The 70163-nt window shown below is 39.9% G+C and overlaps 8 protein-coding genes across 11 annotated transcripts in view; 4 read left to right on the top strand and 4 right to left on the bottom strand.

Moving 5' to 3' along the window:
- The window catches only part of anapc16 (anaphase promoting complex subunit 16), a 2458-nt gene extending 539 nt beyond the window's left edge, over positions 1–1919 (top strand). Inside the window, exons 2-4 of the mRNA XM_034212209.1 lie at positions 1–92; positions 1138–1212; positions 1309–1919. The exon at positions 1–92 is cut by the window's left edge and continues 63 nt beyond it. Coding sequence (XP_034068100.1) covers positions 1–92; positions 1138–1212; positions 1309–1418 — 277 coding nt within the window. The 3' untranslated portion in view covers positions 1419–1919. The remainder of the gene's footprint in view (positions 93–1137; positions 1213–1308) is intronic.
- A 1487-nt stretch (positions 1920–3406) lies between these two features.
- ddit4 (DNA-damage-inducible transcript 4) lies at positions 3407–5196 on the top strand. Its single transcript, XM_034214026.1, has 3 exons — positions 3407–3541; positions 3779–3999; positions 4109–5196. Exons 2-3 carry the CDS (start codon positions 3816–3818, stop codon positions 4606–4608), a joined length of 684 nt encoding a protein of 227 aa, XP_034069917.1. The 5' UTR covers positions 3407–3541; positions 3779–3815; the 3' UTR covers positions 4609–5196.
- Positions 5197–6411: 1215 nt separating this feature from the next.
- dnajb12b (DnaJ heat shock protein family (Hsp40) member B12b) lies at positions 6412–12599 on the bottom strand. Of its 2 annotated transcripts, none has more exons than XM_034214187.1 (9): positions 12400–12599; positions 10629–10797; positions 9128–9273; positions 8775–8948; positions 8599–8669; positions 8321–8430; positions 7680–7852; positions 7418–7559; positions 6412–7308 (listed from the first exon to the last, which is right to left on the bottom strand). In XM_034214187.1, the coding sequence occupies exons 1-8, from the start codon at positions 12530–12532 to the stop codon at positions 7438–7440; spliced, it is 1098 nt and encodes a 365-aa protein (XP_034070078.1). In that variant the 5' UTR covers positions 12533–12599; the 3' UTR covers positions 6412–7308; positions 7418–7437. The 2 variants fall into 2 exon arrangements, with proteins under 2 accessions (XP_034070078.1, XP_034070068.1); XM_034214177.1 differs by having other exon boundaries at positions 6412–7342.
- Positions 12600–13930: 1331 nt separating this feature from the next.
- scd (stearoyl-CoA desaturase (delta-9-desaturase)) lies at positions 13931–17928 on the top strand. The gene is made up of 6 exons (XM_034212216.1): positions 13931–14107; positions 14364–14624; positions 15973–16103; positions 16241–16446; positions 16853–17085; positions 17498–17928. Exons 2-6 carry the CDS (start codon positions 14387–14389, stop codon positions 17695–17697), a joined length of 1008 nt encoding a protein of 335 aa, XP_034068107.1. The 5' UTR covers positions 13931–14107; positions 14364–14386; the 3' UTR covers positions 17698–17928.
- Positions 17929–24970: 7042 nt separating this feature from the next.
- On the bottom strand, positions 24971–37020 carry sec31b (SEC31 homolog B, COPII coat complex component). Its single transcript, XM_034212229.1, is given in 26 exon segments — positions 24971–26271; positions 27203–27274; positions 27402–27521; positions 27609–27734; positions 28478–28536; positions 29466–29504; positions 29589–29987; positions 30945–31134; positions 31229–31381; positions 31492–31665; positions 32159–32304; positions 32488–32614; positions 32696–32874; positions 32969–33074; positions 33176–33268; positions 33652–33726; positions 33821–33997; positions 33999–34052; positions 34146–34298; positions 34627–34788; positions 34879–34978; positions 35060–35202; positions 35588–35728; positions 35956–36051; positions 36167–36362; positions 36818–37020. Coding segments are annotated over 26 exon segments (3663 nt in total). The 3' UTR covers positions 24971–26091.
- Positions 37021–38126: 1106 nt separating this feature from the next.
- On the bottom strand, positions 38127–41029 carry ndufb8 (NADH:ubiquinone oxidoreductase subunit B8). The gene is made up of 5 exons (XM_034212242.1): positions 40906–41029; positions 40543–40669; positions 40260–40359; positions 39310–39465; positions 38127–38284 (listed from the first exon to the last, which is right to left on the bottom strand). Exons 1-5 carry the CDS (start codon positions 40994–40996, stop codon positions 38192–38194), a joined length of 567 nt encoding a protein of 188 aa, XP_034068133.1. The 5' UTR covers positions 40997–41029; the 3' UTR covers positions 38127–38191.
- Positions 41030–41447: 418 nt separating this feature from the next.
- Positions 41448–42642, bottom strand: gpx9 (glutathione peroxidase 9). The gene is made up of 5 exons (XM_034214412.1): positions 42511–42642; positions 42303–42396; positions 41841–41971; positions 41613–41743; positions 41448–41505 (listed from the first exon to the last, which is right to left on the bottom strand). The coding sequence occupies exons 1-5, from the start codon at positions 42640–42642 to the stop codon at positions 41448–41450; spliced, it is 546 nt and encodes a 181-aa protein (XP_034070303.1).
- Positions 42643–43636: 994 nt separating this feature from the next.
- On the top strand, positions 43637–47868 carry fbxl15 (F-box and leucine-rich repeat protein 15). Of its 3 annotated transcripts, none has more exons than XM_034214274.1 (5): positions 43637–43791; positions 44128–44290; positions 44808–45310; positions 45414–45620; positions 45766–47868. In XM_034214274.1, the coding sequence occupies exons 1-4, from the start codon at positions 43766–43768 to the stop codon at positions 45601–45603; spliced, it is 882 nt and encodes a 293-aa protein (XP_034070165.1). In that variant the 5' UTR covers positions 43637–43765; the 3' UTR covers positions 45604–45620; positions 45766–47868. The 3 variants fall into 3 exon arrangements, with proteins under 3 accessions (XP_034070165.1, XP_034070173.1, XP_034070156.1); XM_034214282.1 differs by having other exon boundaries at positions 44131–44290; XM_034214265.1 differs by lacking the exon at positions 43637–43791 and having other exon boundaries at positions 44081–44290.
- The last annotated feature ends 22295 nt before the right edge of the window (positions 47869–70163 follow it).

Genomic DNA, 70163 nt, shown 5'->3' on the forward strand with positions numbered 1-70163 from the left:
GGTGACCGGCTCTGGGTTCAGTGCTTCAGAGCTCATCCCTCCAAGGAAAGTCCTGTACACATATCCTAAAGGTGCAGGGGAAATGATGGAAGGTGAGATAAATGCTGTGTATGTAATGTATTATATGTAATGTCTTGTCTTTTATCTGAACCCTGAGTCTGTAATTTTGATTGATTGAAATCCCACTGTTAAATGCATCTGTCTTTACCTATCTCTCCTTTTCCAACAAGGCAGGGAATATAGGGGTCATACAATGAGATATAGTTAACATATGAGGCTGCATTGATGAACCTGGGCCAAATATGTTAGGGCGTGTTGTGTCAAAAACAACTAGGATTTGAGTCTTGTGCAATTTGTACTATCAGTTCTCAGCATCTGTTAACGGAATGATATACATACGTGCCAAAGTATTTTCTCAGGACAATGCCAGATTCCAAGAAGCCTCTTTTATCCAGCTGTAACAACACAAGTATAATAAATGCAGCTCTTAACTTCAACAACTAAAACTAAAAAGCTGAACCAATACCAAATTTGATAACTTTGTTAAGACATGTAGCATACAGAATTGTTTTTATTCTAGCCCTTGAGGCAGATGGAAAAGTCAAAATAACCTGCAATGTTTTGTAATGTTGGCTTGTATTTATCTTTTAGAAAGAAACAGTTTGTTTTTCATCAATGCATTAGCCTCATGTAAAACATATGAATTAATATTATTAATAATAATGCATTATCAATGTAGGGCTTTAGTATAGTCATAGCACACATCATGTGTCATCTTTTTTTGACTGAATTCCCATAAAGTACTGTGAAATATTAATTGTCAAAGTGAGGTATTGGTAACGTTTTTATCATTAGCCTCATTGCCAATGCCACTGACATGGGATTTGTGTATTGGATTGTATCGTAAAAGGCCGCCTGGCTCCTCACTTCGCTGCCTCTATAGCTCGAAATACAATAATACCAATGGTTTGATTTGCCAAATTGCTCCAGCTTTTCCTCTTTGTTCATTTAAAACCTCTGAATGCTGATAATTCACAATATTTAACCTGAACTTCTCACATCAGTGAACTATCAGCTGAGCTTCAATTCTGTCTTCACAAGCATAAAACTTCTTTATTTTGTTGTGTTCCCTTTTAGATGGCACTGACAGATTTTTATGCGAGTCTGTATTCAGCTACCAAGTCGCCTCCACACTTAAACAGGTCAAACGTGGTAAGTCAGTAACTGTGTTTATAAAAAATGTGTTCATTTGTCTTGATCCATTAACAAATTGGTACACTAAAAAGTAACAATTATGTGTTCTTCCAGATCAACAAATGTCTCGACTGGAGAAACTTGCGAGCTTGGTGGAGGAGCTGGAAGCAGATGAGTGGCGGTACAAACCAATTGAACAGCTATTGGGATTCACGTCGTCTTAAATAAAGAGACCCAGATGCCTTGATTAATAAATTAGCCAAATAAAAAGAGATGGTTTATTTCAGTTCATAAATTATATTCATTCTTAATGATTTATTTCATATTATAACTGTGGAATATTATCTGGAGATACTGAATGTGAGTTTTATTATTTAACTTTACCTATTGTATGAGTGTTTTTTTGTTTTTTTAACAACCTGTTATATTTGACCCATACTATAAGAAACCACTGTTATTATAAAATCCCCTTTTATTACTGACAAACCAAACAAAAAAACGTTTTTTAGGCTAATAAAGTTGTTTTGTCAATCCAATTTGCTTTCTGCATCGGTGTTACAAGAGTTATTATTGTTCCCTTGAAGTGAGGCATTTTGTTTTCCACATGGCTGCACTGTAGCTCATAAATCTAAAACCTGCTGCCTGCCTTCTCCTCGTCGCTGCTCGCTTCAACAACACTTGGAGCAAAAACAAAGAGGGCTTGTAAATAAAGTCATACTTGGATATTCTTTGTCTTGTGTTTTTTTTGTATAGTTTGTTCCTAACCCACTTTGCTGATTTAATTCCTGGTGAGTAGAAACTAAATCGTTGTGCTTTTGTATGTTCAAAATGTACAGCTTTATTTGTTGAACCAAAGTTGGAAACCAACTGATTTTGTCTTTTGTCAGTTTTTGCTCCAATGAGAGCAAAGAAAGGGTGGTGTTTTCCTCAGTGAATGGATGTTCTCTAACAATTAAGGGGTGGGGACGCACATAATGTACTGTTCTTGCCGCTAAGGCCGGCCCTGAACATTAAGACACACCCATATCTGCAGCTTCCTTCCAAGAGTTCAACTATTTTGTACATAACACTTTCTAGGAAGTTACTTTACAAGTTGTTTGCTCAAACTATTTCCTGACTTTACATGAGCATCTGAAGACTTCAACTTCAGTCTGAAATCTTTGTGTATGTAAAAGGAACAAACATTTCTTTATACTGATGAAACTTCTCGATGACTCTTAATTCATCACTTCCCCCTCAGAACATTCTGTACCTTCACGTGTTTACGTCTTTAAGTTCCTCCCAGACTTTACACAGTCCGCCCCACTCTTCGGTAACAGAACAGAAACTGGCTTCTTTCCAAACAATTTAAATCTTTAAGCAAACATTGAGTGTGTCATGTACAGTGCGGCCCTGGCAGACAGGAACAACAGCAGCAGTTTCTGCTTTGAACCCCTACAAGTTTTCTCTGAATTAACTTGAGTTTCAACCTTTATATATACAGTCTATGGTTTCAACCTAATGCCCTAATTTACTCATCTCTAAAATGTCAGTCCCATGCATTGTTTTTGTAAGCCATAAACCTCTTTGATAACATCAGAACACATGTTGTGACATAGAGGAATAATGAAATAGCACTGACTGAGTAAGCTATTCTTATGCTGCATCCCTATTACTCGCATTGCATGTTTTCATTGTTGTTTTATATGAGGCCAAATGAAAGAAGATGCACATCTTTGCATATAAAATTCATTTATCAGCATATTATCATCAGCTCCTAGTGTTGTATTTTGCAGCTGAATGTGTGTTGTTTGCACCTCTCAGTGGTAGATACAAAATTCTGATGTAATGCTTTAGCAAAAACAGGTGACGTAATGTTCACTGCAACACTCAACCAGATCAGCCTGCATGGATTTTATTCAATGCTATCAATACATGCACTGGATGTGTTTCATTTGTATATGCTTATAAAGGATATTGAATAAATAAAAATATTATATTATCCTTGCAAGCCCAGACATGTCCCTGTATATTTCCACAACACTGGGGTCTGCTATTCATCACCCTAGCCCCCCTTCTCCACCTCTTGTTTTTCTTTCTTCTCTGCTGGCATGTTACCAGGCAAGATACAGATCCGAAGCCGTGCCTCTCTTTTTGATTGGCTGGCTGGATGTAAATAGGCGTGGCCTAGCAGCCTGTATATAACCATTGTTGCGAGGATAAACCGCAGAGCTCGGCAGCTGGTCTTTGAATGAGGAGGTGTAGGGCATAGAAGCTACCAGATGGTTGTTTTTGCAGACAATAAGCCTTCAAATACCTTCCTAAAACATCGACAACGGACTTCAACCGCACCGTTGTTAAGTAACCTGTAAGTACTATGTCACCGTTGATTATTTTGTCAGCTTGGTTTCAAATCTAAACAGTTTAACAGTTGCTAGCTACCGTTAACAAAGGTCTGTCATTCTGTAAACTTGTCATTCAACCTTAACAATCACTGAAAACGCATGTTACTTGTGGGTTAAATTATCCTTTATTTAACTTTTGAGTTGTGTATTTTGTCTCAAGTTTGAGTGCTTATCTGTTGTCTTTGTCTCCTCACTAACAGCTGACCACAGAAGCAGCTGATACTGAATTCTGCAAAGATGCCTGCTCTCTCTTCACCCACTGATATCGGCAGCTCACCCCCGTCCCCAGTGGACAGCAGTCCTAGGAGGCTGTCCTGGGGCAAACTTGTGCAAAGATTGGCTGATTTCAGCACATCTGCCAACAACAGCAGTATTGAGTCTGGGTCCAACAATGGCAGCAGGAGTGATCTCTCAGAATCAGGTAAACAACAGCTGCAATTATTTCTTACAGTCATTCAAATTATCTCTATTCCCATTTTTTTTTTGTGTGTCATGTTCCCAATTCTTACCCCATTGTTGTTTGCCAACAGGGTCAGATGTATGCGGTGACCGGTCTCCTTGCAATGAAGACCTGTTTTATGATCCAATGGAGGAGACCATTCTGAAAGAAGTAGTGGAACTTATTGCAGGAAGCCTGAAAGAAGCCAAAGACTCTGACTGTGCCTTGAGGTGCTCCAAACTGCTGATCCCTGAGAAACTTCTGGAACACATCGGACAAGAGCTCCTTCACCTGGCAGCTAGTGAGCCCTGCGGCTTAAGAGGGGCTCTCATCGACCTTTGTGTGGAGCAAGAGGCCGTGTGTGAGAGTATGGCTCAGTTATCTGTGGACCCTTACCTTGTCCCCACCTTTCAGCTGACTCTGGTGTTGAGGCTTGAGTCAGGTGGGCTGTGGCCTAAGATCCAAGGACTTTTTAGCACAAAGTCTCCTTCCACTCCAGTAGTGAGACGAGCTATTAAACTTAGCACTGGTTTCCGGGTGATCAAGAAGAAACTTTATTGTTCTGAAGAGCTGCTCATTGAGGAATGTTAAGAAATATAAGGGACTGTCGATGTTTTATTATTTTAAAAACGCCCAGTTAAGCTTACAGAAGGGCCTTATTATTATAACTCCATGTTTATGATGCCTTCAGAAGGATGGACATTGACCAGATGTAGCCTATTGTTCTACTGTAAGGAAGTTTATGGTACCTGAAGCAGATTTTGCTTTTTAAACTACGATGTTTAACCATCGTATGTGGTTAAGAAAGTCATTTTGCGAGTATTAAAGTGCGTACCTCAGTTTCTATTGAAACGTACAATGGCAGCTAGCTATGATTAAAGTCATTGAAGACCATTGTGTTTTTTTCTTTTTATACATGCTAATTAATTGTAATGTACACCAAGTGATGAATTGTACACCAGGCAAATCATTAGGAACCCTAGTGACTGCTTGAATTCCAGAGTAAAGGCTTACCAGCACTTCATTGTGCAGTTTCTCTGCAATCTCAAATGTAACTTGATCTTGTATTTGTGTGGACCTGTCCTGCTTTCAACTTTATTTATTTGACATTCAAATACTCATAACATTGCACTGTTTTTGTACTTTCACGACTGCAAATAAATTATTTTTTTTAACAATTCTCTTTTCCTGTCTTTATGAAACTTATCAAAGCCTCCATTACATTTCATATGGCTGACTTTTATCCAAAGCGACTTACAATAAGTGCAAAAACCATATGTTCAAACTCTGAACATTATTATTTGGAAACTGAAAAGTCAATATAATGAATCTACTTAGGAGCAAACCTGCAATTGCCATGTATGTCTACTTTTACAGTGACAACATCAATCTTTGCTACCTGGCTTGTGCAAAAAGAGCAATAACAAGTATGAAATCCACTTGATAATATTTGTTCTAAAACAATAGATTGTTTTGCAGAACAGTCCTTTTTTGGCAGGCCTTCAGATAAAAGGATCACACTCTCAAACTTACAATAAGTGCAAAAACCATAGATGTTCAAACTCCGAACAACAAGGAAAGTGCAGATCTATTCACTTCAAGCAAGTCATACAAAGTCCTGGCGAACTAGTTACAAGGCCTAAACTAACAATTTAAAGGGCATCCATTAGCAATTTTAGATCCAGATTCAGGCTTCTATGGAAAATTGGGAGGTTTTATATAATGCAGTATAAATGACTATACCAGAATACTAAGATATCAGTTTAAGCAGGGCCGTCCCTGGCCAACTTGAGGCCCCACACAAAGTTACGCGGGGGGGGCAAGAGTGAAAAGGTGCATAAGCGCATAGGTGTGCCGCATTTGCGGCTCAGTTGAGGCTCCCTCCGCGAGGTGAGGCCCAAGGCCCACGCAGTCTGTGCGATCTACCTGTAGAGAGGGACGGCCCTGAGTTTAAGTGAGGGATAATGGTGTATGTTTCTTGATAAAGTTACATTTCTGGCAAGCCAAAAATAAAAAGCAGAGGGGCAACATCTACCAATAACAGCTGAGTACATATGCTCTGCGGTGATAGAATTTGACTCTGTATTTCCTGCGTTTCTCTCGTCTCCCCAAAATGTGTACGTGCACAGAGCCGTGTTTCCCGTTCCCAGTCCCCTCGATCCTCGAAGTGCATTTAGAGAAATTAGATGTCTTTCAACATGGCGCGCTGAAATCCATTTCCGGGTCACTACCGGAGGACCGAGGATTCGAGGAATATAAATGAGAGAAATGAGAAAGGCCCGTAGTCAGCGGCCCCGCAGAATTTACGAGCTGAATGTGCTGACTGAGCTTTAGTCTTTGTGTTTATTCTGCTCAGAGCGATGCATGACTTCCAACACGTTTTAAGCATTCATATTTATTTTCATCTGGGAGTAAAAACATTGTGGAAAAGTGAGCAAGATTTGCATTATTTTCTTAGTCTAATAAATAATACAAAGCATAAATAGCATAATATAAACAAAAGGTGTGATAAAAATTGCTTTTTCCAACAGTTGATGTTCATCAAGAGACATAATACTTAAAACCTGTCAAAGCCCCACTCTGTGGGTAGGCACATCTCTCATTCCCTTGGCTTTTATTGTGAAGTGCCATTAAGTTGAAGCATAACATTTTACCCATATGAAAGTTAAATAGGCAAAACATAAAAAGGGACATTTCCTTGTTATCTCTCGCACACACACTAACACACACGCACACACATAGACAAAGATGACAAATCTGAGGTGTTAAAGTGTCTGAAAAAGCTTGGACATGAGTGTATATTCATCAGAGGTTTCACATTATTCCTGCATAGTTTCAGAAATTGCATTTTAAGACAAAACAATAAACCCTCCTTCGTCCCTGCTCTGTAAAATAAAAGAGGAAGTGGTGTCTAATAAACTGTTACATAAATAACATCCCTACTGCACGACTATATGTAACCTCACTATGCTCTGGCTTCATACTGCATTCTTGCATAAACAATAAAGTGACCTCTGCTAACTTCATGGCTCATAACGGGGGCTTGGATGCTTCCCAAACCTCATTCTTGTCAGGATGACAAGCTATTTTAAGTTATTTGTTCCATTTCAAAACATTATATTTATAATATCTTTTAGATTCATAGACTACAATCCACACACGGCTTCAAACCAGTTTGTGTGGGGGGATTCGATGCAGATTGGTGCTGGTTTTTGTTGCTTGTCGAGTCATCATCAGTCTCCAGAAAGCCTCTATTTACAGCCAATCAACTTATGTGTTAATTCTGGAAACCTACAGTAGAGACAAGAAGAACAACAACAACTTACTATAATTAAACAAAACATGCAGGCAGTCGTTACAAATTGTGTTAATAAAGGAGAGAACATGTGAAAGGGCTTACTGTTGATGATTATAGCAGCATCAACCATGTAATGAAGCTGTGATCTCTGACAGCTTGGCGCAGCTCGGTGTGCGAGCCCTCTGTGCTTTTTGGTACAGATCGTTGTCTCCAAAATAGCGAGCTCTGTAAAGCATTCCTTCCTCTGCAGGAAACAACAAAAACAATTAATGAGGGGCAATATGTCTTTAATCATTTTCCCAGAACTGATTATGGCAGACACAACCTAAATAAATAAATCATTTGTTTTTATTGGCAAACATACTCTGTTGCTTCTCCTTCCAGCAATTGTTGCGAAGGTTGGAAATAAAATCATCCTCCACCGTCCGCTCTAAGTTCTTCAGATTCAGTCCAGTGATCTCCCTGGAGAAATGCTCCCCCACATAATATGGCACCTTCAGGCTCATCGTCAGCCTCTTCTGTGTGTAGCCTGCAGACCTGCGTGAAGACAGCACAAAGTGTGGAACAGATTAGACGACCGAACTCAGCACGCAAACATGACATGGCATGGTCTGTTGTTGTTAACATGAGTCATGGCTGATAACGGCTCACAGAAGTGCATCTAAAACACAAAGGCAGACAACATGGAGGGAGGCTGGACAAATGGAGCCGGCACACCTTTCAAAAGCAGAAGAAGACTGTGATTATTTGGAAGAATAAGAAACTGAAAAGTCGATATAATGGATCTGCTTAGAAGCAAAACACCAGCAAATGCCATGGATGTATAAGTACTTTTTCAGTGACATCATTCTTTGCTATCTGGCTTGTGCAAAAAGAGCAATAACATATAACAAGTATGAAATCGATGATGAAATTTGTTCTAAATCAATAGATTTTGTGCAGAACATCAGTTTGTTATTTAACATCCTTATTTGGCAGGCCTTCAGATAAAAGGATCACACTCACGGCCTGTAGCTGAGGCTGTAGGGGGGGCTGTTGACCATGATCTGACTGAGGGCGGACACAATAACCAGGATGAGGATGGGCATGACCTGCACGAACAGAGCGAAGCCCCCCTGCAATGAAAACATCTCAGTGTCAAAACCTCACAGATTTTAATATCTCTGAAAGACAGTTGAATATTGGTAAATGCATAAAAGTGAAATTACTAATAACTCAATGTCTTCTCATGCTGTTTAACAATAGCTTTACATTATGAGCTGTGATGATAAACCCGAACTCACCTCGCGCGGTCGCTCTCTTCTATCTCGCCTTTGGTTACGCATCCGCCCATTAGCGTACATGCTAGCACTGCCTAGATTAAAGCAGCACACGTAGCACTTAAAAAACACATCATGACAAGTGTTACAATCAAATATTCTTACAGCTTGGCATAAAAGCAGAAAGCAGTGGCACTAACTTGAGGGGTAACCTCCTCCGAAGAACATGTTGAAGAGGTCTTCAGGGGAAATATCCGCCTCAAAGTTTTCATTCTCTGGGCCGCTGCTTGAAGGATTTGTCTTCTCTTCGCCGCATTGATCGTACTGTAGTCTTTTGCTTGCATTACTCAGAACAGCATACGCATTCCCAATAGCTGTTGGAAATGAAATGAATTAAGACGTTTGTTTGAGCATCACAAAACAGGGTGAAAAGACACATTGTGTATCCATGTTTATAGCGTTTGATTAGGATTTCTGCATGACATGTATTTCATTACATTTTTTCATGTGGAACTATACCTTTTCCGTATGAATGAAAAGTCATGCTTGTCACCTTTAAAAGCCTCCGTAGCACCTGGAGCGTGATTCTTGTCTGGATGGAATTTCAAAGCAAGTTTTCTGTACGATCTTTTGAGTTCATCCTCTGAAGCGTCCGCCTGGACCCCGAGAATTTGATAGAAGTCTTTACATTGTTTTATCCTGTGTAGAGAGCACATGAGTCTCAGTGTAAGGTGCAGCATCAATGCTAACAATATATCAAACATGTCTTAAATAAAGTATTTAAAGGTCCCATGTCATGGCCCTTTCTACTGATCATAATTCCATTGTTGAGGTCTACTAGAATAGATTTACATTGTTCCAAAATCACATTGGTTTCTCACAGCATCTCTGTATAGTATGTGTGTATACTCTGTCCTAAACGGCTTGTTGGAGCTCCTGCCCCCCCCCTCCTCCCTGTGAGCCCAGTGTGCTCTGATTGGTCAGCTCGCCCACTCTGTTCTGATGAGTCCACCACCGTTACAGCGGAACATCAGTGATTATGTTTTACAATGGCGTTAGCATCCAGAAAATGACACCAGCAATGACAAACAGATGAGAATGCTGCGTGGGGTCTGGGTGCCGTGTTGGCGGGACGTTGCGCGGCTCGCTGCTGCGAGGAGCGGACAGTGTGAGCTGGGTTCATTTCCTGGTTGCTGCGTGGGGTCTGCGAGACAGCGAGACAACGTGAAACTCAGCCTGAACTCAGCCTGAGCACACACACACACACACACACACACACACACACACACACACACACACACACACACACTTGTAGCCTGGCTGTGAGTTTGTGTGTGTGCTCAGGTTGAGTTCAGGCTGAGAAATCCACGAAGCTGCGGCTGAGAAAAGATAAGGCTGAGTGAGTGTGTGTGTGAGGAAGTCCGTAGCCGTTACGTCACTTAGCCCCTTACGTCACTACGACCCAGGAAGAAAAAAATGGAAAAATAAAAATCTTCAACGAGGCGTTCTGGGGCAGCTTAGACAGGTCTTTTCTGTGTTAGAGTTGTACTCGCTACAGCAGGGGTGTCAAACTCAAGGCCCGCGGGCCAAATCCGGCCCATGACCTCCTTTGATGTGGCCCACAAGAGCTTGCAAACAATATAGTATAACAATTAGTGTAATTGTTGAATATTTGCTTTAAACTATTTGCCCTAGACTTCTGCTTTCAGACGTAATTATTTATGAAGTTATTACCACAACTGATAATAATCCAATGCAGAGCCAATAATGTAATGTAATACATTATTTAATATATGATATATTTATATATGTAGATTTATATAGTCTTAATGTGACAACCGGCCCTTTGAGTGCAACCATAATTCTGATGTGGCCCACAATGAAATTGAGTTTGACACCGCTGCGCTACAGGGTGCACTTTGAGGGTTTGTGACTTTGCAGACCGTTTACATGCATAAAAAGCTACATGACACACAAGGGGACGGGTAATAACCGGAAAAGCATGACATGGGATCTTTAAATAAATACCAGATGTACATGATTATCCGTCTTACCTCCTCACAGAATCCAACTGGTCTGCTGTGTAGGATTTTTCTGAGGGCTTTGCTTCAGGTCTGGTATCGTCACTGTTTGGTTGCCGCTGTCGAGGACCTGATTGTCCATTAAAGTCTGAGTGACCACCTCTAGGTGTGAAGCCATTCTTTGCTATCATCTCCAGCAGTACTAGAAGGGATTCAAGAACAGGAAATGTTAAAAGATATTCAGACAAGAACTCAACATGGGAGCTGAAAAGGCACAGCTGAAGGCCAACACTTGAAGTCAACATTTTCCAAATAACATACGCTGTAATACAAGGCGTGTTTGTTGGATTGATTTTCAGGTTACTAGAACAGTTTTATATTGCAAGAGCCTTAATACAATATGGTCAGTAGTGGACCCTTTTAGAAACGTACCAATATCTATGTTTTTATTATCTATTGGAGCGACTACTGATTATTTCAATTATCAGTTTATCTGCCTATTACATTCTAAATTCATTTTTTGGTGTATAAAATGTCAGAAAATAATGCAAAAAGTCCATCCTAGTTTATCAAGTTCAAGGTGATGTCTTGTCTTCTTTTGTCAACTCAAACACAAAGATATTCAGTATAAAATGGTATAAAAATGAGAAAAGCATGAATTCTCCATGTTTAAGAAACAAAATCCTGCGACTTTGCATGAAATATTACTTTAACAATTAATGGATTACTAAAATAGATGGCGACTATTTTTCTGTCATTCCACTAATCAGTTTGAATAGTTTAACTCTATTATCCGTTTCAATTTGAGATTTGAAAAGCAATAGGACAACATTCTCATTAAAATTGCAAAGGATTTCAATCATATTTCATGTCATATTCATTAAAAAACTCAAATATTACATTATCTTTGACCAAATGTCTACATATAGAAACAAACATTTATGTGACAGTCATAACCTGAGAATTAACAGTGGTGCAGCATTTAAGGTCCCCAAGAAACGCCTTGGAGCTATTTTATAACATAATTTACATATTGGTGTGACGATTGAATAGGGTATGTTATAGACACAGGAAATATGTCAGACAGTAAAAGAAGAAGAAGAAGAAAGCTCACTAAAAGCTGTCATATAAACTCAGTGGTACACTGTAATATAACTCATAAGCCAAATCTCCCAGACTTATATCCAATTCTCTCATACACCTACATGTATCAAAACATTTTTTAAACACACTGCTTGACCATTTTGATCAGCCGTACATGGGATACACTAAACCTGTACTCTAACCCAAGTTGTTTGCGGGTAATTAACATGTATTAAGGATTTACTGCAATTGTTGTGTGTTTAGTTGAGGGCTGAGTATTTGGCCCAATGCATGTCATGTTCAGGCCTATCACTGTGCTGTTTCATATTAGCTATTTCTTGTATGTGAGTATTATGGTATGTCTTAGTTGCTGGAATGGCTGGGTCTATGGCATAATGTATATGTTAACCATTAACAGTGAGTGATAATATAAAACTGGCTTAAACCAATCCCAGACTTCCTAAGATATCTAATAAAAAGCAACTGAAAACAAATGACACTTAGCATATCTGTTACATGGTGAGCAGGTGTACATAATATTCCATAACATATAATAGCTAGAGTAAGCGTTTGCGACATTATAACAAAGTAAAGCAGCTAGCTCGTTAGCTACCAAAGGCCCAGCTGCAGCAGACCCGGGAAGCAGGTGATGCTGCAGGTGATGATGCTGCGGTCCTCCCCGGCTGAAGCGCCCTTTACATCGGCCATCTTAAAAACTCACCCTTCGCTTTCTCTGTCGGGAAGAGTCTCTGTGCCTTCTCCAGGAACCTCTGCGCCTTCTCCGGCTGCTCGTTGCTTAACGCCGCAGTTGCAATGTCGATGCAGCGCTCCGCTTCGTCCCTGTTTACCTCCATTGCAGCAGCAGCAGCAGCAGCAGCAGCGAGCTAACTGGACCTGAAGTAAATACAGGCGCCTGCTGATGGCGTCATGAGGATGCTGCAAATTGATCATTAAGCTTTTTTAATATATATGTTTTGTATTGATTGAAAATTATACATTAAGGCATATTAACCACAAGAACAATGAAATAACACAGCATAATTACAGGCTTTAACAAATAATAGGCCTATAAAAACAAGAAAACAGTTTGGTAAAATTAGAAAGATTATTTATTCTACCATGCAGATCAGTTACTTTCCTGGCATTACAGTAAAGTGCTACCAAATCACTTAAAAATCAAGTATACACTTCTACTACTACCAAATAACATTCATGAATTTTGTTTATGATTTTTATTTTGTGGAAATATTCAATTAGTCCACTGTTATATATAGCCACCACTGAGTTGTGCCCAACATCACTTCACACATAAATGGTCTCATGCTGGTTACACTTACATACTGCTTATGTAGAAATATGCTTTTGGATGATTTTGGTGAATATTTGTTGTGCAAAAATGTAAAAAAATACACTAACATTAGTGTAGTGCAATAGTTTATGAGTGCTACACAAAATCCCTTGACACATTAATGCCATGGTCTACTGTTGTTACTACACAGACGAGGTAGGAAAATAATCCTTCTGCATATATATTTTTGGATCATATTAAATATTAAACGGTCTATAAAAACACGTCGTTTGTGATTTGAGAATGTTTTTGAAGTTAAATGTCAAACATATTTCTAACTTTATCTTCGTGTGCTGCATGATTTCTCCACTAGATGGAGGCTATCTGATAACTTTGAATTTCTACATTACTGTTTAATGTAGGTCATGATAATAAAAAATCACGGATTTGTCAACCCATTTTGAATATGGATCCACTGCTCCACTGGACCATCTCCTACATTCAAATTCGCTAATCTAAATCTGATATTCCTAAACTTATGTTATTATATTGTTGGCACTCATAGTGAGTTGAGCTACTCTAACGTGTTGTTTTCAACGAATGTTTGGGTGTTTTACTGGCTTTGATATGGATTAACTTGCATGTTTTTACTAGTTTCCATATGTGTTTCATTATGAGATGGAGTTGATGGCGTGCCAGAACAAGCAGCCCGTATTTGCCTGCGTGGGTGGGCGGGGGTCCTCTGCCGATTGGTGTACATAAACTTGTTTTTAACAACTCGTAATTCTGCTCGTATCACACCGGTACCTTGTCCATTTCGTTAATCCACGCGTGAATGGAAATATGTGTGCAGTTAATTCAATACAGGTCTAGACAGTAGCTGCAGCTCTCCATATGAGGTACATCTGGCAAGAGAATGAATAAAAGGTGAACAGCAGATGATCAGTCAGCCAATCAGAATCCGAGTTTGAGGCGGCATCCGAGCGCTGATTGGCCAGTCGCACCTCGAACTCCAGCTCTTATTGATTCGTTTGCTGCGGAGCTAACGTTCACTCTCCCTTTCTGGGTTACTGTAGTTATATCAGCTACATCTCCCAAACACAACCGCAGCCTCTTTTTCTACTCTTCTTCTTCTATTTTGGTGAGTAATTTACCTTCCTTTTATTTGTTCTACAGGTGTAATTGTTGTGTTACGCAACGCAGCAAATGTCGTCTTCCAGTGAAAAGTCAGCAGCTGCAGCAGCATCAACGTTACATGACCATCCTCTTCCTCACCAGCGGCGCCTGCTAGCCTACCGGGGCTAACGAACGACAGATTAAATAACATAATTTGCCGTTGGCTCATCACAAAAACACGGAATTTACGAATTTGTCCCATTTATTTTTGTACCGCTCAGAACAACACCAAAACGCAGACACAATGACGGAGGCGGAGGCGTTGGAGAAGAAACAGCAGCAGCACAAGGCGAGCAACGGAAATGTTCTTCCAGAGGCCCCCAGAGAAGACATGTTTGATCACACATACAAAGAGAAAGAAGGCCCCAAACCTCCCTCGGTCATCGTATGGAAAAATGTCTTTATGATGACTCTGTTGCATATAGGAGCCGTGTACGGCATGTGCCTCGTCCCCTCAGCATCTACTTTGACCTTGCTTTGGTGTGAGTAAAACAATCTACCTGTTACATGATTTCTGCGCAGGCTGAGTGTTGAAAGTGACTTTTTATTTTATTTTCCGGTTAGTAGGGTACATAGTGTACACAGGCCCACAAATGTTATGTCACCGCTAGTGCATGCAATAAGGTGGCTCAGGCTGGATAGATCTGTGCACGCTCCTCCCAGTAGCCTGCATGTAGTGGGATTATAGATCAAGGCATATATCACCAGAGATTTTATGTCACAGCATGTCTTTTTGAAGCTGCAGATTGTAATGCAGGTGCTTGTCAGGAACATAGACCAATTGACAGACAAACTATGACGTTTTCGTTAAGTAAGGGTCGGGAGCATCCTTGAGTTGATTTCTTAAATAATTGTGAGGCATCTAAATCAAGTGAATTCAAGACAAATCTACAGACTCAAATAGACAAAGTCAGGCAAAATATACTTCTGAATGTTTTTATGCCGTTTGCTTCACAACAGTCAGCTCAACTGTCCAGACAATATGTGTCACTGTCTCACCTCAAGTCAAAGTACAGAAAGTACAAATCAATTGTACTCAAGCCAACTGCATGCTGCTTTTATAGCTTGAAACATTGTATCAAATGCTTCGCTTGTGTGTGTGTGTTCTGACTAATCAAAACCACAGAGGCAGCATTTCCAGTCTTAGAGACATGCAATCATCAAATGGTTTTATCCACCCAGTCATCATCTGATGTGATGTGATTGCATCCCCAGAGAGTGGCGCTGGCACATGCTCACTTCATGGTTATCCAAGCTCTTATACAACTAGAAAAAACCCGTTACGGCAAGGGCACTTTTATATGATCCTCAGGAAAACCAATGAGATCATTTCAATTCAATTCAAAACCTTTATTTATACAGATAAAACCCATTGAGATCATAGACCTCTTTTACAATGGTGACCTGCTTCAATTAGTTCCAAACATTAATACAAACATGACAGAAAACAAAGGACATTATATGATACTACAGTTTGTATACTAGTAGCATTTACAGACACCAATATTTTCTAATTGTATAGCGTCTATCCTAGCTTAGTATTGTGAAGATCAACTTTGCACACATTCACAAGTATGCTGCCTTTTTTTAAAGAGAAAATGCCTTACAGTGAGGGTGGTATGATTATTTCAGCTTCTTCTCTGTTAAAGGGGATTATCTCCTCTGCTGTTGCAATGATATAACAATGAAACATAGGTGACTCACTCACAATATAACACTTGTTGCAGGGTCATCCTACTACAGTAGCTTTGAATAGAAAATAGATGATGCGCTGACATAACATTAAAATGAATTAGTAGTACTCATTTGTTTTTGCATTTCTCCCCACAGCCCTATTTTGTTTTGTGATAAGTGCTTTAGGGGTTACTGCAGGAGCTCATCGCCTCTGGAGTCACAGATCCTACAAGGCCTCATTACCTCTAAAGATCTTTCTTGGTGTTGCGAACTCAATGGCATTTCAGGTACCTACATCTAAAAGATCTGCACAAACACAAGCAAGCACACACTTAGCATTGTGATAATAGCAGTTTTCACTACTGCCTAAGTGCCAGGTGTTGTCCACAGTGTATGTCATCTCTGTGTTTACTTGAACCCGCAGAATGATATCTATGAGTGGGCTCGAGACCACAGGGTTCACCACAAATATTCCGAGACGGATGCTGACCCTCACAACGCCGTCCGGGGGTTCTTCTTCTCTCACATTGGCTGGCTGATGGTCCGCAAACACCCTGATGTCATCGAGAAGGGACGCAAGCTGGAAGTCCATGACCTGTTGGCCGACAAAGTTGTAATGTTTCAAAAGAAGTAAGTAGCTTCTGTCAATTATTGATTTTTGTCATCAAAAATAAGTCACCTTACTCATCTGGAAGGCAGTGGGGAAAGAAAACACACAGTATTGTGTTTGGGAAATCAAATGCAGAGCAAACAAATCACAATTAAACTCAACTACAATGTGCCCACCTCTGCTGCAGATATGTGTCTATGTCTGTAGTTATTCTGGTTTAACTCGTTTAATTACCCACATGTCTTTCGCGCACATTGAGATTGACTCAAGGTTGGCCTCAATGCAAACTGTCATTTTGAGTAAAAGTATTATTTGAACAGTCTCACGTCTGAAAGGAAGAACATTTGTGTGTTTAATGTCTATGGTGTGCTATGTAAACAACTCCATTCATTCTGCTCTCCGCCCACTCTCAAATCTGCTCAACAGGTATTACAAGGCTTCTGTGCTGCTCATGTGCTTCTTCGTCCCCATGTTTGTGCCTTGGTACCTGTGGGGGGAGTCTCTGTGGGTGGCCTACTTCGTCCCCGCTCTTCTGAGGTACACCTTGGTCCTGAACGCCACCTGGCTGGTGAACAGCGCGGCTCACATGTGGGGAAACAGGCCCTATGATCACCACATCAACCCCAGGGAGAACAAGTTTGTTGCGTTCAGTGCCCTAGGTATGTATTACGCATGAACCTGTACTCTGTGACAAAAGAAAACATAACTCAAGAACAAGACAGGAAATTAGGTTGGACTCATGATTTATAATAATACTTCACTAGTTTGTAATTTACACTTTGATGTATTGTCACCGTAAATTACACTATTGCATTTAGAGGTAATGTATGCTCTTGTTACCGATACACACCTGTCAGTCAGAGTCACTGGTCTAACAGTAATGGCATCTTTAAAGTCCCTTTTTAAAAAAAATTATGGAATGATGTGAAGAATGCACAAGGAAGTCTGACTGCACTTAGATTGGGCTAAAGTTATCCTTCTAGCTAACAAAACAACACAACTCCTTCAACATCATTCAGTAGTAGCTTTATTTAGTTTTGTTTATTCACCACTGTTTCCTTTACCTTACAGGTGAGGGATTCCACAACTACCACCACACGTTCCCCTTTGACTATGCAACCAGTGAGTTTGGCATCAAATGGAACATTACCACTGGTTTCATCAACACCATGTGCTTCTTGGGCCTGGCCAAAGACCGCAAGAGGGTGTCCCACGAAGTGGTGGCGTCCCGGATACAGCGCACCGGAGACGGAAGCCCCCGGAGTGGCTAGGATCGTCGAGTCAGCTTCGAAGGCAGAACAACCGAAAAGAAGAAGAAGAAGAAGAAGAAGAAGAAGAAGAAGCTTCACAGTCCTTTGACAGCTATACATTTCTCATCCTTTGAGGATAATAGGTCATCGTCATGAGGGCCCTGACCAGATTTTGCTTGTTTTTGTGGTTTTTGTAGCTGTAACTTAACAAATTGTTCAAGATGGATAAAAAAAAAAAACACCTTTCGCTAAGCTCTTGGCCTTGGTTTCTATTGTTCAGTCAGACCAAGGTCTTGCAAAGATGTTTTAGATTTGAAGTAGATGCATTTTCAACTTCATTCTCTGCTGTTTTCGCCACTTTGGTGTGCATCCTTCATTCAAGATCAGTCATGTAGCCGATAATTTTTATGTAAGTATTACTCAAATATTAATCAAAAATAGACAAGACGTGGAGCACTGAAAATATGGAGTTACAATGTTTTAACTGATAAGATACTGATTGGAGGCTGTTTTCTGTACTGCAGTGTACAGCCAGTTTTTACCGTTCTGATATACAGTTAGCTAACTTTTTGAGCGCTTTAAAGATCTGGAAAGAAATAGGGATGAGATTTTGAACCATATTTGCTAAAAAGCAGCTTGCTTTAATGAAATATGGCACATGATGGAAGAGTGACGGCCCGTCTACACTACAGGCATCGAAAAATGCTTTCAACGCTTCGCCCATTCACTTGAATGGGGTGACGTAGCAAATTTTGAATCTTCGCCGAACTGCATTGTGGGGAGCGGAGCATGGCTTTGCAAGCATCGTGAGCATCAAAAGTTGAGCAATGTTCAACTTTTGATGCTCCCGATGCTTTCGAAGCTGGCATCAGCCAATCAAATCCCGTTTATGCAAATCCCGCCAGTACAAGCGCTAGCCAATCAAACCGCGTGCAAGCTGGGAGAGCCAGACCGCAGTTAATTTCCTCATATTCCAAACGAGAAATTACGGTAGCAAATCACCCGGTTCTTTACGACCAGACTATTTACCGGGATACAAACCGGAGGAACCATGCATGGAGGGAGACAGTGGGTGAAACTGGTAAGTTTTCGCCTGTTTGGGGAGTTTATATCCAGTTTACTTCGTTTTAACATTGCTATTGCTTTGTATGTCGCGTTGCTCGCAAAAAATCGCCAAGCTTCAGACACGCCCAGCTTCAAGATTTTTTTGATGCCTGTAGTGTAGACGGGCCGTGAGGGAACCCAGACCTTCTTATTATAACTATACTGACAGCAGAGTCATGCAGTGAGTAACCTGGTTTTCTAATGCAGAAAACCAAACCAAATATGTGGAAAGTCAAAGATTAAAATGTACTGTATTTAGTCTGTACAGTAATTGGATCGAGAAAGGCAATATAAGTGAGACATTTATCATTATATTAAAACTGCCATTGAATCGTAAATGTACTTAGAACCATGCTATGTTTAAGCAACTTTTTGTGTTTTTTTAATGAATATATCATAGTGCCAATTGTTACTTATAACAATCTCAACGGTCCAATAGAGCACACCTGAGTCGATATTGCTTCTTCACTCAACATCATTGTGGAAGTTTTGTAAAATTGTGGCATCAGTGGCTTTGCTTCCTCTTTTTATCCAACACGCCCCTATTTTGGCCAGAAACATCTGCAGCAGCGATCTCATTGGTCGATGTAGCAGCCAGCCTACATGTGACAGTTCTGGTGTTACAAAACAACATGCCACCCATGCATGATAATATACTGTAGTAGGTGTTGTGGTAAGGTGTTTTATCAGTGACTGTAATGGCAGAGCTTTGTCTATTTTTGTAACGTACTGTGGAGCTGCACCGCTTTTTGGATCATCAGAACTGTTGCCGTGGTGATTTCTGAGACGGGGTCTGGTTTCCCTTTGATGTCCTACAAAGCTAATAGTCATTGCAAAATTTCTGATGCATTGATGTTAATGCTCATTTTCAATTCTGGTGTGCGGAATGCTTTTCTTACCTTTTTTTATTTATTTAGTTATTTTTCCCTTTATTGGCTAAATTTTGTTTAAAAAAATGTTCTAACTTGAACCTGTTTAATGCACTCCAAGATTTGGCAGGAAAATATATCAAATGTATCCCTAAGAGTCAGGAAACAACCTAATGCCTTATGACTTGCATCCATTCCTGATCTTCTTCACGTCCCGTCAGTGAAGACAAAAAGGCTCAAAACAAATCTAACAGAGGTCCATGTTTACAGGCTGAAGCCCCCGATGGAACGTTGTTTTTATTCTGAAAACACATTTACGTTAGGGTAGAAGGGTAGAATGACAACATCAAAGTGCTGTAAACGCAAATAGAGGTTTAGATTAGAAGATACAATTTCTAACGCCCAGTGCAAATGTTCAATCATTTGATTTAACTTGCAACAAATGGGCCCTGATGTGCCAACTTCATCCAACCCGTGACGGCATCGCTGTAAACGGAGGTGCTCCTGTCACGAGGGATATTAAAGCATCATCAGAGCACTTAACAAAACCCGACAATATCACAGCCATGCCAACAACTCCTGCTGCCCAGAAGGTTCAAAAGGTTGTCAGTCTGAATGATAATGTCACATTTCAACTGTATTCTATTCTGAAATAAAAGTTCACGATATTTTCAATACACGTAATTCCATTAACAGTTGTTGGTCTTCTTTTTTTTCTCGTTATTGTCTTTCTGATATGAATCAGCATAACCATTGTTGAATTAGTATACCTGTAAAGCTACTTTTTCATATGATTATTTAAAACATTTGAAGAATACTTTGGAAACAGCTCTTATAAAACAGAAAACCATATATATAATAATAAGAGGTGTGTCCTATTTGCAGTGGCGGTTCTAGACCAATTTGACTGGGGGGACCAGTTCTTTTCTGAGGGGGGCACAATAAATGCAGGACGAAAAAGAGAACTAGACAGTATGAAGTAATTGCGCATAAGAAAACAATGCAATACAGTTATTGGTATTTGTTTCAGTAAACTTATTTATTTCAGATAGATCTTATAGTTATTACTGTTAGCTTCAGCTTAAGTTATAGTGCAATGTTTGCACTAACACCATATTTATATAAAAATAAAGGCAATGAACAGTTACATCTCTACTTTACATAAAGGTGTCTGCACAATCTCACATTACAGCAACACAATCCTGCGGTTTTTCGCAAACCGAGTACCAGAAAATATACATTTAAAAAAACAGGGGGGGTCAGAGGTCAGTGTTAGGGGGGCACTGGCCCCCCCTGCCCCCCCTAGAACCGCCCCTGCCTATTTGTCCAGTGGAGTGATACAATGCTCCATTGATTTGGAAGTTAGAGCAGGAACACATTTGCATTTGTTTTGGAATGTAACAAACTAAAATATAAACACATTCCCTCCCAGTCTACACAGCCTGAAATTAAAGATGTAAATAACACTAGTACACAACAGGCTTATCTATCTTACATTTTGTGCACAAGTTAGTTCAAATCCATGTTATTGAGCACAGGCATATCAATCCACCAATTAACCAGCATGCTATTGCACAAAATACATGTATTAAGCACTCTCATCTATGGATTTTTTGGACCTTTCCCCTCTCTGACCTCTCGAGGTTCTATTAGAGGGTAACAGGTTGCAGAGAAGCCTATTCCGGCCGGGGAGTGTTTAGACCGTATTCACAGCGTACCTCCTTACCTCTCACCAATTCCAATTCAGGTTCCAGTGGGGACCTTTCTCCCTGTGTGTGCCTCTCCACCTCTGTTTCTTACTTCTTACTTGCTACCCTTTTCCCTCAACCTATCCTAAGGGAATGCACGTAGATAGGTTGTGCCTCTCCACCTCTGTTCCCTACTTCTTACCTACTACTCTTTTCCCTCAACCTATCCTAAGGGAGTGCATTACATTACATGTCATTTGTTAGATGCTTTTATCCAAAGCGATTTACATAGGCCTACATTCAATACTGTGGACAATCCCCACAGGAACAATATGGGGTGAAGTAGTGTCTTGCCCAGGGACACAACGACATGCTGACTGCAGTGGGACTCGAACTTGCTACCCCCTAATTTCGAAGTCCAGCACTCTATCCACTGAGCCACAGCCGCCCCAGTGCATGTACGTAGATACGTTGTGCCTCTCCACCTCTGTTCCTTACTTCTTACTTGCTACCCTTTTCCCTCAACCTATGCTAAGGGGGTGCATGTACGTAGACACGTTAGTTTAGCTGCTATAGGCTTGGACTGTCGGGGGACACCTTACTTCTTCCTTCTGTCTGTCTGTACCTGTGTACTCTCATGTTCCGATTAACCCAGCCTCCCCCAAATGTATTTTTTGTGTCTATATCTACGCCGGGATCCTGAGTCGAGGCTGATCCTGTTGCTGCGGTCCTGTGTCCTGGATCCTCTATCCTGAGTTCCGGATTTGAGTCCTGGACTTCGAGTCGTGGCTGAACCTGTCTCTGCGGTCCTGCCTGACTCTCATCATACTTCCCTGATGGCTCCCACAGGATTGTTGACATCCTCGTGGATTCATCTTCTTATTATAAACACATGCATTTCCAAACATTTGGTCTACCTATGCTGTAAAATGTATTATCTCTTCGATTTACACACGGCATCTATTGCACGTCTGTCCGTCCTGGGAGAGGGATCCCTCCTCTGTTGCTCTCCCTGAGGTTTCTCCCATTTTTTCCCTTTAAACTGTGGGTTTTCTCTGGAAGTTTTTCCTTGTACGATGTGAGGGTCAAAGGACAGAGGGTGTCGTATTTTCATACGGATATTCTGTACAAACTGTGAAGACCACTGAGACAAATGTAACATTTGTGATATTGGGCTATATAAATAAACATTGATTGATTGATTGATTGATAGGGGGATACGTTTACTTTTAATACTTTAAGTACAATTTGACAGTGACTCCTTAGGACTTGTACCTGTAGCAGGATAGGTTTACATTGCTGTATAACTACTTAACTTAAATAATGGATCTAATTACTTTTTCAACACGTGAAGGGTGCAGATGATAGCTGTATCCATTCACTGTTGAATCTATAAAATGTCAGAAACGAGGTAAAACAAAACGAACCAAAGCAGTGCAAAACAAGATAATCAAGTAACAAATATATAACTGAAAGAAAATCCTCTATTTTGAGAGTGTAGGGCTTTTTTTGCTTTATAATTGACCTACATTTTCACCTCCTTATTTAAATGACCGATTGTTTCAGCATTGGGGAACTTTGCTTAACAAAAATGACATTTTGTAACCTCCACAAACCCAACACAAGCAAACAGACTGAGATAGTCTGATGTAATACAAACTGGCCTCTGGTCAGCACACTGGTCCTACATTCCTCTCTGCCCTGTGCAAACCATTTCACACATCTGCTGAGGGCTTTATTTATCTACAGGAAAAAGCAGAGGACTGCAGTATTAAAAAGTTTGGGTATATTTGACTTTCACACTTCCATCAGACGCAAACCGGAAGTGTTGAGTAGTTAGTGGTAGGAACAAAACATTCCCAAGTGAATAATAGGCAGGAAATAACAGAGGCCTTCCTTTCAATCCGCTCCATCCTTTTGTACTTGACTAACTTCAGCATTTTACCAACACAATGGAAAAAATACTCCTTACTCTCCACTTTTACAAAAACAACCCTATAATATATAAATGTATGGCATTGACCCCAGTGGAGTAAAATAACTAAATGCATTTATTTTAGCACTGTACTTCAGTACAATTATATGGTACTTTACTTGAGTATTTTAATTTGTTGCTACTTTGTACTTCTACTTCACTACAATTCAGGGTTACATTGTGTACTTTTACTCCACTTCATTTATGTTATACCTTTAGTTAGTTTACACATTTGGATTAATGATGTAAGATATAATCAGCACTTAAATAGCACTTTAATTACACCTGGAGTAAATTCACAAGCTACCCTGCAGCATACACAGAAAAAACTAGCTGCACCTTTACCAGCTTAGATAAACACATTAATGTCTTAATAATTATAATCAAAACATATAATAAATATTATTCTGAAATGGAACAATATGCATAATGAGTACTTTTACTTTTGGTACTTTAAGTTTATTATGATGCTAATACTTTTGTACTTTTACTTGAGTAACATTTTGAATGCAGGACTTTCAAGTACATTTTTATTTGTGTTGGAAACAACCTTTCTGATTTTAATTGAATTGTAGCTGGATAATGAAGTAGGTCAAAAATCCAATGGGGGTATGTGTTGGCAGCTGTACTAGGTCAGGGTAAGTATACACTCAGCACATTGAAGCCTTATTTGCCTCCTGAGGCCACAGCGTCCAATAAAGGAAGCGCAGAGCTTGACTCAGGGCGCCGCGGCGGAGTGGTGTGATGTGCGGGGAAGTCGCATTAATGAAATATCACCCCAGACGGACATGACGGTGAGGTTACTCCCGTTCAAACCCCCAAAATATTTAAAGCCACGAAGCTCACGCGAGCGCAAAGCGTCTGACAATGGGCGGCCAATCAGCAGCGAGGACCTGGCTCAGAATGATGCTCATTGGCCAATGGCGGGAAGGGCGCATGCACCACCTGTGCTGGCTTGTAGAATGTCATATGATATAAAATCCTCAACAGTGAACTAAATGAATGAGTAGTAACACACCCCTCTGAAGTAAGAGCATATTGTGGTGCATTTCAGTGCGTTTGGTGAGAATGGGAACATGTATTTTCAGCTGAAGTTGCTTACCTGTTGGTTTGGATGCAGAAACATCTACTAAGTGCTGGTAGTACTCATGGTAGTACTAGTAAGTAAGCCTACCATCCATGTTGCAGTGGTGAAGCAGGAAATAAATAAAAATGCATTGCTGCTTATTAAACAGAGAGCCATCTACCGTTCAAATATGGACATTGCAGGATATCAACAAAAACAACAATACTGAAATGTTAAAATGTGGATTCTTGCATTAAAGTCACTAAAGCAAAAATGAACAACAAAAGAAGTGTTCTTATTTCGAATTATATTACTTTTGAATGTAATAAGTCCATATTTTAAATAATTAGTACACTGTTTGGCAGTTTAATCCATAACAATTGTTCATATTATTTTTGTATTCATTATGTTTTGTGTGTAACATCTCAAGAAACTAAAGCTTTCAAATACATGTATGTTTATTCACTTTATTTTCCTTATCTTGTATATGTCCAACATTATATTTGTTATTGACTAACGATGAATTCATAAAACATTATTTTCTCAACCTCTGGTAAATGGATATTATCATGTTTGAAGAAATCAATCTGAAAACCTTTGAAGTGAAGTTTTATTTGAAAAAGATACCGACATGAGTAAAGTAAGCAACATGGATTGTATAAATATCTGTGCAACCAAAATGAGCACAGAGGCACTTTACTGCCTTCTGCTGCCATGATACACCAAACTATCCAGCTTTACGTCCAGCTACAATCCTTAAAATATCATGTTATAACCGTTAGTTCATTGTTGGTATAATCGTATGATCTAATCAACAACTACGAACAAAAGGATAAGACTTAGCCTGGGTAAAAAGAGGAGTAAAAGCATCTATAACAGAGGGTGAAGCACCTATGTTAATTCATATGCAGTTCGACATAAATTAATGTAATTCTAGTTTATGAGCTGCTATGTAAACTAAGCACACAGAAGAAATTATATAGAGAATCAATCTTTCACACAAGCTATCAGAAATAACAGTGCTAAAAGGGCCTGGTTGACACAAACAAAATGGAGATAAACACAAAATAAAAAAGCAACTTGACAATCACCATATGGCAGTCTGCTGCAGTGCTTTGGCCAAAAACAGCCCATCATGGCACAATCAACCGGACACAATCAGTTACAGCAGGTGAAGAGAACAATCAGTATTTAAGTTACAGCGTTTCCTTGATGCTTGTTGTTAATTGACCCGGTAAAAAGAATATCGGTGTGTTTTCTCCCTTGTACATACTACACCGACAGGATAGATGTGAGTGCAGCCCACATTTATTCCTGGAGCACTGCATGTATCCTATCAGAAATGATTCAATGAGAAATATGCACGTAGTGTAATGTGGATTATGAAAATGCAACTACTTGTACAAACACCGCCTTGATTCAAACTTTGTATATTACATCAACTTTTGAATTTACACAGAATCACAACTTTCAGAATACATTCATTTTTGATCGTAAAATTACCACAGCAACATCGACAAATCTCTACAAAAATCCACCTCGCCGCCCAAATCAGCCTTCAGGAAGGAATATGTATGGAGTGATGAAGACCACGATCTGCAATATCATCAGTAAGTATTATTCTCATTATCAAAGCAGGTCATAAAGAAATAAATACATATATAACAATATGGTAACACTGAAGTCTGGTTGGTGCCCCCCCACCTCCAGGGTTTAGACGCCCAGCTTGTTGGCGATGGTCATGAGCACTTTGAGGATGGGCATGAAGGCGGAGATCTCGCTGAAGTTGCTGCTGCTGACCACCTGGGTGTGGACCTCCAGGCCCCGCTGGTAGTTCTGGCTCGCCACGCAGCGGCTGATCTCGTGGAGCCCGTTCAGGATGCTGTGAGAGAGCTAAGAGACAACAAATATTACATGTTACTATGTGGCATCCTAGGTTCATGAAATGTCAGGAAATTGTACAAATATGCTCATAATAAGGTCTGAGTGTTCATGTAGGCATCTTTAAATGGCTTACTTGTCCAGAACTTGAGTTTGTTTTGCCTTTTTGATGAATACACTTTAAATGAAATAATTAAAAGATTATCAAGATGGTTAGTTCAGCAGAAAATCTTTTGTCCGTTAAGGAGTGTGCTAGAGAGTAGTTCACATTATTACTCAGAAATAGAAATCAATATTATTTTACAGATGTCTGACAACTCTTAAGCATTTTTTTTGCAAGTAAATTGGTTAGCAGAGGTGTTTCAAACTGGTAAAGAACTAGTGTTTTTTTCACACACATCAGCACCTGATTGTGACTCACTGGGATGTTTGTTTGACTTTTTGCGACTTGTAAAAAGTCCCCTCGCATTGCAATCGGATGTTCTGGTTGATATCTACATAGCAAACATACAATGTGGTCAATTGCTGCCTTTTACTGTGTCACTGCTGATGCATCGTGACTATAAATGTACAAAAAGGTTTTATGGTTTCTTCTGTCATTAGTCGACCATCCTTCATTTTGCATCCATTAAAAATACGGCAGGAACTCTGAAATATTAATAGTGATTCATTGATTTACAATAATGGATCAAAGACAATATCCATCATACATTTTTTTTACTGCACAGGAGTATCATATCCTTCTAAGGGGTGGCTTTTAGCGACAACCAACAGCTCTTGTCATGAGATTTTAATAAACTGTTTCACTAAATGAATGTGAAGTTATTTTCTTTAAATTCTAAAATACCAAGAGGATTATCTCCATAGTGTTTAGAAATATTTTAAATAACACCCTGTCTAGGTTGTCCTTTCAGTTAACCTTGTGTATGTAATCATTCCTTACCGACTGCTCCCTCAGTTTGTCATACAGGTATCCCAAGCGTTTGCCTGCGTCATCAAGTTTCCTCTTTGTTTGCTGAGAAAGAAAGCATCGATATCCATTTATATCAAACAAGACCCAAATATTATTTTTTATTCAATACAAGCTTTATTAAAAACACAGCAACACTTAGATGCATCCACACACACACAGCTCCACTCACCGGGTCTCCTGCCGCGAGCTGGCAGCGCTGCACCAGGCTGTCGAAGGTGGACCTGAGCACCATGTGTTCAGCGGGGATTTCTTTCTGCTCCACCCGCTCTGCCGGCAGCTGCTGGAGGAGCTGAGGAAAACAAGGACACAAGTACGAGGAGTTGACGTGTTTGCCAGGTGAGAATTCGGGTAACAGCTAATTGTCACACTCACTAACCTGCACGCTGGGCTCCTGGGGGGCTCCGGGGGGGACTTGGGCGTGGTCGCGGGGCTGAGGGGCCTCCACTGGGAATCCCATCACTGGAGCCGTGATGGGGGCTGGTGGTGTGTAGTTTTCAGGGACCTGCAGACACGGTAAGACACTTAGAGGTGGAGGAACTATAGCACAAATGGGCTTGATTTTGAACTTTAGTTAGCTTGCAGTTAGCTCGTTGCTAACTGTCTGTCTGCTTTATGGGGTTGAACAGGTGGTGGAATTATCACAGCTTGTTTGCTGTAAACAGCAGCACTCTGAATGATGTTAATGAGCACTTCTAAGGGTTTGTCACTCAGGCAACCACTTTCATATTACACCTAGTCATTTAATTCCCTATTCATGATCAAATATTCACAAGTGTAGCTTTAAGAATAAACAACACTTTAAAATTGGTTGAATTATTTAAAGCTTCCCAGTACTACTGCAACGCCTGCATCAGAGCAGTGATTCTGAAACTGTGGTTCTTGCACCCTGAGGAATACTATGGATAAGTGGAATGGTTGTGGAGTAACTCAGGTGAACTAAATGTAAATAAATAAATTATGATGTGATTTCTTTTATATATATATATATATATATATATATATATATATATATATATATTATTGTTGTGAAAAGTCAGCAAACAGAGACTTTGACATAGATAAAAAACTATTGGTTATGTTCTTTATTCTATAGTTTTAAAGGGTATACAACTTGATTTGACGAAATAGTTGTAGACTGGAACACTTAATCAAGGAAAGCATACTATTATAAGCAATCACAGAAACCACACAGACTGTGGAAAAAAATGACCTAAATTAATATCTTCAGAGTTATAAATAAAGTACCTTCTTCTTCCTGGGTCCGCCTCGTACTGCCGGCGGGTCATTCCAGCCTTCATGGGGCCCTACGTCAGAGGATGAGTAAGAATGTAAATTACTTGCATTACTGTGCTGACACTCAAGCAGTAAAACACTGTCAGCACAAGACAATTCCTTTGAATTATTTTGAGTTAGGCAAAAACATGTCAATAAGCCACAGATTCCAGCCATTTATGCAGAAACAACTCATGGGCCAATGTTCAGGCAGCAGCCTCATAATCACCTAACATTAACAACAAACCGACGCTGGGTAATTAAAACAATTACATTTATATATTTTGTGTAGCTTCTGTATACATTGTTTAACATTGTTGTAAAATGTCTCCACTAATAACAATGTAATGACTAAACGAGCTGATAGTAGGGCTGCTCGATTATGACAAAAATCATAAACTCGATTATTTGGGTCAATAATTGTAATTGCGATTATTAAATGCGATTATTCATTGACTTTAATTGATTACCCTGAACTTTAAGTATAATTCAACTGAAAAACCAAAACAAATTATATAAAAAAAAATAAAAAAAAGTAATAAAAAAATAATCGTTTTATTTCGATTACATTGTTTTCGTAATCGTTGCAAGCCATAATCGTAATCGCGATTAAAATACGATTAATTGAGCAGCCCTAGCTGATATGTATGATCTGAAATAAAAAACCCTAAGCCGGTTTTGTTTGAGCCTGCAACATCTTTTTTTTGTTACAAATAATACAATATACAATATATATACAATACAATACAAATAAATGAGGTCACTATGTTTCCCTCAAGCATACAGTAGCACAAGCAAACACCATCCGATATACACGGAGTGACCAGAAAAAAAAAAGCATTAACCCTGTGTACTCAGTGCAATTTAATATAAAAGGAATGCAGGGATTTTGTGCTTTTCTGGTCACTCGAGTGTATATTTCGATGCACTCTTGTTCCACATCCATCCCTAACTCTGTCACCTTGATATTCAGACTGGGAATTCAGCCAGGGAAAGAATCCTGCAGGTCAAATGAGGTTTACAGATTAACCATGACCCTCAGCAACAGATCTATCATGTGTCTCTATGAGGGACCAACATGTACCTGTAGGAGGAGGGGCCACACGAGGGGCCGAGAAGGGCTTTACAGCAGGAGCTCCGGGGCCTCCTTGTGGGTACCCCGATCCAAGAGGGGCATAGGGACCAGGTGCCATGGGGGGTGCAGGCCCCTGGTTGTGGAGGCCTCCTGGGTACATGGGGACTGGGGCCCCGGGCTGGGAGCTGGGTGAAATGGGGCCCGAGGGTAAAGAGGTAGATGGCATGAAGCTTGTCGGTGGCACCCCGGGGCTAGGCATGGGGGGCAGGCCTCTGGGGGCCGATGACGGAGGTGATAGTTGGGGTCCTGATAGGTTAGCAGCTGGCATGGAAGGACCAGGAGGAGGGAAGCCTGAGGGCCCGCCGCCCGGCATACGCTGAGGCTGGAATGACTGATGAGGAAGGAAACCTGGGGAAGGATAGTTACATCAAAAAATAAGCTTAAAATAACTGAAAGTAGAGTACAGATAGTCAATGTAAACCCTAAAGTAGTGTAAAAACTGCATCAAGACATATCGTTTCAGAATATTTGAAATGGTTTGAAACTCATTTAACACACTACTGATAAACTGCTGACAGTTTGACCATGTCTCTCTTTTTTTCTCTCCACAAGTGTTAAAACACACACAGACACATCTCATTCAATCCTTGCATATTTAGTTTTTTTACTGTCCGTTTGCATTAATGTAAACAAATTGAAATGATGGATTATATTTATTGCAGTCATTCTGTTGTTCTCTACTAGTTGCCCAGTTGTTACTGCCTTGCTGTATGTTTCTCTCCCTTTAGAATGTAAAATAAATGTTATTCCCCTAATGTTGTATCGATTCTCCAGTGGTATGAAATTGTGAGGAAATTCTCTAGACAAAGAACCAGAAGACAAGGAGCACACTGATTATTAGAAAGCATTGACAAAGACATTTGCAGACACATTGTAGTGACACAACCTCTGATCTTCTGTCCCCTAAACGGCTCCAATCTCAGAAAGCCGGTAATCAAAACATTCCATCAGAAAAACCAAACCAGTTCGGTTTCCTGCAGAGAAACAGGCTCCAGAAGGGCTCGGCCTGATAAGATTCACCCTTTGACACATATAATCTAAAGGACAGAATGTTTACAACCTAGCATTAAGCTTATTCAAGAAGTATAAGGAGGTATTCTCTTAACACGGCTAATGAAGAGAGCCTGAGAAACAGACTAATCTCCATACAATAGGGCAGTCTAACCCCTAGGCTAAATGTTTGCTGTCTCTACAGACAGAGGAACATAAACCTAGGCAAGGAGTGGCCAATTGATAAATAAATTCTCCATCAGAAATTGTAAAGGTATTGTATTCAGGGTGATACATTCCAGCATTGTGACTAACCTGGAGCGGGAGCAGGTTGTTGGGGGTAGGGAGGCCTCGAGGCAGGGCGGGTGGAGCTGGGCGGCGGGACGTGAGAAAAAGGCGGGAGGCCAGGCCCAGAGTTGGTTGGCGTTTGTGGAGTATAAAACGACGGCATCGGAGGCTGCTGCTGCTGGGGGGCCTGGGGAGGGGCAGGTGGCTGGTACTGACTCTAGAGTTGGGACATAACAATATGTTTCAAATAAAAGTGCAAACATCCTTAATTGCATAGGGAAGACGCTCGCAAATTGCAAATTCATTCATACCATCATTTGTGCTTTTGGTGCGGGGGCCTGAGCAGCAGGAGTGGGCTTGGCTGTGGACACATTGGCTCTGTTGAAGGAGTTTAGAGGCTGCTGTCCACCGGCGGCCTCTTCCTGAGCGTGGAAAAGCCTGTCTCTAAGCATCGTAATCCCAGCCTGTGTGGGGGGGGACAAAATTGCGCAAAAGGGTATTTTTCAGAATCTAAAAGCAGAGTCAAACTTTGAATTTGGGGTTTGGGAATGAGGTGACTTGCTCTGTGTCTTACCTGGTCTGAGTTCTCCGGCAGGTAGGTCATGGCGGTGGCTAGACTGCCCTCTGCAGCCAGGATGCCGGCATAGCAGGTCAGCTTCTCGGCCAGGATGGGGCTCTGCACCACCACCTCGCTGTTACGGAGGCGTTCAATTGATTTACGCAGCATCATCACTTTTTCCACCAGATCCTGAAAAATACATAAAAGGAAAAAAAACATGTCAATCAATCAATCAATGTTTATTTATATAGCCCAATATCACAAATGTTACATTTGTCTCAGTGGTCTTCACAGTGTGTACAGAATATCAGTATGACAATACTGTTAATGTGACGGCAACATTCTTAAGTGCTCTTACCTTAAGGCTACAATGGTGTGTTGATAGTACACCTAATAAAAACAGTCTTAAAAGGTTCATAATAAACTCAGTATGTCACCACAAGCAACCCAAGTTATCACATTTCATGAGATTCTTGCATGTCTTTGCATGATACAATAATTAACATGAAATCTGTTTTTGCTAGGTTAATATTCTTCTACACCTGTTGATCATTTTCAGATGTGGTTACACAGAAGAATAAGACTTCACTTTCCTGCACACATAGCTTACTTAGTGCAACAGTGTAGTTAGAGTACTTTGTATATGCTACACGTATTGGAAACCCTTAACTAAAGGTTATACCTCCAGGCCGAGAGGGGAGGCGCAGTCTCTGTGCAGGGCCCAGCACTCCACCAGCTTCTCAATGTTCCCAGAGCAGATGTAGCACAGACAGGCTTGCAGGCAGCGCTTCTCTGTCCTCTCATGCTCCAACCTGCCACCCAGGGTATCTAGCAAGAAGAATTTCAGATTGAAACAATGCCAGACAGAGGGAAGGCTGCATTTAGAACAGGGAGGATCTGTACAACCATAAATGCTATTCAACAAGTTTAACAAGTACTCCTGAGTTGGTACAGCTACTCTGAAAGTGAGACAGCAGGATGATTGTGCCTCTACATTGGTGAGCAACTTACCACACAGACGGGCAAAATCTTCAGGGTGAGCGTAGGTCAGCAGGGCAGCGAGAGCCTCCTTCCAGTTGTCCAACTCACAGCTCTGCACGATGTCACTCCAGTTCTGGGTCACCACCGATGATATGAGCTGCAGTTTGGGACAGATTTATTGAAATGTCTCCCCTGTGATTGAACCGACTGAAACTTAATTAATCAGACATACTCTTACCATTGAGATGCTGTTCTTTTGGTTGCTTAGGTATTTTTGCTGGGTTTTCTTGAGCAGCTCTTCCCCTCCGCTGATGGACAGCAGGATGGCTTCAGCGTAGCGGCCGTCGTTCAGACACAGATCCACAGCGCCCTCAAAGTTACCCACCAGCAGAGCCTGGCTTATCAGACCATCAGTGTCTTCAAAAGAAACGAAAAAGGTTATTGAAAGATATCGAAACAGAGATATGTGTAAGTCGTGTGATTAATTGTGTGAGCAGATGACGGGCTTTACCACATGATACAGGGATCTGGAAGTTGGAGTTTTCCTTTGGGGTCTGACTGAAGAAGTCTGCCGGTGAAACGGAACTAGGGGTTGCAGCATCACCTTCATCGGCCCTCTGGAAATACAACAAATGGTCATTTTTAGAGTCATGCAAACACTTGTTTTGCAAAAAATTAAATATTTGAAAATAAACATTGTCTGTGCAGACTTTCCGACCTCAGTGGAGAGCTGCTGCATCTTTTGTGCCAGATCTTTGGCATCTACTCCGTGCCCGTTGTGCTGGAAACTCTTCCCAAGGCATTTTGAAATCTGAATAAACACAACAACATTTTTACAGCTCAGACATCAGATAAGGGTCACATGACCATTTATAAAATATATGGCATCTTAAAGCTACATTTAGTAATCGAGGATGCAAATAATGATTGTTTTCATTATCAATACATCTGCTGAATATTTTCTAGTTTAACAGTTGGTGTTTAAAATGCAAAATAATATGAAAAATATCCGTCTCAGTCCCTTTAGTTTTTAATATGATAGAAAACTAAGGAAAGCAAGAAAGGCTCTATATATTTCAGGGACTGAAATCAAAATGTTCTGCCAATTATTTTATGACAAAATACTCTAATCATTTATTGATTGATAAATGGTTGCCAATCAATGAATAGTTGCAGCTCGAAGAGGCAGCATACCTTCCTCTCCAACTCATCTTTGCTGAATCCCAAAAGTCTGAGGAATTTAACACGGGCTTCATCCTCGAAGTTAACCTGTAAACACAGAAAGTGAATATGCTTAAAAAACATTGGACAGATCTGACAGATTAATGTAGTGTCACAATATCAGGAGGAGGGGAGGGCCCACCAGAAGGAACTTCCATATGTCCTGCTCAGCGTCGGACTTGGCGCTCTGGATCTTGGCCTGGCAGTAGCTGTTGAAGGAGCCCGACTGCAGCGCCGCCTGCAGCTCCCTGGAGCGCTGGAGCAACTCTGTCTCCGTGGTAACCTGGCTCACAAACACTTGTCTGGGGACGGGCTGGGGGGCTCTGCACGGGAGCCGGCTTGGGATTCTCAAAGGTTACCAGCTTTCCACCAAACTGAGAAAAAAAAAAAAACACCAGATCAGCCATGAAGGGGAAAAACAAATGCTGTTTTAACACCTGGTTAAAAATATTTAATTTTTCACTTACAGCAAAGGAAGCCCCCACTGGCCTGCGCACCCACTTAGGGGGCTTCTTCAAAGGGGAGACAATGGTGTCCTGCACTACAGGCTGAGGAACCTGCAGGGGAGGAAGCACCTGCCCTGTGCCAAAGGGATCCATTGCATCAAATGAGGAAGATATCTGTAAAAAAAAAAGGTGAAATGTTAACACAAGCACTTCACAAACTCTGTCCTGTAGAGCTGAAACACATAGTTGATTGACAGGAAGAAAATTGTTTTAAAACTGGATTCAGCAAAACATTTTGGGATCCTCAAATGTGAAATTGTTGACATAAATCCTACAAAAGAAACACATTTAAATATGTCTACTAGTCATTTAAATGTGTTGTTATAATATTGTTCATTCCTCATTATCAATCCTTGCACACCAGCACCATCTTGTGGACAAACATTGCAGTGCAGCACACGTCCTAGGATTAAATAAATCGCATATAAGAAGAGCCACTAACCGTATCAGCTGTGCTTTGCTGCTGAGCCTTCAGACTCCCTCCCATCACGGAGTACACGGTGATCCTCCCATCGAATGAGGCAGCTGACAGGAGGGCCGGATTCCTGGGGCACCACTGGATATCGAAACACCACTGGTTTGTTGTTGGAAGCTCGTAAATAACCTGAAATGAAGAAAAATGACATATAAGAATCCAAAGCAGGGACAATAATGAGGCAAGGTCATTCATGCATTACATGGAGAAAGCATCTACCTCTCCAGTGTTTGGATTCCAGCAGAGGATCCTGTTGTCTTTAGCACTACTCAGCAGGAGCTCGGGGTCCGCCTGGCTCCAGGACATGGACAGAATTCCCCTGTAACAAGCAGAAGGTATATACGGTTATGACATAACATGACTACACAACTTAAAATACCACAAACTGTTAAAGCCTCACCTTGTGTGGTTCTCAAAGACTTTAAGAGGGGATGTAGCAAAACGGAGGTCCCACATCTGGATGACTGGCATCCGATCATCCTCAGAGGATAACACCAACTGAGTGGCCACCTCAGGGTGCCAGAGCATTCCTGAATAATGCATCTGAAATCACAAACAAACGAGACAATAAACAAAGGTTTAATTTCCAATGGTATGAGCATATGCGATATTGCACAGAAATCATTAATGTTTATATGCGTTTGTTATAGCAATCTAATCGCAAGCCAATAAACAAAAGTTAGAGGGTATGGCTTAGTGATATGAACCATAAAAAAAGCCAATCAGCTGTTTGACACAGATCCTTTGCTTTGTGTAATTGTACTGGCCAATGGTCAGACTCTGCATTGATTATTGTCCAGTGGGCTGTGAATAACAGCTATACACATGTTCAATCATCTCAAACATGTTAGTATATGGGCTTTATTGATTGAGTCATAAAACTAAAATAATTCTTGCAGTGATTTGGCAGAATGAAACGTTCACCAACCCGGTTGCTGTGGTCACTGATCTTGATGATGGGCTCGTTCTTTCTTAGATCCCAAACAACCGCTTTCCCACTGGGGTTGGCAGAGGCCAGGATGTGCTGTACCTGTCTGTTCCAGGACACAACACTGATGTCTTCAGCAGGCTGAAAGAAGAGGCTGTTACTGTCAAACAACCTTGACTGTGGCTGAGGCTTCCGGTCATAACTCACAGACTTGAAACTACAAAGGTAAAGAAACTAGAAGAAAGTGGCTAGTTGTGGTTTCTATTTTTTGTTTCGACTCAAATCTTAAATTTGGTCAGGATCAAAACAAGAAAGTAAACTCATCTCTTTCGACAGACACTAAAGCTATGATCTCTGACAGCACCCACCTGTGTCTTCGCTCCTGGTGTCATTGGACTGCTAAAGTTGTTCAGATCCCAGATATATATCTCTGAATCATTTGCACCTGAAGCGAGGAGATTACTCTGTGAGAGGAAAATTGAGAAGGATTAATGGTTTGTTCTTCAGCACCAGAACAAAGAATCCCTTCTGTATAGACTGCCTATAATGACACAGACACATTTGACCACATATATTTACCTGAAACGGGTTGAAATCGAGTGCTCGGATGGGTCCAGTATGTTTGTCCGACTGTCCGATTACTGCCTCTGCACCGGAGCTCATTATGACCTCTGGGTTATATACAGTTAATGTGCCATTTTCACTGCCAGCAACCAGTCTCCCTCCAGTACCATCTTCTCCCATTCCATAATTCACCCAGACAATACTGTGAAACCTATGGAATAGATAAAGTATAGTGAGTTGGTTGAAACATATTCATAGCCAGAGTGTAAGTGTTTAGGTGAGCAGTCTTCTGCTTCACATTTTTGTCTAAATCCCACCTAAAATATGAGAAAAAGAGGAATAAAACAGATGGGAAAATAATTACCAAGGATTAAGTGTTTTCATTTGAAATCAGCCATTAATTATTTCCAATTGAGGTGAACACCATATTTGTTTTTCAAACTACACAATACTGAGCATAAGGTAGAAGATGGGCGTCTTATGTGTAGAAAGTGATTTTCTAAAAATAAACTGTGTTACTAGGGTAATCATTTGATCCTGACTAACAAAATACTGAAGCTTCCAACTGTATACAGGGCAGGCCTTCATTCTGTTCTAAAAGGCCACATCCCTTCTCTACAGTGGTTATTATAGATAGTGGTAGTATCTTATTTGTGTATAATGTACCTGTTTGATGTGGGTAATGACCCTTTGAGCTGCATCTCTAAAGATGGGTCAGAGAAATCCACCTCAAATATCTCCAGGGCTGATGTGGTATTAAAAGAGGCATCCAGCTGCTGTGCTGATGTTCCCAATGCCAGGTGGATAGGGTGGTGTTCAGCAGGACTCCACGCCTGGTGGGCAGTCCTCTGGATCTCCTTCAGCCTCATTTTCCTAAGTGTCAAGTCCTGGACAGATGAAGGAACTCCAGTACATCAAGTATAAAACATGTATTTCCTAACAATTGCTGTGGGTTAACAATATATGTTTTAATACCTTACAATCTGCCTTCACAACTGAAACACCTTCTAGTGTAACTCCAACAGGGTAACACCCTTACTGACAGATTGTCTCCGACTATTTCCTGAAGCTGACGGCTAACGTTAACCTACGTTTGCCGATACAGCTAGATTTTACAGGTGTTCCACAGGGTTTTATAACCAAAATGTAAGGTCAACTGCAACATGAATACCGGTGATATAATACATACAATTGTCGCAGAACCACCAATAAGTTATTTCAACACAAACTAACATGACATGTAGTTAGCTAACGTTAGCATTCCGCACCTCTAAAAATGTTTCATACAGCCGTAGTTAGTTTTTATAACATGTAACACATAATGTCTGAAGCAACCAAAGCCTCACTCAAAAAGGAAATCTAATGTATTATACATGCCACTACACAAGTAAGAAGTCATGAGCAAACAGCTTAACGTTGCCTACAGTGCCTGGTAGTTTCAGTATATAACCGTAGCCGGTGTTGCTACAGCAATTTAACCAACAGCCACCACCCTTGTTACCATATCAACAGAAACGTTGTGTCTCAGACAAGATTTAGCTCAGCAGCAAAAAGGTAAATATGTCTTTGAGAATAACTCACGTCAACTGTCTTTATTACAGCTTTCCTGCCGGCATCCACAACAAACTGGAGCTAGCTACTTATCAGCCAAGCTAGCAGCTTAGCCGCAGACAGCTTCCGATCAAAGTACTTTGCCGTGTTGTCACACTGAGCTACCGTAGCCGACAAGGATATTTCTCATTTGGTCTTGGCCTTAGTTAACCCCGAGGTTGCCGTTGACCCAAAATATGTATTTTGTAAATATCCTGTATTCACAACAAATAACCCGATAATCTTCAGATATTCTTTGTCACTTATTAGTCACGGTTAAATCGTTTAATTGTTGAACTATTTGCCATCTATTTCGTTACACTGTGCTTGCATTTTGTAATGACAATAAAGTAATCTATACACAAAAAAACAACACAAAGAGGAATGTAACTTCATAGGAGTTTTTATTATTGACAGAGATATATATACACAGTTAGACTCATCCAGTCATTAGATTTTATAATTTACGACTTCCTCTGGTTGTTTTTTCGGATCTCCTCCTTTCTCCAAGTACAGGTTGTTAAAGGGATACTGTTTTGGTGCCTGGAAGAGAGACAAATGCTTTAGTACATGTTGTGTACGTTTTTAGATAAGAAACACTCACCTACAGGTGACACAGCACAGAGAAGAAGATACATTTACACATTAACACTGCTACACAATTACTATTACATTTTTCATTATCCTCAAACAGTTAAACAGTTGATTAAAAGTATTATTGTGCGTGAAATGGAGTAACAGCAAAACAGAGAACGGAAGTAGCCAGGAAAGAGTACAGTATATACAGTAAACAGGGCCCTTTATTTTAATGAATATCCACAAGTTAGTTTCTTAGTTTCAAACAATCATACTGTGAATTTTTTCTACTCAAGTGTTTATTTGAACTGAAAAACTTTATTAATTTTATTTTACATATACTAAATTACCAGAAAGTTAGCTATAATGAGCTATTACTTAGATGGACAACATGTTATGTACCCAACAATTGTGCTGTGTGTTTGTCTAAAAGCAAGTGGACAAAATAATCAAATTATATGTATATATAAAATATGTTTTGGTAATCAACCCAAGCTGACATGAAATAGGACAGCAAAATGGTTAGGTTATGGTTTATAACCCTTAAATGCATAATGGAATAATAAGTATATATACACATCTAACACAAGATGGACTAAGTAACAGTTGTTTTTAATTTACAGTATATGTCAGATAATTTAAACAGGAAAGCAATTTGAGTTAGTTATATACTTGTTATACTATTTAAACTTTGGATTGGGAAGCGTAAAACATCAGGTGGTTACGTAACAAAGTGAAAGAAAAAATATTAAATAAGAGCGAGTGGTGATTTAAAGCCAGGAATCTTCTCACTTTTAAAATGTTGTTTTACGGTTCGATTTTAAATTACACTTTTTATCACATTTTTTCCTCCGTAAAGCGTCTTTGAGCACCTGATATAGCGCTTGATAATTAAAATGTATTATTATTATTACTTTTAAAGTATTGATTAATAGACAATTCACAGTATCTACCTAGTACAAAAACAAATCACAGCAACAGACTTTACTTACAACAGGCTGGTAAGATGGATATTTCTCCCCAAGGTAGAACATGAACAGCATGAACCCGATGAAACCAAACAGCTGTTTGCACATGGAGGACCAGGACAAAATGGTGGGAGACGTATCCACACGGTTCCTGGTGAACATGTCGAAATGCCAATGTATCTAAAAATAGACAGAGAACAATCAGTTCTCAAAAGAGCAATCTCAAACTGTAAAAAGGTGTAGTGCCTCTGTACAATCAAGTTGATCTGACAACAACCAAAAGTGATTGTGTCTAAACAGATGAATGATAAACTGCACGGAAACATGTTTTTATTTGATTATTTCTAGAACTGTCAAAATATAAAGTTACAATAGTGTTTTCACAGAGTAAAGACCAAATATGCATGTACCTTCTTCAGAAATTATACAATATTATGCAGGTATTTAGTCTCTTAAGGGCAGCAGCAATGCACAATACATACAATTATGTATTATTAATAGGGATATTTAGTTTGTAAACAATTTGTGTAGGAGCCATTTCCTTGGTTTATAAAATGTATCATTTTAGAGTACATTGATAGCATGAGATTGTGTGGTGTATATTATGTATTATTTAATTTGAGTGTGTTACTCCTGCAGGTCACCACAATATATACTTTGGAAAAAGATTTCAAAGTAACAGCTAACATATATTTTTCCATTTCTGGGGCACATTTACAGAAGCAACATGACATTACAAACAGTGGCAGCATCACACTTTACTTATGACAGTCACTCAGAAACTACTGATTGAGTTAATTACTCGAGCAAAGGTTCACAATTGTGATGTTTGTTTTGATAAGTGAAATATGTTAATTATTACATATAAACAACATATGTTGCATATTAGGTTTGGCAATTTCTAATAACTTGTAGTCTGTTATACAAGTAGTTTTATGTTGTATCTGAAGGCAATAATGTCATCAGTCTCTTACCGGCTCTCCCCAGTTCCTCCTCAGGTCAGGGTGGTCCCACTGGTACCAGGGGTCCCTCTCCTGCTGAGATGTATCTGGTAGCTTTGGATAATCACCATAGCTACAAAAGCAAAGATGGCAGTTAGTCAACCCACACACTTAATTGCTTTGTTGCTGGCGAATTAGGCATTGGAAATGGTTGGTACCGTACACAGAACAATGGATGAGCTGAACAATACTTTTCAATACCGCAGAAAGACAACACTTTTGAACTTCCATGCATGGCTCTTAAAATAAAGCTTACCCCTCGCCCTGGTTGGGATATGGTTTATAGTCCTCCACCCTCATATTGTACTTCTTTGCAGCAGCAGCCTTCGCTTCGGGGGTCAACGGGTAGGAACTAGGTAGATCAGCCTTTGAACCACCAGAGGCTAAAACACAGACGATTACATATGTGAATAAACCAAGTCGAAGTAAAAGGAGTTCGCAAGCTAATAAGAATCAAGAAACAACAATCATTGTGCTGAGAATATCGGTAGCCGCTCAGCTAGCCTATGCTAACGTTAGCATGTCAAGGTTACGTTGATTCGAGGCTTTATGCTTTAGACTCTGACTCCTGTTTACAGTTACTGTTTACAGTTTGACCGAAGTCTGTGACACTACTGACCTGCTCTACATCCCGGCAAAAGGGCTGAAAGGCCAGAACCTTTCCCCCTGGAGAGAGCCTGGGCCCAGCGTCGGAAACCAACACCAGCCATGTTTACGGACTGCTGCTGTCTGACAGACAGAAGTACGCATGCGCTAAATTGAAGTACGGATCGGCACAAGGAACAATTTCAATACATACTAAACAGATATTCATTCATCTCTTTAAGTTTCATTCTAACGCATTGAACTTCTGCGTGAGCCATTTAACCTGGCAACAATATATTAATATCACAAGTGACAACTTAAGGAACTATTAGAAAATGTATTTGATAGTGTTTTATTCATCTTATATATGTGTGAGTGGCAGGCACCATCATATTAGAGCAAAGTGTGACAGTGACATGAAAACTCCTCCAGCGGCTGAAGGGAACTTGTTCTCAGAGTGAATGCACTGAAGCCCTGATCCCTCGTTCCTCTTCCCATCAGATCCAGCTCAGGTGCAAGAATGCATTTACTGGGGGATCGTCACTCTGCCGCCAGTGACAAATTGAAGAAAATCAATCAGAGAAGTTCTGCTATGTCCTTCTCCACATTCTCAATGGGGCAATGAAGTTCATACCTGCAGTAAAGGGAAAACATTAGTGACATTATTATAGTTATCTATCGTCTAGCCTAATGAAGGGCTGATTGGGTTTCTTACTCACTGTCTATGACCTATAGCTTTACCTTTTGAAGGGCAATCCATCTGCGGTAATTAGGAATTTTTCAAAATTCCACCGTATATCATTGACTTTTATTGGGGACCAGTATAACTTTTTCAAATCTCCAATAACAGGGTTTACATATGGCAACGATTCCTGTTAAGAAAAGGAACAGTGTATGTAAATATATACGGTTTAACTTAAGTGTCATCAGCTAAACGTATTCAGAATATTTGTAAAACACATAGCCTACCTTTAGATAGGTGAAAAGAGGCTCTTCATTTATCCCATTCACCTCAACCTTTCCAAAGACAGGGAACCTTGGCACAAACCCCCCACCAGGTCTCACGTACTTAAGAACGTTGAGGGTTTCATGATTGACCTCTGAAAAACCAAAGTACAACAAGTTATTACAAATGAAAACCAAGTGTTTATTCACAACTTTGTGTCAAAGAACTTGTATAACGTGTATAAATGAAATTAATCAAGGTAAAAATACTGTTAAAATAAAACTGAGTGAGTAGTATTTATAGTAACATGAAATGGACATCTTTAAGTATTATATGCGTGACGACATTTTCGTTAAAACTATATGGCAGTTGGGTAAATGTACAAAGTTAAAAAAGAGTATACCTCATTCCTGTTGATACAGTATAATATACCAGTTAAAAAATCTGTTATTTCTGACTCTTTTCAATATCTTCAGTGTACTCACCAGGTGACTGAAGGCCAAACTGGTTGCTGGGGAATGCCAGTACAGTAAAGTTAAGGTCGCCATACATTCCCATCAGTGCATTCAGTCGGTGGTACTAAGGGAAAAGGACACAAAATCAGAGGCCATTGATACAAATGAGTGCACAGGTTATGTGTTATGAGATGTTGTGATCTGAGTGTAATCAATCAGAGCTCTTGAAGAATATTACCTCCTCTATTGTTGACCCTCAGAAAGTAGCAACATTGATGACGAGAAGCACTTTACCCCTGTAGTTACTGAGCGGAACCTGCTGTCCATCCAGGGTCTCCACAGAGAAATCATAGATTGATTTATTCTCCATGCTTGTACTTTAGCTTGTATATGGGATTGTAGTCAGTCAAGAGTGAGTATTCACCCGGCTGTCCTGTGGCTCATCTCATTCACTGAAACATAACTCATGGGTCAGCAATTGTTCAGCATGACTGACTTCATTGTTCTCCTGGGCAGAGGTGAGCTGTTCAGCATACATGTCCCAGGAAAAGAGGCTGATAATGTGGTGACAGCTAATTGGCCTTGGGAAGTTACAAATTACAAATATATGATTTTGGCAGCATCCTTTTCTCTTTAGAACTGACATTTACAGAAAAAAAGTTCAACATTAAGAGTACGATTGGGCTGTTCGTACATTCATATTTTCATTTGTTGTGCAGCTTTATTATAACTAAAGTTGCTGCAAAGAGAAAACTGCAGTGTATTTATATGTATGTTTAATTCTTCCTAAGATTTGTAAGCAGTTATTTAGAATAATAAGCTGCTTATGTTGTTTCGTAAATAAAGGAGTTCCTTACAATCAACTTGACCAAACATTTATGATTCTAGGAGGTATCCATGAAACATGTAGAAATATTTGTATCAATAGCAAATATGTTAATTACTTTAACATGACCATTGACGTAAACCCGGAAATTAAAGCAACTGCTGCGTTTATGTTCATCGTAGACGCTTAAATCCATGACTATATTGGATCTAAGTAATCTAAATACGAGTTCTCTGACATTTAATACAAATACTTGTATTTGTAAACTACCAAACATGTACTCTTTAAAATTATGATGGCAGTTGGTGTTTTAGTTAACAAGTGTGGTGGCGTAAAATGTGACTACTTTGCATTACTTGGAATCACAATGAAAAATTGGTTATAATGGAGCGATAACAACATATATGTGTGGTTGTATCATTCTTTAATATCAAATCCTGGCTTTCATCTTCCTTTAATACTTCCTTTGTTAGTATCAACAAGGTTTTTGGAAAGATCTTGGGCCATTACTATCCTAAGTAAAGTATTCCGACAGCCCCTGAATGCAGCATTGGGTTTGGGCTACACCTCAAACGCTTTCAAGATGCTAAATGAAAATACGTTATTTTGGCATCTATGTGAAGAACAACAACTGATCACAAACTCTGTATAGCACTGTTGACTCAGAATGGATGAAGAAGCTCAGATGCAAACGTAAGTGCCTTTTAAAAAGAGAGTTGTGTGTTTAAAAAGCAGCTGGATTGGTAGCCCCGGCAAGCTAGCCTCTCAGCTAACAGTGATAGCAACAACAACCACAGGGATGTACCATAGCTGGCTGTTGCTCTCATTTACCTATTTTTGGCAGCATGCTTTAATTATAAATAACCGTGACAAGGATGATTTAACATTACTTATTGCGATATTATTTTATTGTAATTATTCTTAATTTAGTACACGTTTATTAACATTTATGTGTGGTTAATATGAGTGTTGTGAGCGTTGCATGCAGTGTCAAAGTTCAGCTGTAAAGCAAGGTTTGCATTTCTTCAGCAGATGCCATATTTTGGACTTGCCCTGGGAGGATGTTCTTGTTCCACATATTTTATGCTTTCTGTCACTGCAACACCTTGTGAGCCTGCAGAGGGTGAGCAGGCAGTTCCACAGCCTCATCCAGGTGTATCTGGCCAACTGCAGGACTTTTGATCTGTCCTCGGTAAGTCCTGATATTTTTTACAGTAAATATACATTGAGGAGCATGTTGTGGAAGTCTAATTCTATACATAATGGGAAGCAGACATTTGAAATTTTACTTAAGTTTTGTTTACAACTTTACTTATTATTTTACATATTAAAAATATTAATACACAAAAAAAATCCACTAATGTATTACGATATATTATTACATTTTAAGCTACCGGGCAGTATATCAAGTAATTAAACTCTCAAACTTTAAAACTGGATGAACAAAATAATATATAATAATAAATAAGTATATTCTGGAAATATAATGTATAAAGTTCTTCTGCAGTTCTGTGTGGTCAGTACTTTTGGTACTTTTAAGTATATGTTGTTGCTGATGCTTTTGTACTTCTACTTAACTAAGAGTTTTGAAAGCAGGGCTTTTACCTCAGAGTATTTCTACACTGTGGTATTAGCAGTTATGCTATTGTATATTATAAGTAAAATATGTGAAAACTTCTTCCACCAATGCTCTGTTGTGATGTTTTCAGATTGGACCATCAGTTCCCAAGGAAGCGTTTTGCTCCATGTTAAAGGACAACAAAGTCCTCCACAGCCTGTGTCTTTCCAGTTGTTCTGAATGGGTGACAGACAAGGAGCTGCTGCCAGTTATCGGCCAGAACCAGCACCTGCAGAGAGTGGACATGAGCAGCTGTGTTGGTCTCACCCGTCACTCCCTGGTGGCTGTGTCCTTGAGCTGCATGCACCTCCAGCACCTCGGCCTGGCGCACTGCGAGTGGGTGGACAGCCTGTCGCTGCGCAGCCTGGTGGACCACTGCGGGGGTCTGCAGTCGATCAACATCACGGCCTGCCGCCAGCTCAAGGACGACGCCATCTGCTACATGGCCAAGAAGTGCTTGAAGTTGAGGTCTTTATCCCTGGCAGTCAACGCCAATGTCACTGACGAGTCGGTGGAGGAGGTGGCCAAAAACTGCAGGGGCCTGGAGCAGCTGGACCTGACAGGCTGCCTGCGGGTCAGGAACCAGTCCATCAGGTATATCATCTCTTATTTTCAAGTGTAATCCAGATTTGTGCCATCCCTGCCCACACTGTTACATGCACCACCTCTCTTGATCCTCTGCATGCTGTGCTCACAGGACTCTTGCCGAGTATTGCCCGAAGCTGCAGTCCCTGAAGGTGAATCACTGTCACAATGTGACAGAGTCCAGCCTGGACCCTCTACGGAAGCGCAATGTAGTGATAGATGTTGAGCCGCCCCTACAGAGGGCTCTGGTGCTTCTTCAGGATGTGCTGGGGTTTGCTCCCTTTATCAATCTCCAGATATAGGCAAAGGGCCATCACAGGTAGGTAATATGAGCAGCATATCTACTGTATGAGTTTGTGACATGTTCATATCCAAGACTGAGTTAGAACTCTCCCACAATGTATTTATAACGTGTCTATTTGTAGCAGATACTGGTGGTGATCGCATTTGCCTTCTTGTTTCAGGTGTCTTCATCAACATCACATGTGCACGTGAGTTGTTCTAAGAAACGTCAAGATGTTTTACACTCAAGTTTAAAAATAATGTGGACAAAGAATCTCAGTGGAATGTGATCAAAGATGCATATTGAGGATGAAGCTGAAAATAAGTCTACATTTGAAAAGACTGAAGAAAGCCATGTACTTTTAAGAATTGATGTCTCATGTCCAAAAGATGTCACTGCACTTTCATTTAGTGTTTTCATAATGTGGCTTTATAGAGAAGCAGATATAGCCATAGTAAAGTGAATTGTTTTGTTGTTTTTTAACCAAAGTTTACTTTGACCATATGACATTGTAAGAAACAATTATTTTATGTTTCATTTAGGAGCATTACAAATGTTTGAGTTTAATTAAACATTTCATTTTGCATGTTTATGACGGTTTAAAGGATAAATTCACCCAGATCACGCAGAAAACATTTTCTCACTTACGATTTTATGTGTCCATGTTTTTATTATCTGCACCACTGAGTCTTCTGATTTTACCACAATACAGTGAAGATAAATGCAATGTTGTTAGTGGTGCTGTCTAGTGTCTTCCAGAAACGATCCACAGACTTCTCTGTGAACCCTTTTTAATTGTTTCCTAATGCAAACTGTGTTGCTCTCAGTAACACCAAAACTATCTGCATGGCTAAATGCAGAGATTTGTGAGAGAAATGTTTTCAAAATGTGGTGATGCGGGTGAAGTACCCCTTAGAACCATACCGTTAATCAACCCATTTCTTTTCTTTTAATTAAGAATGGGTTTTTATTAAGAAACATTCCCGTTTAACACTTGAAATGTATTTTGTAAAAAGTACCTAAATATCTGTTGCCTAACAAAGCACTTGGAGGATGTAAGAAATATTAAATTCCAAAATATCATAAGAATGGACTGTTGTCAATATACTACTATATAAATCTTCTTCAGTGTAACATCTGGATGCACAATCCATCCGTTTCTCCTATAATGTTGAATCCAACACCTCAAAGAACACATCTAAAACCAATGCTCTCTTTTGTTTTCAAATTTAGAATTTTTAAAATAGCTTTTTTTTAAGGAAACATGCGGGCAGAGCCTTGTGTTGCTTAAAACTACCAACTCTACTGATTTCATGTAACAAATAAAATAAAACATAGAATTATATAATCACATTTATAAAGAGAGGTGTTACTGTGGCTCCCTTTTCAACACCTGTTAGGAAAAGTAAGTGTTGTTTCTCAAAGACCAAAAAAGTTAGTTTTTTTAGGAATAACTTTGTGTTTTCAACAAGAAAATAGTGACTAATGAGTCCTACTTTTTTAATTTGAGCTTTCTTAATAGATGAAAATGAAAAAAAATGGCCCATAACTTTTAACTTTCTCCTGTAATTCCTTTTAATTCCAAGTGTAAGAGGTTACTGTCAAAACATTGCAGTGGTGGAGCAAAAGATGGCTCTTTATCTGTGTTGTGACTCAAAGTGACACAAGGTGGCAGCAATGAGTCAGGAAATGTGTCTATTTTAATTCTGTTTGAGAGATTGCATGACTTCAACACTACATCCAAGAAAAGTAGTAGTTTACAATGTTAAATAGGTCCGAGCACATCACCTGTGTAAATACTTTGAATGTCTTTTTCTAATATTTAAAGAAGAAGTGTTCAAAACTAATGTTTGATGGTTTGGGGGATTGTGAATATAAACAGCTTTACGATAGTTTAACACCGGATGCAGTGAATGCACAATAAGAATGAATGCTTCCCCTTGTTCAACATCCATGGTACAGTTTCCTCTGGTGGTCCGATTGGCCGATATATTGTAACTCTCCTCTGCGACAGCACAACAGGTCTATTTTCCACTTGATGGCATGGTTTACCCCATCTGCTGCGTGCTGTCCACAAAGCTGCGTTTGCACCAACAGAGAGTTGTGTTTGGAGGGCTTCAGGGATCGACCAGCGTCCTTCTGTTAGCTGTGCTCATCATCATATTGTACCGCTGTGCCTCCGAAGACACATCACAGTGTCATTAGTTATAAAGTCAATCTTGAAATTTCAATTCTTAAAGCATATCATGCAGTAAACACTCTTTTAAATAAAAATGAGCACGTTTTTCCTCTCATTCTTAAGTGTCGTTAGCATCATGACCTCTTTTAAATAATACATGATGCAAGATGGATATTATCCTTGTAGCATAATGCATGGAGAATTTCAATTTACTGTAAGATAGGCTTTTTGAAATAGACAAATAACGGCTTTCATCTTTATTAATTAGAATAAATAACATCTTCAGTGTGCAGTGGCTGGCCCTGTTGCTGCTCAGCAGTCAGCGGGTTAAAAACGTTTCAGACTCCATTCATCATATAGGACCTCAATTAGCATTGATCTGCAGGGGGGAAAGAAACATAGCTGCGTTATTATATACCGTGGAGCAATTTCTGTTCCAGTGATTGAGTGTATGGGGGGATTTCTCAAACATAGCCTGCCTTACATATTTTGTCTTCCTGTCAATAATCTGGCACTTGTCTAAATTATTGATCAATAGCAACTGATCATTTTATACCCAGGCACAACAATGAAGTTGGTCCTTTTTTTTATTCTGCATGCAGTTTTAGCTCCCGGCAGCGTGTAATATACTGTACTTATTACAACAAAGAATAAATCTGGGTTTAATCTCTGGCTGCTTTTAAAGTCCTCTGACAGAATAAGTTACTGATGCAGTACAGAGGCATCGTGAGAGTCACTCATGTGTGTTGTGGCGGCTGGTTCACATTAAAAACATAGCAATCCTTTTAAAAACAAAGATTTATCATGGTAGACATTTTGATTTCAACGAGTAGGGAAATGTACAATAACATTAGCTGCAATGGCTGTTTTAAGTGTCCTAGATAGGGCTGTGGGAAAGTTTTTCAGGTGGGAAAGGGGCTAGATTCTATATTTTTATTTATAAAAGTAATTCCCTGCCCTGCATTAATAATATTTTATGTGGAACCTATTATGGTTTTTGTGCTAGGAAATACAACTGTAAACAATTACAACTTTTACATTTTTGGGAAGTTGCTTTCCAAATAAATATGGTTGCCTCTCTTTTATTAATATTAAAACAGCATTATGGCAATATTGTGTTTCTAAAGCATGTTTTCCTTCTTTAAAATAGCTATTGGCCTTATATGTACAGGTCAACTACCATTTGTCGTCCATCACAAAGCATCACAGTCAAACAAGAGACTTCAATGTCAATTTTACCTCAGGCAAACTGTAAATAGAATCTAATTTAGGTTGGAAACCAAATAAATTAATGCATTTTTGGGAGCAATTTTCATTAGCCAACTGAATAATAAAGAATTATCCAACACTTTTAAGTTATCTATATTAATTTAACTCCAGAATGTGTAAAAATAGATCCTGTTAAAGAAACTAATCAGAAATCAGTTTAGGCCACCTTTCCTTAATTAAAAGGAGTTCATATAAGGTGGAGAGAGAATTACCGTAGCTTCAGATGGGCCCAAAACTGTGTCAGAGATTCTGTTCATTTTCATATTTTTAATTAACAGACTTCACCTCCCGTCTTCCATCAGTGCATGAGTCTTTCTTTCATTTATTTGATGTAGTTTATCTCCTCCAACCATTCATACACAACCTTATTGGATCCTGCGACTTAGGGATCGGTCCTTTGGCCACCAGAGAAGCATAACTAATGACAACATTACAGTGGCTTTGTGAGCGTGGCCATCAAAATGTCGATCAACCAAGCAAGAAATAATGTTGGGTTTTAACATCAGCATGAATAAACATGTAGAACCTGGTTTCAATTTAGGAAGATTTTGAAGTTGTTGATTAACACAAGAACAATCTACCTCTTCAGGGTTCATATGTGTGTCATGGATGTGAGGCTTTAATGAAAAAAACACCGTGGTGATTCAGGGCACGAGCAGTTGTGTTCTCTGAGTGAATGACATTGCCACACAAGACGTCTTCAGGGTGCTGTCTAATTGAAGCGACATTTGAAGCTTTGCTAGGACTCATAACTGTCAGACCCATTAGCATCTTCCTAATTACCACTGGCCCCACACCGGACAGGAAACACACGGTAAACTAGCTCTGGCTGGTTACTCACATAGTTTATGAATGAATAGAATCCAGTGACTCACAACTATTCAATGCTTTGGTGAAGAATGTGTTGGCCCAGTTCTTATTTGGGAAAATAAACATTTCTGTGTTCTCATGATATTTGACATATTTTCCATAATTTGAGATTGACAATAGTTACTCAAATAATTTTTGGGACAGTTTTGTCAGTTGGCAATCTCCCTCATGCAAAGCCGTTAATGAATTGTTTAGTTGGTCAAGAGAACCTTAAGGAATCCTCATTATCGTTTAATTTGTCAAGCAAATATGTCAATGGTCCAGCTTTTAAGATGGGAGGATTTTCAGCTATTTTTGTTAAGAGTAACTGTTAATCCTACACAAAACAAAATGAAATGTTGACTCTAATTAAATGTATTACGTCAACAGTAGTAGGTTAGTTAAAAGCAATAATATTTGTTTGAACTTAATATTATTGCTTTCAACTAACCTATTACGGTACATACATTTAATTCAAGTCAACGTTTCACTTTTTTCAGTGAGTATATTTTGGTTTTGGAGTTTAGTTTACTGGTAACTGCATGCTCCCTGTCTGAGAATCACTGTGGGATGCTATTGGCTAAGGGAAGATCATCACTGGGAACTTTGACTGCACAATTGCATTTTTATAACAGCAAGTCACTGTGATATAGTTTCTTTAGATTGACTGCATTGAACAGTGATAACTTTAGCAGTGTGCTGTTGTGGGATTACAGTAACCTTACAATACATTGCAAAGTTAAAACTTGTACTTCCTGTACAATAGCCCCCCTGTATTGACTCATTATTAAATACAGTAAAGTATTATATTGTGGAATATCACAGATCAAGCCTGTGAAGTGATTATAGTATAATTGATTCAGATGTATTAGAGGTGAATCTTGGGATATCCCGTAAATAATTAAGTAAAATAATGTACATTCTAAAAAGCTAATAATTCACTTCGAACTTTTAACAATTAATCCGTTACCACTTTAAACGTTTTCCACCACTTACTCTTAGCTTTTGAGGATGTGACCTTCCTCCCGCCAGTGTCACTCTCTGACTTCAAGCCTTCCGACACCCAGGCTCGAGTCCAGCCCAATCCTCACCACTTAGAGGCCACGTTTCTGTATCTATACGCTCAATTTGCCTGCAATATAAACACACTGATTTACCCAATAGAGAATATGTATACAATAAGCGTGACGAGGATCCGTCCTGGCAGGAGCATTTTGCCCTCTGACTGATCTGGGCTGCTAAATTGTGAGTAACTGTGTTGAACTTGTGTCCTCCAGCCAGCAGAGATCAGAGTTCAGCGTTCTGCCGTAATCACAGATCACATCTTGTTATGCTTAGTGGACACTGAGAGATGCTGGAGGCTGTCTCATTTACTTTGTATGGAGATTCAAATCTGATTAAGGACAAAGAGTGAGAACTCTGAATTCACTGCACAGTGCTTGGAGACATTCTGCTCCTTACTGGCACATTTCACATAATAGAATATACAGAGGGAATGTGTGAATATGATTATTTTGGGATATAGTTTGCAGCCATGTATAGATGCATTTCACCTTAAATATTGAAAATATTGAAACAAAAGTTGCCTCCTTTGTCTCATTTCTTCTCAGCTGCTTCACAGTCCAGAACACGAGGAAGCTCCTATTTGACAAACGGAGAACAAACAGCAAAATATGTGTTTAGTACATGTCTCGGCCAGTAGATTAATGACATTAACGAAGTTTCCATTAGCACAGCGATCGGGGGAAGACAGAGGCGTCCATGCGTAAATCCACATGACTGAATCACTGATAAGAGAAAATGAAACACATCTCTATGGGCCAAGAGGGGCCAGGAAACGCCACTCCAAATTAGCCCGCGGCCCAATTTGTTGTTACTTCATTAACCGACCAGCATCTGTAGAGCAGGGGAGGGAAGTTGTGACCCATCCTTTGCCTAAAAAAAAAAATCTTCATCTGCCTTCACTGGGCCTTTTTGAAAAAGAGGTTCCCTTTGCAGAAAGGCAGCCGGGAGAGGATCAGCATGGGACAGGAGCTTCCCCAGGCAGTGTTGTGCTCAAGAAGAGTTTCTTCCCCATCATAGAATCATATGTAGCATGTTGATGTACTACAAGACAGTTTCATTTAGCTCAGGTCGACATGTGAGAGCTCATTTTTTTCCCTCCCAACCTGATGATTTGTTGCATAAGCTCAATGCCGATATTTCCTCTTTGCAGTCCATTGTGTCATGGCTTATTCAGTAGTTATCAGATGACCTTAAGTTTTCATATCTTTACCCTTTTCAGAGTATTTTTGAGTCCATGGAGTATAGAGTTTCAGATCATGGAAGATTAATTAAGGCCTGTGTTGCTGTCGAAAGCATTTTGCAATGTTCATGTGCTCACTGCTGAAATGTGCTGTTAAAACATTTGAAATAGCTGCTTTGGAACAGAGGCTCATAGACAGACAATATGTAAAGGTTTTTTATTCAAAAGTTATGTTTTAAATGTGCACCTTTTGAGTAGAGGAATATATATTTCTTTGGTGATTTTCCTCTGTTTCAAATATACTAGGAGACGTTTCAACATAGTGTTTAATTATGCTCTTATATGTAGCCTACATATGTATGTATGTATTATGGTGTAAACAAATCCCTTGGAATTTTATTAACAAAAAACTAATGTATGAACCAAAATAAATGAAAAGCGTACGCTGTATAGCGGCAGCACATCAGACCTGCAGTGGATCAGTGGAGCTTCAGGTGTAGCTGAGGGGCCTTCCTGCTCTTATCTGCTGATGGAGCTGGCTGTCTGGGATGGCTAGTTTCTTATCTTCCATGGTCCGCTAATATCCACAGGGGACCAACACTGTTTGGCACCCTGAAATCCTTTTTCCTCCACCGGATGGGAATTCAGCCTGGGTGGATCACAGGGGGCTGGAGACATGGATGCCATATGGCCTCTTTTTTTATTCTCTGTGGAGTTTGGGCCTTTGGGATGCCCAACATCTAAATGTACACTAGAGATTTTGAAAATATGTGCCGTGACAAAGGCATTTGGTGTGTGTTTGTGGTTACTGGCACATAACTTAGATTCATTTGCATTTTCCAGCTGCAGAGTTGATTGTTTATGTATAACGCAAAAGTGTTATCAATGCAGTGATTCTTCTTTTTAAATCCAGTGGTCTGATTAAGCTTCGCTTTTCAGGATAGATCTGAGAACAAAAGAATACATTTACAATCTAAACCACCCACCAGGAGTATAATACATCATGAACACAATTAAACAATATTAATTCATGTGGCAGGATGTCAATGTTAGGCAGATACAACAGTGAGTTACATACAAACAACATTATAAAGATAACACAAATAAATCGAAAACATTTGTAATATACAAGAATAAAACAAATCACACACCTTAAAACAATACAATCTGTCAAAATCATATACATAAACAATGACTCAATGGCTTTGAATTTAATTGAAGACCACATGTTTCACTAAAATGTGTAAACACAGTCAAAGTATGGTTATATATTTCATGATTGACTGACAGGGCTATTTAAGGGGAAATAAGGGTGCAATACTGTATGTGGCCAGCTGAGGACATGCTTTCCCCAGAATGGGAACATATAGCTTGTTGTAGGTCGTCTCACCTACAAACTGTATTCCATCCACAAGAATAGACTCTAATGTATGGTCATTACAAGTACAGCAACATGCAGTTTACCATCTACCCAGATAGTGCAAACTGTAGCTAATATGCATATAAACAAATGTGCAGAATGGTATAGAGATGTGATGCTACTAAATAAGCAGGGCAATATACTTCAACATGAATCAATGCAGCGCTAATGTGTCAGTAATGCAACATTTGTGGACAACAACCACGCAAGCAGTATAACTGGTACGTTTTATATTATTAATAGCAAGCAAGTATGTGATGCATACAGAGTATAGAATATAGAAACATTATAAGCACCTATTGGTTAATGTATCATACACATAATATGAATTACTATACAATCAATACATTTAGCTCTGTAGACTTATAGGTGGTGTTTTTTGATATTTTTTAATAATTGCCACCCAGATCCTCCCTTGGTGTAGATGAGGGCTTTGGAAAGCTGACCCCACACTCTTAAATAGCCAACTTTTCCCACGCAGGTGTAATCCACAGCGAGCCCACCGCAGCACATTATGCTCATGATGCAGACTGAGAGACCTCCATCGAACTTTCTTTATGAACTAGATTGAGGACAATCTTCCTGCTGAAAGGTGGTCTACCAGGAAGGCTGGGGCTGCCTGCCAGCTGCATGTCATTTCTATCAAATGTGGCCGGGGTCTGTCAATTAAGAAAACACAGGGCAATCTGTGGCTGCTGAAAGAGATCCCCTTGGCCTGCTCCCAGGCTGAGAGACGGCCTTTTGTTCCCAGGCATGTCTCACATACTTTCAGAGCCCAGATAAGCTCAGGCTTCATGAAGCCCTGCTTTATATTTGCCCACTGTAATGTCTCTGTGGGGTCAGGGAATATGGGGAAGCACTGTCGGAGAAAAGGTAATATCCCCCCTCCCACACACACATTATGGGGTCAGGAATAGAAGCCACAGGTTAGGTGGTCCCGAGGCCTGGCTGGGGGACTTTTTCACAGAACGATCCCCTCCTCTCCATGTGCCCACCCTCGATCATTTTCTACCCTTTTCATGCCTGTAAACTGCACAGCAAGCATGCAGCTTCAGCCGTTTCCTCAAATCGCATGAACAGGTACGCTATTCCTGGATCTGTCCATGTGGTGGGGAAGGGAGTTTGTTTTAGTACCAGCCGGACCACCCACAGTCAGGTAAACAGGTACATCAAGGTGGATGAAATCCAAGAAGAGGGGGAAGGGGAGGTCTGAGGCTGAGGGGACGGGGACCTCTCCATGACTTGGCGTCGTAGTTTATCATAAAATATGTCTATGTATAGAAGGCTGAAAAGGCAAATACCAGAAATTCTTTGTACAAGCTACTCTTACCTGTATCAGGTGTATTTCTGATTTAGACTGAGAAAAAATGTATAGGATGTTTGTTTATTAAGCATGGACCTTTTTCAAAATAGTTGTATTCATTTATTTGAATCACACCATAACAAACAATCAAGTTATTTAAATGTTCAGGTTTGTAAGTATACATTTGAGTTCTTAAACAGTCATTTCAATAATTGTTTAAAAGCCAAGAAGATAAGAGAAAGTTTAATATCCAGTCCAGGCATGGTTCAAACGAATATGATATATAGTGGCTTACATTATATGGGCAGAAGTATGTGGACAGACACATTGGAATACTTTTAAACTGAGGCATGGAAATGTTAGAGGTCACAATATGTTTTGCTCTTCCTTTTCTTGGTGAAAAACCAACATACTAACAATTTATAATAATCAATCAATCAATGTTTATTTATATAGCCCAATATCACAAATGTTACATTTGTCTCAGTGGACTTCACAGTGTGTACAGAATATCAGTATGACAATACGACACCCTCTGTCCTTAGACCCTCACATCGTACAAGGAAAAACTTCCGGAGAAAACCCACAGTTTAAAGGGAAAAATGGGAGAAACCTCAGGGAGAGCAACAGAGGAGGGATCACTCTCTCAGGACGGACAGACGTGCAATAGATGCCGTGTGTAAATTGAAAAGATAATACATTTGCAACATAGGTAGACCAAATGTTTGGAAATGCACATGTGTATAATAGGAAGATGAATCCACGAGGATATCCATCCAGGACCTATGATCCAGGACCACAGCCACGACTCAAGAGGTCGCTAATAATAGCTAGTAAATTAACTATATTATGTGGTGTTGGACATTTGGTGGAATAGCAGTCCAAAACGTGCCTTTGCACAGTGCACACTGTGATGACCAGTTTCACAACTTGTTTTTTTACATTTCATAGATCTAAAATGTATCAAATTGAGAGAATGAACTGCATCCATTTTAAAACTGTTCATTAGACTGCTTTATTATCAACACATCAGTTTCCAATGTCATTGATGCTATTTTTGGCTGTGCCTGTGTACAAAATCTTGGGGGGAAAATGAAGAATGGAGACTTATATAAGCAGCATATAATTGCTATATTTGGGGAATTAGATGTTTAACAATTATATATGGATGTTATGTTGAGGTAACTTATGGCAGGTATGTGCATTTTCATTATTAACTTGTTTTATTTCTTTACAGAGGACATGTTAATATGGCAATGGATGTAGAATTGTATTAATATGTACAGTTATTTGCATTATTCCGTATTTTTCTCAAAAATGTAGCCTACATAGTCATTTCTTCCGCCATTGTCAGCAAATTGCCCATGCAGGAGTTAGGTATTTAACGTCCAGCCTGGGTGTGGTTCCATTAGATAGCTTTAAGACCATGCTGAGTGCTCTTGAAAATTAGTTTTTTGGCAACTTCCTAGGATGCACAGTCTCCCAGAAAGCCACCAAGGCTTTGTCAAGACTGCGCTGGTTTAAGCTTGCAGCTTTTCAAGCCTCCCATTATGCCTGACTCAGTCGGGCAGAAAGCAAAAGAGCCTTTTCTGCAGTCATGTGGGCATACTGGCATTATACACAGTTCAGTATTAGATATTTGTGAGTCATATAAACAGAAGGGAGTGCACTGAGGCTTCTTGAAGAAAAAAAAAACTTTATAATTGGGGAGTTATATAAGTGCCTAAATCCTCCTCCAGGGATTTAATTTTCCCCCCATTGTGTGTTTGTAAAAGCAGGAAGACCTCACAGCAGAGGTGACAAATCCTCTGACATAGAAATCACTGCAGTACAGTTTCAGGACTGTAAATTAAGTCTCTTAGTCTTCACGTGAGATACATTTAACTGCCTCCTTTATTTAAATGTTCAAGTATTTACCTATAACTAGCCAAATACATGCACTGCTAGATTACGTCTTTATATGCATGCCAAAACACAGACATTTCGGATGTTTAACCAAAAGCAGAAACTATTTTCTTATTGAAATATTGACCAAAATCAAGATAAACTATATTTATCCATTGTACAACCTATCCTGAAATTGTCCCACATTTTGAGTCTGCTTTTAGACATTCAGGTCCATTTAGCCTCATGTACCCTTGTGTAGATTTGTTATGGTTCTCTTCTTCTGTTCTGTAGCCTCCCCCAATTATAAACTGTATAGATTTCCCCATGGTGAGTCCCTGTCCTCTCTTCACATCTTCAGTGTGTGTGTGTGTGTGTGCGTGCATGCATGCATGTGTGGCTCCCTGTTGGCCCAGATGCTGGGGTGTGTACAGTGTGTAAATCTGGGGCTCGTCGGGTCGCTCAGGCATGACCTGGCCTGTGTCGGGCCTTGTCTTCTGAGTGCCTCCAGCAGTGTTCCCCTCCTCAGCCCCGACCAGCCAGCCTCACAAACAAGGATTTGGGTCATCTTTACCCCCACCCTGCATCACCCTTAGCTGGGAGTCACTGCCTCTGACGATCCGTGGACGTGGCGTTTAGGATGTTTACCAGTACTCTTTGCACAAAAATGTCAATAACTAGTTTTCTCCTATACTCTAAATCCCCGAAATTATAGCGGGAACAACATTCGTAGCCTATTTGAATCCCAAATTCCCACTTCAAAATCCTGAAAGGTTATAGTACCACTGTGCTGTCTGTTGCCTAAACACTAGTTAAGACTAAATTCGAAACAAAATTAAAGTATTTTTATTTTATGATTTTTGTAACCTTACTTGAAACATGACTAAAATATAAACTTGACATTAACCATACTATAGTTGTCATGTGCAGATAACTGTCATAGAACATAATCTTGTTTTTTTCATAACCATTCAGTATCAACATCCATGCTGTACCTTCTTTGTTGTGCCAACATGTTTTATATGCTGTTCCTCATCCAGCTGTGTTGATGTTAGCAGTGCAGTCACAGAAACGTTCCTCCATCCTCAGTGACAGGTAACAGAATACAAACAGTAACTGTGTGCTGCTATTGGCAGAGGCAACTCAGAATTTTTTTTATTGGGTTCAACTCTTTTTTTGTGTTGTTGTGTTTGAAGAATAATAATTGTTTGGGAGTTAGGCTTAAAGGGACATTTATCTTCAAAATCAAGAATACATGTTCCTGTTTTGGTGTGAGATGTTAGAGATTTGAGCCTTATCTCAGATGTGTTTGCTTTTGTGAAAAAAAGGAAATATCAGCAGCAGTTTCATAATATTGGCTTAAAGTGACCTAACATTACATCTATTACATTTAAAGTGAAATGTCCCTTTAAATCTAACCTCAGATAAAGTGATGAATGAACAACATACTGTAGTTTGTGTTAATGTATTTTTATGTGTGCATTGTCTACAATTTATTTATTTAGCCTTTTTATTTCCTTACAGGCGCTCCCTCACTTCTACAAATACCATCACCCCACTTGCACTTAAGGGAGTGCAAAGGCCTGTCCTAGAACAGGCGTACCAGTACAACATTTACATGGTGTCTCTGAAATCAGATTATGTATGGGTTCAATTGACTTAATGGATTTGAAGAGACTAGATCCTATTAATGAATAGGCTGCCCTACGGCACTGCCCCAGCCAATAGCAAGCTAATCTGGCATGCAAATTAAATCCTGCCTCAATATGCCTGCCTCTTTAATGCGATCCATTACACAGTTTCACTTATTTATATATACTATTATAAAAGAATAGGCTTATAAACAAACCGAGGGGGGGGGGGTTTGTTCTACAAATGGTGCTGTGCTGGCTTGTTTCCCTGTGCAGGGGCCCCGGGGCCAGAGGAGGGAGCAGTGATATTCACTGCCAGTCGCTGATGGTGAGGCTGCCTGTGGAAAATATAGAATGACTCTCACAGCTATACTGTCAATGTTCAACCCACCTTTATGCATCACCTTATTCAATTTCCCCTTACAGTTTTCTCTTTTATTATAGATTTGTTTTGTGATTTACATTGCATGACATGAAGCTTTTTTCTGTAAGGTTATATAATGCATCATGAGTAAATATTTTTATTTGATCTGTTTTCTGTTTATCAGTCGTTTGATTTCCTGTAAAAAATATTCGCTCCAGATTCACCACTTTCAGCCCACTGTCCTGCGGCGAGATAAATGATTTGTAGGCTTAGTGCGGAGTTTATTCAGAGTCATAATCTGGCACATGATCACGCTGAAGGCTAAGCGGGACGTCTGCTGAGGAAATCCAGCGCTTCCAGCCTCTTCAGTTCTGCCAGGCTCTTCATGCCTGGTTACCTAAGAGCCTGCTTTGTTAGTGTCAGAGGTAATGGGGGTCAGGGAGAGGCCAGATTTCACCTGACCCTTCCTGAAATATGACAGCCAGGTTTTACTTATGTTTCCAGCTGGGGAAAAAGCTGGGAGGAATGTAGCGGGTTTAGTAAGATTATTGTCAACATCTGATAAGGGTTTTTTCTACTGATGAGGTTGCTCTGCAAGTAATATATCAGTCAATCTTCTGCATTGTATTGCCTCACATATTCCCTTGCAGCCTATAGGCTCATGTAGCACAAGCCTTACTGAGAATCAAAGTCTGATTCAATCTGGTTCAACCACTTCAGAGCAGACTTCAGCACAACTGGCTTTTTTTGAGCAAAATTGAATAAGACGTGAATTGAATATTTTCTGTTTATCTGACACAGGTTCCCTGACAAATATAAATAAATAAAACCTTCCCAATGCAGGTATATGCTTGAGTGTGTGCACCTCATTTCAAGCACAATTAACTTGAAATGGAGTGCTGCAGGATCAATAGTCCCCATTTGATCAAGGGGGGTCTGTCACTCCATGGAAATGGCACACATATGGTAATACAGCCAGCTTAACAACAACTTAGAGGATTTACTGTTGCCGTTTTCAGGCCAACATGAATAACAAACAGTGGGCCACTCTTGGGAGCCATCTTCTTTTTTCTCAGCTTCAGTTAATCTTAAAGAGAGATGCCATTTAAGGCTAATGAACACAGGGTAAAACGAATGCATATTGATACCAGTAGGTGAAAGCATCAGATTGTCTGTAATATTCAGAGGCATATAGGAGGGGAGTCATGTTGAAGAATCCGTCGCTAGGCAGTCTGCTCAGAGTATAGCTTGCCGCAGAACACAACATAAAAAGATAAATGAACACTGAATGACCCTGACGTAGCCCTGTTCCTTCCTCATATAAATAACAAAAAGCAGAGCGAATAAAGCAGACTGTGCCAGGGCCAATTCCCAAACGGGTGCTTATATGAAATTCAACTTTCAGGCGTTCTCCCTGCTCAAAATGTGGCATTTATTTGCAGGACTCTGTTTCAATTTAAAGGGAATGGCAGCTGAAGGAGGCACAGGGGACAGTGTCTCATCACCACCACTTACCACTCTTATAGGCCTGCTGCCGGGGAGGAAAACCTCAGCAGGCAGCTCCACTTAAACAGTGAAGACCTCCACCAGTCAATGTAATGTGCAAGGCTCTGATAGCCTCATATTCTCAATCCTGTTTGGGTGTGGGGGTGTTTGCTCGGGTGCACGCGCCTGTGCGCGTGTGTGCTCGTAGCAAACAGAGAGGGTTTGTTATTTTTAATGGTACACTTGTTTTTGGAATGGTTGATGCATAATAGAGTTTTTCATATTTGGGCTTTCTCCACAACTAAGAAGAATTAGATGCAAAAAAAAGGTTTAATCTTGTTTGAGAGAATTTATTAGTTAAGAATTATGGTGTGAAGTGTCCATTAAATTAAGAAAATGCATTTGGGGAAGGACATTTGAAGAAATACGCTTATTTGCTTTCTTGCCTCGAGTTAAAAAAGAAGATCAATACCACTCTCTTACCTGTCTGTTGAATATAAGGCTACCGCCTGCAGCGGGTTAGCTTAGCACAAACACTGGTACAGTGGGAAACAGCTAGCATGCCTCTGTACAACTGTAACAAATCTGCCTCCCAGCCCCTTTCAGCTCCTTCCAGCTCCCTATATAAGGGTTACATCTTTAGCTTTGAACACATGACTCGGTATACACATACCTATCGTCATCATACAACTATACATAAAGGATATCCCATTATTTAAAATCTTTGAATTGTCTCTTTCTTTTATATCATATTGCAAAAGAAAACACATGTGTTTAAGGGAGCATTTTAATGGTGATCTCCTACAAATATGAGATGGGACCTTAAAGACATCCTATAGGTCACATGATGCTGAAAAAACCAAATTAATTATCTTGTATTTTCACCCCAGGAGTCGCTGAGAAACCAGACTAACTAAAACAGTATGACTTCCTGCCCAAGGACGTTCCCGGGACTGATCTTGAAAAGACGGCATACGGACGTTCCTCGCCCAAAGGGTTAATGCTGATGAAAAACAAACAAACATGTCCATAAATAGGTGCTTTCCCTGGAAGAGAGACTTTATATGCTAAGAGCTCATTTGAAATTCAGCGGAATGTCTCACACAATGGTCGAACATACAGGGCTGACGACGGGGGGTAAATTAGAGCTCGGAGATGAATTATCAAACAATTAAAAAAAAAAAGCGGGGCTGAGCCAAAGGGAAACAGAGCACAGATGATATTGGCAATGGTTTGTGAGATGCTGTTATCTTTTTGGGAAAAGTCTGACTGTCTTCTGATTTAGATTTTGCCTGCTGTAATGCAGCGTGTCACGAGTTGTTTGAAGCCCAAACAGTAGGAAAATGAATGGTTTATTTGAAAATCTATTTCTAAGCAATCAACAAATCAAATACGAAGTCACATGAGTAAACAGAGAGACCAGTGAAATGGCAAAGGATGTGTCCATCCCCCACTCTCACTCCACCCTGCGCTCTGTGTTCCAGCGATATTCATTTTGATTTCAATTAAAGATCCTGAGTGTGACTCTCGGAGAGAAATTGCCTTCCTTTAATTAGGTAGTCTAAGTTCATGGAAGCAATTGTTGTTTTCCCAGCACTTTCAATTTGATGAGCCAAGGACTCCCATTTTTATAGCTATGAATGAATATGGTTTCATACCCCTCAGGTTCCTTGTCCTGCTAACTATCTTGCAAGCAAACAGAGAATATTACTTGTGTGTTTCTCATTAGTCGCTGCTGTGGGAGTGTGTGTGTTGTGTGTGTGTGTGTGTGGTGTGTGTGTGTGTGTGTGTTGTGTGTGTGTGTGTGTGTGTGTGTGTGTGTGTGTGTGTGTGTGTGTGTGTGTGTGTGTGTGTGTGTGTGTGTGTGTGTGTGTGTGTGTGTGTGTGTGTGTGTGTGTGCAGGTGGACTCCTCCATCTGTGATGAAGAGGTCAGTAGCTGGTTCAGACCACATGGTGCGGTGCAGGCCGCTGGTCAATAATCTATTACAGGACATCCCTCCTCCTCCTCTATGTGACTAATGCACTGCACAGAGATGCTCTCTCAGAGGTTAATGCAGCTCGGCTGACCCCGGCCCCCTCTGACAAACACTGTCAATGCTCAATTCAGAAAAGCTCTTCCTCAGCCAAATATCAGGACAGTCTAACTCCAAAAATTGCTTGAGGGGTGTTCAGGGATTCACAAGTCCAGTCATTTGTCAGTCTAGCTAAAGTACATTTGCTTTCAGAAATGATCCAGTAATCCCTCTTTCAAAATGCAGAGCTGAATCTCATGCTACAGTATACGCCACATCCAAACCTAAAACTTTAGTAACAATCAATATTTTGTAATGCTTTAAATAACAGTTGTAAGCTATTTATAAAAACGTATTTGCCAGACTGTCTGTGACACTTGATTCTTCTGTTTAGCGTTTAGTTTCATAATCCTCTAATGGACCATTTGACCTCTGACCTTTTCATCAGACTTGATGGATTACTGTAAGGACCTTTAATTAATGACTTGTTAGCATGACTAATTATGGCTTTCTCACTTTTGCTGTTGGCTTATTAGAAAGTGAGAAACTCAACCCTTTATTAACAACTTTATTAATGGCTCAACAGACTGAGATTTTTCACAATCTGGCAGTGCAAATGTTTTTTGTTATTAATGACTGGTTATACTGTATAATACATTACACAATTATTAATTAAACATGAGTAAATCCATTAGTTATAACCTAAAAGCTACTTATAAGGGGTCATTTATTATAAAGCTGTGTCTTGATGCAGCTAGCAGTTAGCTCAATGGGAAAACAACGGAAAACTGTAACAAATATTAAGTATTCATAATAATAATTTAAAATGTATGATCTTGGTTGCTTGTTTATAATATGTCTGATCATCTGAATTTAGGTGACAGCATGCATGTTGGTGAGTACAATGTTTCCATAAGAAATAACATAATAACATTTTAGAATAACCATTTATTTGAGTGCATTTGTATCCATATTAGATGTAGCACTTAGGAATTGAATCCCTTTTTATACATACAGTAGTCCACCAATTTCAGGTCACAGAAAATAATTAGACAAGATAACATACACAACTTAAACATACTCATCATATTTGATGTCATAAGACTGGTCTTCAGTCAATGAAACACATGATTAGGTGAATTGAGCTTGTGTGACTGACTTAAACACTTTACAGCTCGATCATAACACTCTTTGGATCCTTGTCCTATAGGGGCATATGGATGTAAACAGCCTCAAATTAAAGTTAAACGTCAGCACTTTAACCTCACAGTCATTGTTTCATTTCAAATCCAATGTGTACAGAGTGCAGAGCCGACGAAAGGAAATCCACATCACTGTCCTGACTGCACTGTACCTGTCAGATATTACGTGACTGCACTCTGCTGGGATTGTATCTGTGTTTGGGTCTGTAAACTTTGAGGTACCTCTTGATAGTAACGCAGAACATCATGTTATTGTGACAACCCTCACTTTGGATCAATTTATCGCGTTCACTCAAGCATTGCCTTTGGCCTTGTTCTTCTATTTACTTTTCTCCAACCTCTCCCTTTCTTTGACAGTTAAATAAGCAGCAATTATTTGTCACATACTTACAAAAACCCACACAAATATGGCTTTTAATCTAATTTTGCATTTTGCACTGTAGTTATGGGCCTCGTTAATGAATCAGATCATGCTTTGTGAACATTACACACTGTATTCATTGTGCATAACATAAAGGCAGTGTCTCTTTGTTTCACTGCTGTTTTACCATATCACCTGCTGCCTCTCCAAGAAGATGGTCTGAGTTGTGGTGAAGACCGTGGGCCGGCCTCATGTCTGCGTGAGGAGCAGAAGGAAATTAGCCGCACCTGAATGACAAGGCAAAGGCTCCGACCCCCAGAGGGACTGTGATCTACACACAAACTCCCTTTTAATAGACTTACACCTCATTTGGCCTCTAAAGCTTGTTGAAGGGTCCCAGAGGACGGGGAGGGGGAGGCGGGCCCCTCAGAGGTCAGCCCCGCTGCTCGCTGTAAACCAGCTGCAGTGAAAGGGAGAGCTTGATTAGATGGCCATTCACACCCAGAAGGGGACCGCAGTGGAGGGACAATGCAACATTTTCCTTGCAAAACAACAGGGACATTTTGTCTGGCCTGTCGTGAGAAATATCTGTTGTGTTGTGGACGACTGTTGGAAAAGCTCACACGCACCGAGGGATCATGAATGGAAATACAACTGGTGCTATGTATCTGTGAAGTCAAAGATAACGAGAAACAACCACCGTTCCTGAAATTCTCATACAGCTAAACTGCTTTCTTAATTAAATTTAGATTAAAAAAGCTATGGCCCTGTCAGCATAATATCTAAAGATCACTAATAACCACAATATATCTTGTTTGTATAATCTGTAAAAAAGAAAATAATTTGTTTTATCTCTCGTGTTCGTGTTTGTACTGTTTTTGGATGGATTAAAGAAACAAGATATAATATGTTCACGATAAAGCTTCAGATGGTCTGGTAGTCAAGTTTTGTTCCCGATACCGAGCGAGATCTTCAGTCTTTGTGCTAAGCTAAGTTTGCCAGCTGCAGGTAGCTTCAGCTGTACTGACACTGCTTTCAATCTTCTAACTATTCTAGGATTTTAAGGGGTTCAAAGACTTCTGGAAGTATGATTCCCTTTGGATTAAAGCAGAAATTATATTTTTGAAACTAATTAGAAACACAATTAGCAAATGTATTCAACATCCATAAGACCTAATATCTGATTCCCAGCCAGATCACATGCATTCAACCTTGCAGTCATTAAATGAAATACACATTTAATATATGAAGCATTCAAATATGAATTGATTTATTGGTTGAGAAAGTGAAAATGTCCTCTCAGCAAATGCTGTTTTTTAAAAAGAAAATGCCCTAGTTGACATTCATGCATTCTACTCCTTCTTTACATGTGACCCTGCTTCCCACTGCTTCTCATGCTAACACTGGTCTGCAGTGTATTTCAGCAGCTAAGGGCCTCAATTCATTGTAATAATACCATGTTCTCTGTCTAAGCTTCATACATAATATGAATTCATTTTGGCTCATTTGAGCATCAAGGGTTCTCAGCTTCCTGTAATTGGAAAGATGAACCCTGTGATTTGAACAATGGCAGAGAATAATGAGTATAGTTTCAACCCTTTTTTATAGAGAGAGAGAATAGTGCAGGTTATAAATAGCTGATTGAGAATTGTTATTACACAATGTTAAAGCTGCCATTTAAATGGTTGGAAATGAAATCAAATCAAATCAACATTGACAAATCATTTATTTTGGAAGATATAAAATACATACAATGTCTTAAAAATTATTTTCATGGTGTTACATTTAGGTTGGGTTACTAACAATGGACTCAATAGCTACTATACTTCTGGAAATGTGATTCCAGTGACACATGGTGACGAACTGGGAATTCATTGTGTTTTTGTGCCTGGATCAATGCTCTCACTGTCTTTCTTTAAACTTCATTCAATGACATTTAAAAACATTGATGGTTAATTATTTCTGAGGAGGCTTTTTTGCATAGCTCCTGTTTCCCCGGGTTAATTCAGAAGCATTCCCCTCTCTTCCCTGGGGTATAGAGTTTGCATTTTAAGTGAGGCACAGCACAGACACTCAGCAGCATCTTAACTTCCTAAGTTGAAGTGTGGCTGGGGTTAAGTGGTCCCTTTGCTCACAGCACCTATCTCAGCCCAAACATGACAGCTGGGGACTTGACTGTTGCTATGGAAATCAACCCCCCTCCTCCCCCTCCTCACCCCCTGTCCTCCCCCCACCCGAGAGCATGGAAATGCTCCAGACTGCTCATTTGAGACCATACAAGTCCTCCTCCGTCTCCCTGTGTTAACAAGTCAACTTTTCTGTTGTTCTGCCCTGTTTCAAACGGGGTTTATTGCAAATGGAAAATGGCTTGGGGTGCAATCGGGTGCTTAACGGTGCTCAGCTCGGCTTTGCAGCTGGAAAATGTCCTAGAATGGGCTCCAGTAAACTGGCGAGAGACTGAGACTGATAAATTGCTTGCTTAACAGTCGTCCTCATTTTTAAATAACCATGATAGGAATATTGCATGCACATACTTCTAATTGGAAATATCTTTAATGTGATGCATTTTTCATCAGGTTAATGTTGGTATATGAAAAGGCATAATCCTGGTGATTTTCATCAGCAGCCTTTTTATGATTCTATTTAAGTACAACAGTGTCTTTAATTGCCTATGTGGTGTTGCATTGCCACTGTCGGTGTCTGTCATTCAAGAGCAGGATTCAAATCCCCAATGTGCACATTTTGAACAGGATGATGAGTAAGGGTCTACAAAAGCTGATTTCATTTAATACTGAAGACAAGAACCTGTAATGGATGAAAACCTTTTATTTTGTTGAATTTTGTATTGCTGTTTTCAGCTGAATATAGGACACAAATTGTATATTGTATATGTATTTATTTAAACCACTCCTGTTGATAACTGTATCCTAACTGAGGGATGTGTATACTTCTGATATCTTCCACCTGCATGGTGTCAGGACATTTTCCTATAAAGAAACTAAATAAGTTATAAGAAGTTTATGAGATACAGTACCAACAAGATGACATTTTCAATCCTGCCATTTGAAATATTTTATGCGAAGGCTTTAATTTTGAAAGTTTAAACCATTTGAATAGTTGTAATGTTACGATGATCCTGTCACCACACAACATCAAGAGTAAGGCTTTATACAGAAGAAAGCTTTTAGGAAAATAATCAGTTACCCATTTAAAGATTCAAACGTGTGGTGTGATCACTGTTTATAACCTGAGTAGCTGCCTTAAATGAAGTGCTGGAGGAGCTCCATAGCATTGCCACCATAAATAATTATCTTCTATACATTTCATCACTCCCACTCCTTTCCTGTCTCGATCAATCCTGAGCCGAGGAGCCTTGCATGCTGCTGTAAAATGACTAGAAGCTGATGGATACAGTCCCCAGCAGAGCATGTGACCTGTCTCCATCAGCGCTTATGGCACCACATTTAATCTAAATGTAGTCCTTGACAACAGGAGGATCCTCGCTTGGCTGTGTGGGACCTTTGCAGTTGGAAATGTAGGCTATTATATGTTCTTACATATGTGTTTGTTATTCTGTAAATGGCCACTTTAAAACAATTGTTTTCCCGTTATGAAGGTCAACAACTGTTTGATTTGATCATCAAAAAAAGTTCAGTTCAGGTTTTTAGTGTTCATTGATTTACTCGCTCATCTTTTTTGAGTTGTGGAAGTTGTGTTGGCTGTGAGTATGCAGGTGGGAGCTAACCAATCCTGTGCCAGCTCTTCTCCACTCAGCTCCTTTCTCCAGGGCAAAACGCTGGCCTGCTGAGAGCACACATGAGCGGTCCACGGAGGAAGGGCCGGGATCCCGACAGCTCCAAACCCCCCCACCAACATCTCATTGCTCTTGCAGTGTGTTGGCACTGTGAAGGGTAAACTGGGCTGATCTGTGGGACAGGCGGGGAGGGCACCAGAGAGCAGCCTTCCCACTGGAGCCCAGGACCAGCACGCTCAGATTAGAGGAAATTTGTTCCACAATATTGTGGCCTCCTGCTTTCCAAGGCTGGGCCCGCACAGACGGCAGAGGCAGGGATTTGGGCGGTGGCCAAGCCTTTTCGTCGGGCTTCTCGTTCGCACCACATGTGCCGAGCTCGACTCCCTGCTGATCCTTCTAGCTTTATAGCCTCCCTGCCTGATGGAACATGCTACATCGCAGAAAATAAACGTATCTCATTTGGATGACAACACATTCCCCCAGGTTATAATGTTGCACCATTTTGAAAAGGCAGACAGGGTCAATTGTACATTTCCAGCTCAACTAGGGAGTCTTTTGCTGTGAAAATGCTTGTCTCGCCACATGCCTGACAGCGAATTTGGAACAATTTGCCTTATTGACTCCCTTGGTGTTTGGTATTCCCCTTGAATGGAGCTAAATATACAATATATATTCTTTACAGATATTTCACTTCTTCTTTTTGTTTAAAGAAAAAGAGTTGTTTTAGATTGCGTATGTTTCAATCTGTTACATCAGCCACTGATTTCTTTTTCAGAGGGAGGATGCGTGACATGATTGATGACCTTAGTAGATTATCCCCAATACAAAAGCCATCATTGAACAGCAGGGCTGCCATTGTGTGTGGGATGCCTCCCATTGATTTAAGTAGTATATTTTCATGATCTATAAAGAGGCCAGCTGGAGAGAAAATTGTTTGCTCTCAAACATTTAGTGTCTATAAGCCATCACACTCGTGATTAGAAAATGATTATCACACTTTGATCTCCTTTATTCTTTTAAGCTTACATCCTTGTGCTTAGTTAATTAGTCACAACCAACTGAATTAAGTTCAATTAACACAGAATTACAAAAAACACATTGTCTCATTTGCTCTTTCTTTTTATTAGCTTAAGATATAGATGTCTTTTCTTATAAACCTTTTTAATTCCATTGCCATGCAGTACACGACTATGCCTCTCAGTTTTTTTCACGGTGCATCACGTTTGATTACACAGACGTGCTGGAGGTAATATGTTAAAAAACAGTGGATACTTCCTTTACATTCATACTTAGTCTCGCTTTGAGTAGAGCATATTAATTCCTATTTGTATGTAATAAAGTATGATTATTGTCTAAATTCCTGTTGATTATATTTATTATTTAATTAATCACCAAAACATGGGTCACCTAGCATCACCCAACAGAAGGCAGAGAAACAAGCATATCCACTGGGTTGTCATGTTTCCATCACTGCCAATCGAGCTGGACCCGATAAATACCGTCACTATAGAGAGTCATTTGTCCAGGTAATAAATCCTGATTGTAACCATTCCTACTTTTTGTTCAGTGGCTTTAGATATCCTCAACGCTACAAAGGAGATGAATATGATTTCCTTTGTCACACTCAGAATAGGTAAACAACACTATCTCCTTTAAGATATGCTAATACAACAGTTCAATATTGTGATTTGAAGGAGTTCAATAGGATTTAACCGGCAGAGGAGCAGCAGTATGTCCACTGCGTTAACAGCGTCTAGATCCTTTCTTCTGGTCTCTTCAGCCAGTTCTCCCATTCTTTCCTAAACAACTCTCTAATAGACCTCTTCTGTCCACCGAGGAGCTATTAACCACAGATTTGTTTTCATCTCTGACAAGCTTAGAGAGGAGTGTGCTTACCACACAAAAGAGCCCAAAAGAGCCATGAAACAAATATGTGAGTAGAAGACTAGAGGATATCATTATATACAAATCAGTTCTCTCCTGGGATGGAGCTGGCCCGTCCTTTGGCTAAGAATTGGACTGTCTTAATTGCTTTATAACTTAGCCGTGTACTTCCCAGCAATCAAGTGGCTTCCATTTAATTCAAGTGCCACCAAGATGGGGAGAAAGTGGCCTCTCCCTGGCCCTGGAGCATAATAGACAGTGGAGAGTGAGGATACACCCTCCAAATTGGAAAACACTGGACCATAGATTAACAGAAATGAACACTATTAGCCTGGCGATGAGGAAATGATTTCCCCCCTCAGGTGTTTTGTATGGAACCGTCAGACTGCGGCTATGATGACAACTATGGATGATCCAAATCTTATTTTAGTTGACCCTCGTGAATAGTCAAGAGCCAAGGGATTCAGACCGTGTTTGAGTATCAATTTACAGTTTTGTCAAAACATAATTCTAATTAAAGAAAACATATTAATTAAAGGAGGTATCTCATTAACAGATATGGTTATCATGCAAGTCTACAGGGAAATACTTTTTACCCAGGGATAATTTTACCTATAAAATTAATTTTCCGCTTTTTATTATTAACCTTATTACTCCAGGTAAATGAGACATTTAAATTTTAAATGAACAAACAGACTTAATGACAAAAAGAAATCACCGATAGGATATACAGACT

Source organism: Gymnodraco acuticeps, unplaced genomic scaffold, assembly GCF_902827175.1.
Source record: "Gymnodraco acuticeps unplaced genomic scaffold, fGymAcu1.1, whole genome shotgun sequence".
NCBI classification, from domain to species: Eukaryota; Metazoa; Chordata; class Actinopteri; order Perciformes; family Bathydraconidae; genus Gymnodraco; species Gymnodraco acuticeps.

What these genes read in the sequence shown, in the direction of transcription:
- ddit4 (XM_034214026.1), top strand. Translation starts at nt 3,816, where the DNA reads ATGCCTGCTCTCTCTTCACCCACTGATATCGGCAGCTCACCCCCGTCC. An exon ending in GAGTGATCTCTCAGAATCAG is followed by an intron (nt 4,000 to 4,108) that starts GTAAACAACAGC and finishes GTTTGCCAACAG; the next exon opens with GGTCAGATGTATGCGGTGAC.
- dnajb12b (XM_034214187.1), bottom strand. Translation starts at nt 12,532, where the DNA reads ATGGAGGTAAACAGGGACGAAGCGGAGCGCTGCATCGACATTGCAACT. An exon ending in TGCTACGGAGGCTTTTAAAG is followed by an intron (nt 8,949 to 9,127) that starts GTGACAAGCATG and finishes CATTTCCAACAG; the next exon opens with CTATTGGGAATGCGTATGCT. An exon ending in TACAGCCTCAGCTACAGGCC is followed by an intron (nt 7,853 to 8,320) that starts GTGAGTGTGATC and finishes GTCTTCACGCAG; the next exon opens with GTCTGCAGGCTACACACAGA.
- scd (XM_034212216.1), top strand. Translation starts at nt 14,387, where the DNA reads ATGACGGAGGCGGAGGCGTTGGAGAAGAAACAGCAGCAGCACAAGGCG. An exon ending in GTTGTAATGTTTCAAAAGAA is followed by an intron (nt 16,447 to 16,852) that starts GTAAGTAGCTTC and finishes TCTGCTCAACAG; the next exon opens with GTATTACAAGGCTTCTGTGC. An exon ending in TGTTGCGTTCAGTGCCCTAG is followed by an intron (nt 17,086 to 17,497) that starts GTATGTATTACG and finishes TTTACCTTACAG; the next exon opens with GTGAGGGATTCCACAACTAC.
- ndufb8 (XM_034212242.1), bottom strand. Translation starts at nt 40,996, where the DNA reads ATGGCTGGTGTTGGTTTCCGACGCTGGGCCCAGGCTCTCTCCAGGGGG. An exon ending in GGAGGAACTGGGGAGAGCCG is followed by an intron (nt 39,466 to 40,259) that starts GTAAGAGACTGA and finishes GTCTATTTTTAG; the next exon opens with ATACATTGGCATTTCGACAT. An exon ending in ATCCATCTTACCAGCCTGTT is followed by an intron (nt 38,285 to 39,309) that starts GTAAGTAAAGTC and finishes TCTCTCTTCCAG; the next exon opens with GCACCAAAACAGTATCCCTT.
- fbxl15 (XM_034214265.1), top strand. Translation starts at nt 44,081, where the DNA reads ATGCAGTGTCAAAGTTCAGCTGTAAAGCAAGGTTTGCATTTCTTCAGC. An exon ending in GGACTTTTGATCTGTCCTCG is followed by an intron (nt 44,291 to 44,807) that starts GTAAGTCCTGAT and finishes TGATGTTTTCAG; the next exon opens with ATTGGACCATCAGTTCCCAA. An exon ending in GTCAGGAACCAGTCCATCAG is followed by an intron (nt 45,311 to 45,413) that starts GTATATCATCTC and finishes CTGTGCTCACAG; the next exon opens with GACTCTTGCCGAGTATTGCC.